Source organism: Larus michahellis, chromosome 1 (genome assembly GCF_964199755.1).
Source record: "Larus michahellis chromosome 1, bLarMic1.1, whole genome shotgun sequence".
NCBI lineage: Eukaryota > Metazoa > Chordata > Aves > Charadriiformes > Laridae > Larus > Larus michahellis.
Window position 1 is genome coordinate 207,455,913 of NC_133896.1, and position 72,089 is coordinate 207,528,001.

Consider the following 72,089-nt stretch of genomic DNA (forward strand, 5'->3'; position numbering starts at 1 on the left):
GGGTTGGTTTTGATCCATGGCCTCTGGTACTTGGATTATTTGCTTTCCCCTCTCTTAAATTCTGTGGGGAAACTTCCCCTCACTATTTAAATATTAAATCCTCACCCTACTGGAATGTCGCAGTGTACTGCGTACAGAGATGTAAGGGCTCAGTATTTTCAGTGCAAACCAATTTTGAGTTCCAGCTCAGAAGGCCTTTGTTCATCTGCTCTGAGGAGACACGCATGTCTTTTGCTGGGAATTTTACAGGTCTTTGAGCACCAAAGATCCAATAAGTACAGACACACAACAGAATCCTTTAGGCATGGGGACTGCAGCTACAGTTTCCCTCTTCTGGCAGCAGCGTCAGGACAGATGGCAACAGCAAATGTAAGACACCAGGTTTCTATAATTTTGATGTTTAAATACAGTTCATCTTAACAGGCTCCTGACTGAAGTCAGCCCCTTTGAGCCTACCAGATTATTCCTCCAAAGATGCTGCAATGCCTAGCTAGAGGAGAAAGGTAGCATTATTGCAGTCTTCAAAACATCGTTTTGAAAAAATTAATCTTTCCCTAAACCTACTTTGTAAAATTTCAGCTGCTGACTATTTGCTACGTATGCAACTCGCCTTAATCTTGGCTGATATCGCGCACTGGCAGGTAGCTCTAATCCTCTGATAAATTGTCCATTGTTATGATGGGCACGTGTTTTCCTCTTGTCTCCTTTTTACAGGCTGGTTCCCTCCTAAGCAATGACAGCACTTACAGTGTTGATGATCATGGTATGATCGTGGTATGACCATGGTATGATGATCATGGTATGATGGAGAATAACACAATTTTTAAAATACTGTTGCCAAATAATTGTTTCTTTTGGGAAGATGCATTCTATTCAGAGAAATGCCAGTGTCCCTCCGGGTGCATGATCCCATGGTTGCACCGGTACAGCACTGAGCCCACTCCTGAAATGCAGCTCTTCTAAGCTCCCATACACTTTAACAAAGACTAACAGTAACGGTGTGGGGTTCAGGCACATTTCTCGTGGAAATACAGTCGTGTTTAAGTCCCCAGACTAAGCCCACAATTCTTGCTGTATAGCTACGAACAGAAAATCAGGCATCCAATATGGAGTTAATTTTCTTTAATTTTCTTTAATTTTTCTTTCTAATTTTCTGACAGTTTCAGCCTGGGGTTCTTCACATGAAGAGCCGAGTAAGAATTGCTCTTTCAGTGCGAGTGTTGATAAACATTGCTGTGAAAATCTGGAGAACAGGAATCTCCAACCAATTGAACAAGACCTACAGGAGCAGCTGCTGGGAGAGGTACGATGTTGGGAACACAGTCAGTTTTAGAGCCATCAGATGAAGCTACTGAGTAAGGGCAACACACAGTCTGCAGTAATTTGCAATACAGCCACCAATATAAAGAGAAAAGGTGAAACTCCACGTATTATTTAGCAATAATCAAATCACTTTTAAAATATATCTTTTACGATTGTAACAGAATCTATTAGCGAATCTTAAAAAACTGGAGAAGTTAGGAAAGTAGTGTATACATAATCTAAATAATAAAATATTTGTTTTCCTTTCACTCTAATTACAGGCACAGGAAATTTACACAATCAATGCAAATGCTAAAAATGTGAAGTATTTTCATTCTTTTAATTTTACAACACAGTGCATCATAAAAAAGACTTAATTATCCTAAAAATGCTTACCAGTCAATTGACATTCATTATTTGAGCTACTGCTTTCATCTTTATTTTGTTGCTAATTTTATAATGTCAAATAGTAGATACATTATATATAAAGTACCTAAAGCTGTAGTATCCTGGAGCGGATAACGTCAGTATCACCTGTGCAGCTGCAGTCGATTGCTAACTGAGGCATTCTGGTACTGCTGTGAGGCTTTTGTAGTGTTCATCCCCAAAGGGGAGGATAGACATTGCTGAATACTCTAGAATAGAATGGAGAATAATGAGGTATACATGTACATAAACAGAAATGCCATTGTGTATAATATGACATTCCAGAAACAACATTTGAGGACATCATGTGATTTTTTTTCTGTTATATAAACAATTGTGCGCCTTCATCTGGATTTAGAGGTTGGTATCACAGGGTACAATGTCATTCCCAGAATTACTGAGTGAATATCCATCCTTCTTGAAGAAGTAAGGAAGGGGGTTAGTACAACTGCCACCTTGGACTTCTGAAGGTCAGACTTTGGCCTGATTAGGAGACGGTTGACAGAGTCCCCTGGGAGGCAGTCCTGAAGGGCAAAGGAGTCCGGGAAGGCTGGACATTCTTCAAGAAGGAAATCCTTAATGTGCATGAGGTGGCTGTCCCCACATGCCGTAAAACGAGCTGGTGGGGAAGAAGACTGGCCTGGCTAAACCGAGAGCTTTGGCTGGAACTCAGGAAGAAAAGGGAAGTTTATGACCTATGGAAGGAGGGACAGGCCACTCAGGAAGACTACAAAGATTTTGTGAGGCTATGCAGGAAGAAAATTAGAAGGGCCGAAGCACGACTACAACTTAATCTGGCTACTGCCATAAAAGACAATAAAAATGTTTCTATAAATACATTAACAACAAAAGGAGGACTTAGGAGAATCTCCATCCTTTATTGGATGTGGGGGAAAACATAGTGTCCAAGGATGAGGAAAAAGCTGAGGTACTTAATGTCTTTGCCTCAGCTTTTATTAGCAAGACGCCTTGTTCTCAGGGTACTCAGCACAGAGCTGGATGACAGGGATGGAGAGCAGAATGAAGCCCCCATAATCCAAGACGAAATGGCCAGTGAGCTGCTACACCACTTAGATGCACACAAGTCTATGGGGCCAGAAGGGTCCACCCGAGGGTACTGAGGGAGCTGATAGAAGTGCTCACCAAGCCATTTCTCATCATTTATCAGCAGTCCTGGCAAACTGGGAAGGTCCCAGCCCACTGGAAGGTAGCAAATGTGATGCTCATCCACAAGAAGGGCCACAAGGAGGATTACAGGCATGTCAGTCTGACCTCAGGTTATGGAGCAGATCATCTTGAGTACCATCACACAGCACATACAGGACAACCAGGAGATCAGGACTAGTCAGTATGGGTTTATGAAAGGCAGGTCCTGCTTGACTAACATGATCTCCTTCTGTGGCAAGGTGACCTGCTTAGTGGACAAAGGAAAGGCTGTAGATGTTGTAAACGTAGACTTTAGTAAAGCCTTCGACACTGTTTCCCACAGCATTCTCCTGGAGAAACTGGCTGCCCATGGCTTGGATGGGAGTACTCTCTGATGGGTAAAAAACTGGCTGGATGGCCAGGCCCAGAGGATGGTAGTGAATGGAGTTAAATCCAGTTGGCAGCCAGTCACAAGTGGTGTTCCCCAGGGCTCAGTATTGGGGCCAGTTCTCTTCTTTAATATTTTTATCAATGGTCTGGACGAGGGCATTGAGTGCACCCTCAGTAAGCTTGCAGACGACACCAAGTTGGGTGGGAGTGTCAACCTGCTTGACACTTGCTAGGATGGGTCTACATATGTATCTGGACAGGCTGGATCAGTGGGCCGAGGCCTACGGTATGAGGTTCAACAAGGCCAAGTGCCAGGTCCTGCACATGGGTCACAACAACCCCATGCGACGCTACAGGCTTGGGGAAGAGTGACTGGAGAGCTGCCTGGCAGAAAAGGACCTGGGAGTGTTGGTCGACAGCCGGCTGAGTACGAGCCAGCAGTGTGCCCAGGTGGCCAAGACGATCAACAGCATCCTGGCTTGTATCAGCAGTAGTGTGGTGAGCAGGACTAGGGAAGTGATTGTACCTCTGTACTCAGCATTGGTGAGGCCTCAACTCGAATACTGTGTCCAGTTTTGGGCCCCTCACTACAGGAAAGACATTGAGGCACTAGAGTGAGTTCAGAGAAAGGCAATGAAGCTGGTGAGGGGTTTGGAGAACAAGTCTTATGAGGAGCAGCTGAGGGAGCTGGGGTTGTTCAGCCTGGAGAAAAGGAGGCTGAGGGGAGACCTTCTCGCTCTCTACAACTACCTGAAAGGAGGCTGTAGCAAGGTGGGGGTTGGTCTCTTCTCCCAAGTAACAAGTGATAGGACAAGAGGAAATGGCCTCACGTTGTGCCAGGGGAGGTTTAGATTGGATATTAGGAAAAAATTCTTCATAGAAAGGGTTATCAAGCATTGGAACAGGCTGCCCAGGGAAGTGGTTGACTCACCATTCCTGGAGGTACTTAAAAGACAGGTAGATGTAGTGCTGAGGGACATGGTTTAGTGGTGGACTTGGCAGTGTTAGGTTAATGGTTGGACTTGATGATCTTAAAGGTCTCTTCCAACCAAAATGATTCTATGATTCTATGGTTCTGTGGATTCTATAGGATTCTATGGTAGGACAGGCTATGAAGAAAGTCCCAGAGAACATACAAGGTCAAAAATGCTTTAGTAAAACACAGTTAGATCCAATAAAGGTAACTATACTACACTAATTGCTGGAAAACACAAAATTTACATGCTGTTAAGCCATAAGAAATTAAATTTGTAAGATAGGAGGCAGAAGAGAGGAAGCTGAGGTTCCAAGTCGCACCCACTACTAGGATTCACTAGAAGAGAGGTAATGATGTGCTCTGTGTTCTTTCCACGGTCCCATTTTAAAACCAGGCAATCATTTTGAATTTAGGAGCCTGGATACCTTCTGGGGTTTTTCAGTCTCAAACTCAGATGGCAAAAGCCTTCTTAATAAAGAGTATTTTCTCTAACATTTTTGGTAACATTTTATCCAGTAAAGTATATGAACCATGTGAAAGTATATAAAGGATGTGAAGTACACAGGCATCTCTCTATAGTTTTTCCTCAGTACAAATATATAGTAAAGGAGGAGACTAATAATACAGAATTATAAATACTAACTCCTGCATTATAAACTGAACATTTGAAATGTAAATTTTGTACTTCAGACACTCATCTGCCTGTTCAGTTCTTTATATTCCAGCTATCACGATTATTTTGCTTCAAACTGACGAGGTCTAGAATATACGAAAAAAATACACTTATTGAAGAAAGGTAATACCTATCATCTATAGAACACAGCATATCTGCAGTCAAAGCAAGAATTCATTGAATTACCAATTATTTTATGCAGTACCATGCATCATTCCCCCTTTCATCTCTACGTTATTAAGAAATACAAATTAATTATGAGCTATATATAGTTCAAATCGACCCTGCTAAATTACTATTCCTTAAAGGTTCTTGGAACTTCCTGGACTTTGCAAGTGTCTTCAGATTCCAAAAGGAAAATGAAACCAGAGGATGAGGCAGTCTGGTAAAGCCTGTTTACAGTACTATAAAAATTCATATGTGTATTTTTTTTTAGATTTTTTTTACATTTTTTTACATACATACACATTTACAGAAATCAAAATCTGAAAATCTGTCAAGCCAGTGAATAGATTGATGTCAATATTTCCAATTATTTCTTTTTCTGTAAAATAAGCCATGAGATCAATTTGTAGGAACTAAAGCTGAACATATTTACATTAAATACTTACTAAAGGGGTGATTAGCTGCAAAACATTTGAAGCAGATGGGTTTCTGGTAATGGCTTCTTGAAGATCTAAAAATTGCATGAAAGCGTATCATAAATATTATGTAAACCAAGTACCGCAATAGAAATGTGATTCACAGTCAAATATTCAACACAAAACTTCCGGAAGATTGTGGAAATGTAGTTTAATTGCACTGTTCTTTTTTCTCCTACCAACAGCTGCTGAAGTGTATGTCATATCTGTATTTTTAAAATTTGCAGCTAGATATTATCATCTGAACAAAAAATTCAGTGTCCATAAAGAAATCTAAAGCTAGAAAAAAGAATGCCAGCTACTCAAAGCTGGCAACAAAAATTCCAGACTTTGGTTAGTGAGTGACTAACTGTTATTCATTAAAAAGACTGCTGTGAATGCACACAGTTTTAGTCGCTTAATTTGGTAACATGTGAAAACAAAGCCAAAAAAAGGGGTTCAAAAAGGTCACTGTTTAAAAAAAGCAATGTACTTACATGACATGTGAGTACTTACAACACTTTATGCACTTACTTACAGGTACCAACTTACATGTACTTACATGTCCTATAAGTCTACCTGTAAAATTCCCCAGCTTCTTGTTACCAATTTTAATCCCCAAATAATTAGGCAAGCTAATTACATTTCTAAGATACATACATATATATGTATTACAATCATTTGCAGTTTCTTCATTTGCAATCTGTTAACTCCTATGATTCTTTCATTGTTTCTGTCATATTCCTTATGTACTTTTCTGACAGTTTTCAAATTTTTCCTTTTCACGCTTTGCAAACTTCAGCTTTCTTGCTCCCAGTTCCTTTGCTGCATTTGCCTTTGCTCCTGTTTCTTTGTTATTTCTCTGTTATTTATACAGCAATTTATTTTCTATTTTCTTGTATTTCTCTTTTCATATCTACTTGCTTAACCTGAGCACATCATACTAAATCTCCTCTCTGACAAAAGACAGAATTCTTCACTTCTATTTGCCTGGAAGCAATATCCATGAGGTACATACAGTAAAATGAAATTCTGAAGCACTGTTTGATGGGAGCAGGAATTGTAAGCTACAGCTGCAGAAAGTTTCTAAGCAGTTGCAAAGGTCTTTTATTCTGCTGTTGCAGTTTACAGGAAACTGAAGCCTTTTTCCTCAAAGTCAAGCAATCCACCAGTTGATGTAGAAATGTATGGATAGTGTGCAGGAGCTTAATAAGCTCTGCTTTAGTTTGATTCCAGTCAATAGGGAGGTAAATGTGGGTAACCTGATCGTGAAATGGTGCAGTCCACAAGGAAAAGAAGTAGAATAGTAAAATAAAATCAATGGACTTCAAGAAAGCAGACTCTTATAAACTCAAATAATTGGCATGTAAAATTTTATATGAAAAAAGTCCAAGGAAAATATAAAATTCATGAGAGTCGGCAGTTCCATAAACAGCAAAAATGTCAAGCAGAATTTATTCCAATGATATGGAAAGCCAGGCAGTCCAGTGAAGAGACCACAAGGTCCCCATTGATTTCAAATACAGAATGGAGCACACAAAATGCAAAAACTATGTCAAACTAATGAGAATTTTTATGGAAGACCTGTATGATCATGTTGGTCAAAGCAAATAGTAACCATTGGATACAGTAGCAAGAGACCCCAAAAGTAAGTTTGTTCTACGAGTATGTTAGTTATAATAGGATGACGAATGAAAGTGTTGGCTAACGAATCACTGGAGAGAAAAATATATCAAGAATGAGTACAGACTTTTATCCCCACATTCTTCAATGAAATGTCAACTGCAATGCGACAGCTCATATAAAAAGCACTTCTTAAAGCAGGTAAGAAATCATCCTGGGATACAAAAAGAATAGATTAGGGAATGCTCAAGTAAGTTTGAGATTTTTAAAGTAGTTGTGCAAGTGATATTCACATAAACATTCAGATTTGGCTGCAGCAATCTCAGAACCGTATTTGTGATATGGAGAAGAAGAGGAACACCCTAAAAGACTAGAAGAAAGGAAATGAAAAGCCATTCATTATAAAGGGCTACATTTGCAAAAAAATATAGGGTGTATAATATAAAGCGTAATTACTTGCAAAAATAATTGCAAAAAAATTAAGATGGATAAACACTGGAACAGATTCCTAAGTGAGGCTGATACATCTGTATCTTTACACTTTCACTTTAAAGAACAGTTTTGACAAACATCTATTAGATACAACATCTACAGTTGGGCTGAGGCAGTTTCTGAATGCATCCTGCAGTCACATTTTGAAATTTTTTTTTGACCAAGGCAAAGTCACCATTATTTTAAATTAATTTCATTGACTCTAAGGAAGGTTTCATGATTTTGATTTCCTGTTTGCTATATTTAATAAAGAATAATAAGAATAAAATAAGAAGAAACATATTTCTACCACAGGATTCACGTTTTTAATCCAATTTAAGCCATGACAACAAATATAAAGTTACTTAATCACTTGATGTGGGATCCTATTTATTATCAAACTTACTTTGTAGCCTTTGATTGAGACGATCAAGAGACTGGAAAATCTTCTGTTCTTCTACTGAAAGTGCACTCGTGCCTAGACACGGAGCCCTGTTGAGCAGTGAGGGCTGGCTGGCTGGTTGCACATTTTCCATAGCTGCCAGGATTTCACCTTCTGAGGCTGGTGTACTTGCTAGTTTTTCTGCCATAAGAAACTGAACAGTGCTTTCTGAAACTGAAGAGATTACAGGGGTAACTTCAAATGAGAAGAGCTCACGACATTTAAATATGCTGCTTGTTTTCATTACTATAGGTCTGTGAAACCCACAAAATGCACATTAAAAGATCAACAAAGTGGCAAAGTCAAAAAGCACGACATGTTAGAAAATGCCATAATTCAGATCACTAGTGCATCTTACAATTGGCACCACAGCAAGTTCTACTGGGTTCAGAAACATATAATGATAGCAAGCAATACCTGTCCGTATCATAGTTATGTATGATACATCCAGCTATCATACAGTTAAATACAAACAGGAATGGAATGAAACTTGAGTATATGTTGTAGTGCATTTATAAAACCATCAATATCGTGACATATGATGCTATATCTTACATTTCCGTGGAAAAAAACAGGTCTAGACAACAAACTACCCTTTCTTACTTAGAATCACTGATGCCAAAACACAGAAGTGATGTTACGCAGTGGATGTATTAGGTCATGACTTTATGTATAATAAAGAATTGAAGTGAGATGTGGTACTGTACCTTCATCAGACTTATAGGTGTTATTCCTATTTTGTACTGGATCAAATGCAGATTGAACAGGACTCAGCTCGACGGTACATAATGAATTCTATCAAAAATATTGTAAGAATATTTTAAGTGTAATTTAAGGTAACTATACTACTTTCTGAACATTTTTTATTTATTATTTCATATTACTAAATGTTTTCAGGTGCAAAAATATTAGTGTATATTAATACAGTGATGTATTCTAGTTGGTTTTATTCTTTTTATTAGCAGTGACAGCAAGCTGACTAAGCACATTGATTCAAAATTGTGTGACACTGAACAAATCTTTGATATTCCTGAAACTCTTTCCATTTTGAAGAGAAATAAGCTTTTTTTTTAATAGTATTTAATATTTACCTGTGCATGATAAGCAGGCTTCCATCTTTTAGAGGCTACACTTTGTCTTCTGTGTTTATTTTCATGGTTGTTAAAAGCCTGCTTTTGTCCTGTAACAGGAACAACACCTTAAATAACAGGCATGCAAAAATAAACCAAAAATGTGTAAAAACATGATAAAGATAGTAGTAACAAATCTAACAATGGTGAGTAAACATCTCTGCCCAAATTTAGATGCTTACCTTGTATATGTTTACATCCGATCTCGCTGAATGTATTTTCTGATAGTGAAAAGATAGAAACAGGCACTTCTAAGGCATATTTAATGTCGTGTTAGCATAGGACTGTAAGATACAGATGTGGATCGTATGTGGACATTTATAAGCAGGTTAAGTGAAACCCCACTTTGAATCCCTCATAACAAAGATGGTCTGTACAATGATACAAGGTGGTCTTACAAAGTAAGAGGGAGAATGAACAGTGAACTATGACATAACAAATAGCACATAATGTACCAAAAAGTAATGTTTTGCCAAGATGCTGTGCCTTATATCTTAATGGATTCAACTTTTGTTAAGATTGCATAGCACCGTGCAGAAAATGTGTAATAGTTCACACAGTTTATTTGATTCACAGAATCCCAAAATGGTAGAGGTGGGAAAGGATGTCTCGGGATCATCCAGTCCAACACCCCTGATTGAAGCAGGGCCACCTAGATCTTGCTGCCCAGTACCATGTCCAGGTGGCTTTTGAGTATCTGTAAGGATAGAGACTCTACAAAGTCTCTGGGCAACTTATACCAGTGCTCTGTTACCCTCATGGTAAAAAAAAAGTGTTTCCTGATGCTCAGAGGGAACCTCCTGTGTTTCAGTTTGTGCTCATTGCTTCTGGTCCTTTCAGTGGGCACCACTGAAAAGAGCCTGGCTCCACCCTCTTTGCACCTTCCTTCCAGGTATTTATAGATGTTGATAATATCCGCCATGGCCTTCTCTTCTCCAGGCTGAACAATCCCAGCTCTCTCAGCCTTTCCTTCCAGGAGAGATGCTCCAGTCCCTTCATTGTCTTCGTGGCCCTTCATTGGACTCTCTCCAATCTGTCCGTGTCTCTCTTGTACTGAGGAGCTCAGAACTGAACACAGTCCTCCAGGTGTGGCCTCACAGGTGTGATTCAAATGCAAAGTCATGGTTTAAAACCTTAGTTCTACAGCTTGGGGTTTTGTAGTTAATCTCACTGATTTATACATCTGTACACTAATTTTAATGACAGTACTGCTGTATAGTATTTTCCCTCAGCTGGAGAGAGATGCAAATCAGCATTTTCGTGTGCAAGTCATGAATCCACATATCCAAGGAGATATTACATTCTCATTTGTAAACACAGTTACTTGATTTGTAAATGCAGTTACTTGATTTATACTTGGGAAGATAAATTACCTATTTATTCGCATAATAAATATTTCCATATGCAGTTAAACTACAGTTCATGATTAGACCAATAGGTATTTTAGTGATTTTAACAGAATTTTATTTCTTTATTTGTTATTACAGTGGTATTTCGATTCAATATTTCTCAGTGATTGAGACAGCCAGCATGGCTTCACCAAGGACAAGTCCTACCTGACCAACCAGTGGCCTTCTATGATGGAATGACTACCTCAGTGGACAAGGGAAGAGCTCTGGATGTCATCTATCCGGACTTCTGTAAGGCCTTTGACACGGTCCTCTACAACATCCTCTTCTCTAAGTTGGATAGCTATGGATTTGATGGGTGGACCGTTAATGGATGAGGAATTGGTTGGATGGTCACATCCAGAGGGTAGTGGTCAATGGCTCAATGTCCAGATGGAGACTGGTGACAAGTGGTGTCCCTCAGGGGTCCATATTGGGAGCAGTACTGTTCAACATCTTCGTCAATGACATAGACAGTGGGATCGAGTGCACATTCAGCAAGTTTGACGACAACATCAAGCTATCTGGAGCAGTTGACACACCTGAGGGACAGGATGCCATCCAGAGGGACCTGGACAAGATCAAGAAGGGGGTCTGTGTGAATCTTATGAGGTTCAACAAGGCCAAGTGCAGGGTCCTGCATCGTGATCAGGGCAACCCCCAGTCTCAATACAGGCTGGGGAATGAAAGTATTGAGAGTGGCCCTGCTGAGAAGGACTTGGGGGTACGGGTGGATGAGAAGCTGGACATGAGCCAGCAATCCTTGCTACATCAAAAGAAATGTGGCCAGCAGGTTGAGAGAGGTGATTCTCCCCCTCTACTCTGCTCTCATGAGAGCCCACCTGGAGTACTGCATCCAGCTCTGGAGCCCTCAGCACAGAAAAGACATGGGCCTGTTGGAGTGCGTCCAGAGGAGGGCCACAAAAATGACCAGTGGGCTGGAGCACCTCTCCTGTGAGGAAAGGTTGAGTGAGTTGGGGTTGTTCAGCCTGGAGAAGAGAAGGCTCTGAGGAGACCTTATTGCAGCCTTTCAGTACTTAAAGGGGGCTTATAAGAAAGGTGGGGACAAACTTTTAATAGGGCCTGTTGTGATAGTACAAGGGGTAACGGTTTTAAGCTAAAAGAAGGAAGATTTAGAATAGATATAAGGAAGAATTTTTTTTGCCATGAGGGTTTGCCCAGAGGGGTGGTAGATGCCCCATTCCTGGAAACATTCAAGGTGAGGTTGGATGGGGCTCTCAGCAACCTGATGTAGTTGAAGATGTCCCTGCTTATTGCAGGGGGGTTGGACTGGATGACCTTTAAAGGTCCCTCCCAACTCAAACTATTCCATGATTCTCTGATTCTATAGTTCTATAATTCTATGATTTAACAAAGCAGAATTCTTACCATTTGCAGAAAAAAAACCCAATTCATTGATCCTAGAAGCAGATTTGAAACTACTTATCTGGCTGCTGCCATCAAGAGTAACGTGGGACACCTTAGCTTTTGCCATTTTGTTATATGTGAATTACTGTAATGTGACACATGGTGCTGAATAGCACCTGAAAAGAAAAGCAAATGTGATCACTTTATATTGAACACAGGGAGAAATTTAAAAAGAAGCAAAGAAGAAATCCCTTGTTATATTAATAATCATAGAATGTTTTTCTGAAAAATATAATCCAAAGTTGCTCTATTGATATGCATCGACACTTAATTTAATTAGTTTGAAAGACATGCTAGATCTACACCAAGAGACTCCTCTGAGAAATGTAAGACAAAAATATATTAAGTGATAGTATCTTTAAGGGCATGAAATACTGAGCAGTCTGCCCTTATTTAACTATAAGCATATGAATTAATACCATTTGTCACAGGCTAAATGTTAAGAATATTTTTAAAGCATTTTACTGATTGAACGCCAAAGTACTTAAAATAATTGTAGTATTCAGCTACAGTATAATATGTGTCCCCCAGAAGATACACCACTTGAAGACTGGAAGCCCAATTAAAGGAAGATCCTCATGGACAACAATTTTATTTATTCATCTTGTTCTCACTTTTTTTTCTCTACATTTGGCCAAGCACTGCAATAGATCCCATTTTCTGCGGTGTCCTCACAGACCTCACTGAACTCTGTAATAGTGCCACAGCAGATATTTTACTCAAGAACAATGCAGTACTCAGTCTCTCATAGCAAGCACTTCAGGACAAAGACTTTGGTGATCTATGTGCATTTGCAGGCAATAGAACAAATAATAGCAAGTCATTACGAGTTATCTAAAGTATTTAAAATAAAGAAGAATTTCGAAACACTTTCAAACCTAAGCAGATATTGAGAGAGGGCCATCCCCCGCATTTTTGAAAAGAAGTTACTTGGTGCTTCCTCTAAAAGAGCTGGAGCTATGTGATACTGGGGATGTCACATTTAAAGTCGCAGTGAAGACAGTATTAGGAGCGCACACAACTTTGACCCAATAACTTTCCTGATTAATTGATCTGATGTGCAAATAAGGACATCAAGAGGCAAGTATCTCTGCTGGAGGCGAGGCATGGTAATGCAAGTCTTCAGTCATTTCCAATGTAAAATCAAACAGGTTAACTTAAGTCACACATATCTTAAGCTCATCTCTTTGACTTTGAACTGGAACGGACAAGCAGATAACATTTCTCATTTCCCACCCCTGCTTTAGGCCAAGAATATTCACCTGCCTCTGCTCTTACAAAACAGCTGTTCTGAATCACTTCATAGTTAAAACTATGTATTACTGTAGATAGATAAAACCAGAAATTTAGGGTTGTTTTTTTTTTAAAAGTCATGGGAATTACTTATTTTGGTAGAAAGTATCTTTGAGCTGCACGGCTGATCCTCCGGGTGATGCCAGTATGTGAAGTGTTTTGGATACTGCTTGTACCTGAAGCAGGGTCTACAGCTTCAGGAGCGCTGCCTCCAGCTGCAACCCTCAATAGGAAGCAAACCAGCATACAACACACAAACTACAAGCACAAGGATGCCATCAGTGCCCGAGGCACAGAATATAGCTAGGCTGCAGAGGAGAAACAAGGCAAATCAAAAAGCCTGAAACCTATTTTGAAATGTAAAAACCAGGAAATTAAAATCTATTCTCCCAAAATTTCTTATGCATCTTTCCTCTGTTTTACCAATCAGTCTCTCCATTATATTGTTCCCAACATTAGTTATTAATAACATAAAGGGTTATTCCTAAAATTTCCTAAAATTCCTTATAAATCAGACATACTTTGCAGCACAGCAAAATTTATCTGGTAGAAGCTCTTTATTTTTAACCTACATTTCAGTTTTTTGAGCATTAATTGGATTACTGAGACTAAAGCATAGTAATTTTAGGCATTTACAGTATCAGCATTTTAAAAACATGTTAGATCTACATTTCATTCACTCAGGTGGCAGTGACTGATGGACAACAAGCTATCGCTCCCAGTTACCTTGCAAACTGGCTCATATAAACTTAGTCACTTCCTCCTATACCATTATTTAGACCACCTGTCACATCTGCTCATTAGCCAGGCATATAATCTCAGGGAAAATGCTTCCTTTTCATTTAATATTGTAGAGAGCTATTAAAAATGGGGATCAATGTTTGAGAGGCCTCTGGGCAGCACTAGAATAGAAGTGACAATGACAAATGGTAAAAACTTGTTAAAACTGGCTGTATTGTGTGAATGGATGAAAGGCTGGGTGTTTTAACTGAAAACAAATTTGTGACGTAATTGAAAAAGACTTTCGTCTGAACATCCCCCCACCCCAGACCCAGAAACATGACTCTTACCAGTGGCAGGGTCTTTTGGAGCTCGGGCAATATGCGCTCCTTGCCAGGAGGTGCTTGTTTTCCCAGCTGCTGGGATATGGTGGAGAAGTAATCCATTTTCTGCGTTAGCAGGTCTTCTTTCAGTGCAGGCTACTGAATGATTTTGACAGGCGCTTGTCTGAACATTATTTACAGAACACCTACATTTTGCCCAAGGTTTGTATTTGGCCGTGCTGCAGCCAGGTGTAGGTATCCCAGTGGCCAAGTCCAAATGACAAGTAATTCTCTCACTGTTTTCTGCACCCTTTCTATTTAAAACCTGATCTGCTAAGAAAACATGCCTTTCATTTAAATCATTCTTGCGTGTAGTGGTAGCTTGAAGACTTGAGGGCTGACGCCCAGGGCTGGCTGCATTTTTGCCACTTCTGTTTCCCGGCAGAGGTGCGGATGGTGGGTGAGGTGCCACCAATTTCCCCGGAGCTTTCAGAGTATTGTTGGCTTCAGTGGCTGACTGTGGTCGGATTATAGTGCCTGTTCTCTTCTTGGGCATAAAACTTGGCTGGCCTTTTACAGATCTTGGTCTTCTAGTTATTTTTGCCTTATTTTTGAGTTGGTTAATGTCATTAATTTTAGAATTGTTACTACATACTGGGGGATTACTTTCTTCACCTTGTGATACCATCCAAGCTTTTTTAGTAGAAAAGGAACCAGTAGACATAAATATATTCAGAGGCATGCATTCTTTCTTTGATTCTTCAGTATTAACATTTGGTTTTGATATATGAGAGTTTTCCTGATGATTTTTCATGAACAAGGGGTTTGAAGGTTGAGCAACAATACTTAAATTAGTCTTAGGAGCATCATTTGTAGTTTGAACATATTGCAGCTGTGCAGAAGATATTTCACTGGTGGTTTTTTCATAGCATTTTTCATTATTTTCTATTATTATCTGGTTAATTTGATCATGCCATCTTAACTTTGTATTGTATTTTTCATTTTCTGCACTTTTCTTTTTTATTTTTGCCAGTTCTAAACTGTCTCTGATAGAAGACACAGGCCGAGTTCCAAAACTGATCCCATGGTTCATAACCACAGCTTTGAAATGGCTGGGTTCATATTTAGATTCCTTCTTTAAGATACTTGTGAATAATCTTGCTCTTTTTCTTTCAAGAATATTGTTTTTCAGGGTTTTGTGCTGTGCACGAGTGCCAGAATTTAACTCTGTGTCAGACACCAGTGACATAGTTTCTATCATATTTCCTTTCTCTTCCTCTCTGTTATTCTGTTGCTTAACATCACACAGAACTGAGGCATTTGGTATGTCCTGAAATAAAGATGATCCTGGATTAGTGTCATCAATACATTTAATATTTTCTTCTTTTGTTTCAGTCATTTTTCCGGAGGTATTTTTTAAAAACTCCGTACTGATGTTTTTGTCCTTTGGTAACGTATCAGCTGTGCTAGGAATGCCAGTGGAACATCCCTGATTAGGAAATAGGATTATAGATGTTGCAATAGGTTGACTGGAGGTTTGCACAGATATACTTCTTTTTTGTGGGGTCATTTTAAAACTCTGATCTTGCATCAGATCCTGAACTCTTTCTCCTGGAATACAGTCAGGGCTGGCCCAGACTTTGCTAGGATTGAAAACAGGATGACCACTGGGTAATGTGCTGGCCGTTCCAGAAGATGGTTTGCTGCTTTCTTCTTTTATATTTTGCAGAAAACGAAATGCATTACTTACAGAGCGTTCTTGCTTACCAGAGGCAGAGAACTCTGCAGGGCTTTTTCCAGGTCTGTGAGAAGCAGATGATTCCTCTTCTGAATTGTTTACGTGTTCAGCAGGAGTTAGAACATTATATTTAGCTAAAAGATTATGAATAGGTAAGTTGTGGTTGTTTTGCAAATCTACATTTCTCAGACAATTATTTAGATGCACATTTTTAGAAGTACTTTGAGCTGTATAAAGCAAACCATTATTCCTAGTCTGTGATTTTTCTGGATTGTACAGGGCACAGTCACACTGTGTAGTCAAAGATGATTCACTCGGTGTTGTGTAATTTCCATTTTGTTCTCCAGCCTCAAGACTGTCAAGGCTTGACAAGCTTTCTGAATCATCTGTTTTCTTGACTTCTTGATGAAAATTCTGAAATAGAGGCATAAACCCAAACTGTTACATTTATCAGAAATGTTTTTTTTGCTGATATTAATTTTTCATTAATGAGACCTTAGGCTAAAATACAATAAATATTGAGTATGGTGCTTTTACGACTTTGTTCATAGCGTCCTGAGTGTTTCCATCAAGTCAAAATTTACCTGTGTCCAATTGTAAAAGGAAGCGATATGGTCTGGACATGAAATTCAGAGGAAAGAGCTGCAACAAATTGCATCTTAAGTTTTAAATCAATTCTGCAATACCGAAAAAGGAACAAGATTTGTCTAAAAAACACCACTGTTTCCAAATTGCCCTGTGGCACAGGATGTTTTTTGTACTGTAACATGTAAGGCAGTTTACAAAATGAAAGAGAATCCATAAAAATGCAAATTTGATAGTGGATCTGCCCCAAAATGGATTTTTTTGATAATACCAGACTGAATATGTTTATTTTCATACAAAGTGCCACAAGTGATGAGGATTTAAACCTTGTCGTAGAAAACACATAAAACATCTCCCCGCTACCATAATCGCAGTGATTAACACCTCCCCCCAGTGAAACGCCCTCTTCTCATCTTTCATAAAGAAGAAAATATCATCTGATCTGTGAGGACAGATCAGGTCTAAGGGCATATGGGAGTCCCATCCACTCCCCCAACTTCTTTGTCAAACTTTAATGTAGGATGAATAAGAGCAACTGGCACCATCAGAACCACCATTGGGACAACTTTATGTATGTACTATGTAGGCATTTTTTTCACTATTACTTCTCCATCCAAACACTGAGATGCCTAACATGGTTGAAAATGCATACCTTTTTAAGTACAACATTTCAAAATACACATAAACATAATGGAAAACAAGCCCACAACCATTTTCACAATCTCATACTCTCTCTCTCTGCCGTTAAGTTCACTTCCATACAAGTGAGTAGCTAAGTGATTTTAAATGATGTGTTGGAAAAAACTGGGGTGGTGTTGGAAAAACTAAGAGAAGCTGCATCAGATATGCTATTTTATGCAATGAAGACCTTAAATCGAAAATGTTTCAAATAGCAAAATCTGTTAACCTAGGTAAGTGATTATGTAAGATATTATATATCCCCTGTAATTCTATTACAATAGAATTAACATTTTGAAAATTTACCAAAGAATGCATAAAATTAGTGAATAAGTACATATTTTTGTAGTAAACCATTTTAATATCCTAATAAAATTGTTGTACCGTGATGTTGCATAGTATATAGCTGTACAAATATTTTAAATTGCAGAATAAAAAGCTTCACGAGTCCTGAAAGACATTTTATGATTGAATTAAATCTTATCTTGCACTATATGTGTTCAGAGTTAGTGCAGTCTTCTATTATAGTTATGATCTGAGATAAGGAAACTAAATAGAAGAACAAAGAACCAAATGTAGAGAAAGATTCTTTTAAGGAACATTTTCAAATGGAAGGCATACAAACCAGTGTCTTTCTAATAGAAAAGAATAAATAACGCTTTGATAGGTATTTATTAACCTTTATGCTTGGATAAATTATATTGTTAACCTCTGCTTGAACTTCACCAAACAAGGAAAAGGCATATGCTCAGAGCTTTCTGTACCACACCAAATTTAAGAACTACCTTTGAAATTTTCAGATGGGAAAAAAAAAACAGTAAAAAGAAATTATAGGTGTCAGGCTTACTGCTTGTCTAATTTGAAACTGCACCTGTATAGCTGAACATGTGTTTCTAAAATGGCTAAGCTAAACAAAGGAAAAATTTTGTAAGGATTGATATTAAAAACCCTGTTCTGATAGCAGGTTAACTTAAACTGGTAAATCTGGAGGGTGCAAGAAAAGTTGCAACTTCCAGAAATAAGATCAAAAAAATTCTACCCAGTTGTGCTCCAGAGGTTGAAAATAGACTTGTTAAACAAAACCTCATGGGAATACAAAATCTCAGTTGAGGCAACGTCCAGAAAAAAATTAGGAACTAAGGAATAAAGAAGGATTCCTCATTTAAACACATACTCACTTTTACTTAGTTCATGCAAATTTAATTAATTTACATTTATTTTGTTGCATCATACAATTTCATCATTTCACACATTAAAGATGCTTATCATTCTCATTAAAATATTTACATATTTTATTTCACTTTCTGGCTTACTCTGTAATGAAAAAGAATGTCACCTTTTTTTTGTAAAAATGCATAGCTAGAACTGCTTCTGCACACCTCAAAAACATTCAACAATTATTCTTTTTTAGCAGTCAACAGCTACAGGGAAATAAACCTGGAAATCCCAATGATTTAATTTGATTTAATCTGTGAGAATATTATAGGATGATAAGGAAACAAAAATGTTCATAGAGTGTACTATCTTTTGATTTTCTGGATTTGCATATTGTTTCTGTTACAGAAGTACAATTTATTGTACTGCCTGTTGCCTGCATTATCTTAAGTCCTAATGCAAGAAACCTAAACCCCGCCTGTCCACATACTCAGTATTCTAGAAAGGGGAACACTTAGGAGGAGTTAAAGAGGTCACTTTTATGCCTTAAGACTTGGAACAGCTGTGTCAAGCAATTTCATTTCAGTAAAGCACTAAAACAGAAAACATGAGCCTAAGAAATCCTTCAAGAGGTCAATGAAAGAACAACATGGCAACAAGTAAAATTTTAAGAGAACTCCACAAGTGAATTTTCTGCCAAAGGACTCTGTCAGATTGGTATTACACTAAAGAGCTGCTATATGTATATTTGACATTTTCTGCAATAGAAGTGCTGACTGTTCACAATTCCAAGAGGTGAATGGGAACACTCTTCTGAAGATAAATGCTGGAAAAGCGCTACCCACTCTGAAAACCCAGGCCCCTCACCTCTCACGCTACTTGCTGGTTTTGATAATTTCGACTGGTTTATTCGCAGGAGTTCTTTATGCTTTATATGTGTGTATATATAATGTTATACTTCATGTTCATGGTGAAGTAAAAGACTCCAGTGTTCATACAGATAAAAGGCTACCTCTCAAAGCCACTGAGGAACCTAAACACTTTTACTAGTTTTGAGTTTACCAAATATGGAATGGGAAAGTCCATTAGAAAATTAATAATCCCTTTTCTACACAAATTTGGAAAACAAAACGTACATGGCATTACACAATACTGATTTCACAGAAGATTTGGGCAGACCCAAGAAAGCAAATGCCACTGAGAAAGGACTTTGGTGCTTAGGTTACACAAGAGATTCATTATAGTGTTCCAAATCCACCAAAGAAGCTATGGAGGTATAGGATGACCATAAAAAAGCTTCCTATCAACACCCCTCTCTTTCCTAGGCTAACTCCTAGGTGCCTAATTTCCCCCCTCCAGCTATGTAGGATACAGAAACTAGCTATCTATGAACCTGAGTATTCAAAAGGACCTGATTTGCCTGTTCGGAAAATCATCACAGGATGCTAGAAATACAGGTTCAAACTCCTTGGGATAAAAAGAACTCAAGTTTCCAATTTCGTAGGCACTCAGGCACTTCAGCAGGCCATACTGTACTGAAGGATTTTTACAGAAAAGTGATCTGAACACTGACTGTCAGGGTTTCAAGTTCTGACTTTCAGTTTTCTCACTGTTGCTTTCTATTAATTAATTTAGCATCTCAGTACTCAGAGTGCTGCTTCTCAGGATCCCTATTCCAGGTGCCTAACTCTCATAGACTAACCTAGTCATTCAGCTCCACAAGTGGAATTCATAATGCTAGTTTTTAAATACTATTAAAATTATGAAATGATTAAATGTTGAGTCACTGAGCACAATAATTCATTACTGCCTGGTTTTGTTTCTAACCTATTAATAAATTTATTTTGAGCAGGCATCATCTACCCTGCGAATTTAAGAGATGGGGTCATGTAAAAATAGTTCGAGACTGCATAATTGAAAACCATCATAAGGCAAATAGCGCGGAGGAAAATTGGGCATGCATATGCAATATTAATTCTAGAAGTTTTTATCTGCTTAACTAATAATCATTTTAATGTTATATATAAAATGCAATGCCACAATTTAATGAGAAAATGCATGGTTACAATCTAATTCAATGTCATTGGGTTATCCCAAAAAAGGAGAATGCAGATCAGCTAAAACTTATCCATTTTCACTTCTTTGGAATTTGCAGGTTGTGGGAGAAATGATGTTTTAAAAAATATTTTGTAGATGGAGCTATCTTTAGACAATACTTCAGAGGCAGAAATTAAAGGAAAACAATTCTCAGAGATTTTTTTCCCTTTTAAAGCAAAGAAATAATCCTCTCTCTCACTGATGGTTAAGGTCTTAATGATGAGACTCAAAACCCTGAAATTATCCTTTTCAGAAAAGCTTTCCAACAAAATCTGATTTATGGGGAAACAAGAGAAGAATAACTGATGGAGGAAAGTATTTCTTCATCTTCTAGAAAACTCAGAATCTGTCTTCCTAGTTTATTCTTTTTCACAAATACACAAATAAGGCATTAGGGTTAACAGATTTGAATGAACTGGAGCTGTAGCATCACAAAAAAAATATACGAATACTATTTGACCAGTACACACCTCCTAAAAGACCCATAATGACATAGTATAATTTTTAAAATAATCCTTAGTTCAGCTGAGAGACTATCCTTCCAGATCTCTCTGACTTGCTAAAAAATTAGTACACATTTTTGCAGTCTATAAAAAACATTACTTTTTCTTTTAGCAATGTAAATACATTGCAGAGGTGGAACAATTTTTAACATATTTCCACTCTATCTTGTGCACTGCACAGCAGCAACCAAGGCAGAAAGTGGATTTATATTAGGAAATGCTAAAGGTCAGATACAGAAATACTTTTAGAATCATAGAATATCCTGAGTTGGAAGGGACCCACAAGGACCAGGTCCAAAGCCTGACTCCACACAGGGCAGCCTAAAAGTTAAACCACATACCTAGGAGTGTTTTCTAATACTATATATTTATACCTCTCTAGAAATAAGTTTATCTAATCAAACAGTTTCGTGTAATTGCCAACATTCACTGCATGCTTCATTAATATAATCACTTATCTTGAAAAAAATATTTAGCGACTGTCACATGTTACCTGTTTCACAAATTCCATTCTTTCATTCAAGACATACATTCCTCTTAAGAAACGTACAGATATGATTTATAAGCATACCTACAAGATTTCAGCATCTGCCTTCCCCTAAACAGCCTACTGAATTTAAAGGCTGATATTTATTATTTTTTCTTGCCACTATTTGAAAAAGCATAATTCTTTTAAGTTGTTTGTCACAAGATCTTTCAGTCTCCTGGGTCCCAGTTATTCTCTGCTTATTCCTGTCCTCTGAACTCTGGGTGTTTGATTTAATGCTTTATTTCCCAGTATCAGGCATAAACTTTACAACAAAGCTCAACCTACTAAGTACCACAGAAGTGCTGCTGTGGGTTGATGATAATTAATATTAAAAAAAATATTGAAAGAATTGATTAGGTTTCTGTGTACCCAGGCCACCATGAGCCTACTGGGACAGAAGCAGAATACTGGAAGAAAAAAAGTAGCTAAATTCTGTGTTTCTTTCCACTTCTCAAAAGGTTTCCCTCTTTTTTTAAAAAAAAAAAAAAAGCAAAACACAGCTCTGCTCTTCAGTGGGGTAGAATTAATCTGGACAGTGACAGTTTAATCTTGATAAGAAACCAATAGATTTCCTAACATCCCCTTGAGACATTATTATATACTATCTCTCACAATACCAAGTTATCATAATATAATATAGCATCCTGGCAGACCAGTATGCACAAACTACTTTTGTACCTTCCGCTCCCCTCCTTCAAGCAAACACTTTATTATTACCATAACTGCAGTAAACTAAAGATCAGATATGGCTATTTTTTTTTCTGTTCTTCTCCTTTAGCTACATTTATGAACATTTTACTCTGTTGCAGTAAAACAAATCACTTCAAAAATAGCTATGAAGTGTGGTAGAAATAGTTTAGTGCATAATTATATATAAATATTTCATAGATACATACATATATATGGATATACGTATATGAATGTAAAACCAAAACCGAAGTCATGCTAATATGTATAGCAATTCTTATGAAAAAGTACATGCTGGTAAAGGAGGAGCAGGTATATATTAGATGACAGTTCTCAATTTCCCTGTTTCTGTGCTTTGTGAGCTATGCTGTATGTATAACAATCCTAACTTATCCACAAGTAAAGGCTTATTCATGTATTAATCTACCTGTGAAACAAACTCTTTTGTACTGGAAATGGTGTTTCAGCTCCAATCCTACGTTATCACCTGTTCAAGCAGGGCTTTGAGTTGAGGCAAGACACTCTTCAAATGACTGAACATCCAGATTGCCAGATATGAAGATTGTAACGTCATTTTATATAGCACAGGCTTGGGATAAACCGCTTTTTTACATAAAAAACACCCACAACGTACTCTTGAGGAATACACAATCAAATCAAGTTTGAGTATTTGGGCAAAATAATTTAGTCTGGAGATCCATTTCAATTTGCGTTTATAGCAAATGTGGATTTTGGATTAGTGAAATAACATGGAAGACAGTAGTATGTTGCAATATTGATTAAAAGCCAATAACCCCTCTGATTTTGCCAAAAGGAAAATAAGTAGGGAAATCACTTCAGTTTGTCACATAATTTAAGCGATTGTCGTGGTTTGGGCTGGGCTAGCTATTACACAGTGATCAACATAAAATATGTTAACATTCATAGTTACAAGTAAAAAATGGCCAGTGTTTCTAGATTTAAGGTGACCATAGAAACCTCTTTCAAGTCTTTGAATAGTCTCTTCAAAATCAAGTGTGACTTCAGTACCAATGCCATTTTCCCCTAACCCTCTCCTTGAGAGTCTGTTTTCCCACTAACTAGCCCTGAGCATTCTACAAGTTCTTGACACTGGGGAGAGAGTCTGTACACAAGGCACTCCTTTTTTCCATGCTGGTCTTGTCCATGCCTCTGAAGAGCCAGACTGATACAATACACCTTGCAGAAGGAACCTCTGTTTAACTCATTCCAGACATACTACAAATGCACTTGAAAATGAATTCAGTTTTTCCATCGGTTACCTGAAACATCTCCATTTCATAGACACAGTCCAACCTCAACAGCACAGTGACACAAACAGCTAACAGTCATACAGGTCAACTCAATCGTGCAAGTAAGACGATGACCATACCTACGTGTTTGCAGCATCTGCTGCTCTCATTCAGTGGAACATCACTTCGAAAATATTCTTCATTATTTCTCAGAGACTTATTTAATTCTATATGTAACATACATAAACACACAGTATAATAGGATACAAAATTTTGTTATATTAGAGATAATACAAGAATAACCCTCTGACCTCATGGTTTGGGTTGCAGTTTCTGAGAAATTATACCTGTGTTCCAGTCCCTGTTTCAATAAATATCGAAGCATTTTATGCCAAGGGGAACAGTATCCATAGAAAGGCTGATAGTGAGTACTTCAATGGCTGCACAATATGCTTGGGAAAAAAAGGAGTGTCAAGGTAAAATTCCTGCTTCAACTCAATCAGAAAGGGATTTAAAATTTGTATTTCACAGATGCCACTTGAATAACCTAATTATGGTCATATAAAGGAGGGAAGAGGAAAATACAGTCTCCGTGTTGTAATCTATACCTATTTTGTCTGCGAATTAGCTCTTACTTCCAAGTATTTTGTTTAAAAAGTGAAATAATAGAAGCAAAATGTTATGTCAATCAAACAGTTTAATTCAAGCATAATGTATTTTTTGGGAAGAGCATTAAAATATTGTACTGATTTATTTTGTGTGGCCACCAAATTAAAGAGGTGATGAAAAGAAAAAGACAAAAGATAGCTGAATAATACTATTCCCTGTCACAGTAGAGCCATTTTAATGGAAATTTTCTAAATTATTCCATTCAAGGCAGATGACAGAAATGGAAAATTTCAACATAAACGGTTAACATTTGGAAAAATGATAAGCGCTTTACAGTAATGTCTTTTGGTGAAAAAGCTGCATGCAGCTTTAACTAAAGACCGTGCTACCAGCTCCACCTTAAAGGTTTTATTTATGTCTGCAACAAAACCAGGAAAGGACTATGTAACAAAACCTTTGATTGCGAATGAAATTAACAGTACTAATTTCTTCAAAACTGAACATACTGATGGACGTGTACCAAATAATAATTTGATGTACTGGCTCAGACATAACTGTTGCACAAAATAAAGTCTACTGCTCTCAATATTTTAAGCAAAATAATTCTGAAGAATGGCAGAAGGGTCACTAAAAGCCTTGGCTAACTGATGAAACTATACAAATTTTCAGGGATGGAAAACAGGGAACGCACCAAATCTACCGGTAAGGGTCTACATAGAACTTTATCGCCCTGTAGGAAAGAAAAGAATTTTAGGAATCTTTATAATCCTGCTGGGCCTGTAAAAACAGAAACAAAGAGAGGTCAAAGGATCTCAATGGATGGTTAGACTGCAAAGCATGTGCACAGTGAAATACTTTAACATTAGTTTCAGAAAGGCAAGTACTGTTGAAATGATTTTGGACAACAGACAGTAACAAGGCTACTGAAGCCTATTCATGTCAGTAAGAGTACTATAAATAATTACAATTCATAAATTTTATTAGCGAGAGTATTATAAATACTATTTTACATCACAGGAAGTCACAATGCACATGCACAGCAGCGCAATCCGAGTATTAAACTTCCAAAACTCAGGCCTTAGAACAATGACAATAACTTTTTTGACTGCTTTTCTAATCAGAGTCCAAAGCATGCAATTTCATGAAAGAAAGTCCAAATGTTTGAAGTATAAATATTTACAATTTGAAACTGTTTATCAGAGGGAAGAAGCTGAGCAACCCCTAGTGGTAGCAGAAAAATGCATTCTGGAAAAAAAAGCAAATTTTTTACAGGACCAGAGCATTTTCAAAAATACAATAATTTCTAAACACAAATGCCTGTATTATATGCAGTGTCCAAAGCTGGTGATAACGTTTAGAAAAAACTATAAGTAAAAAATCATGCATGACTCATGGCAGTTTCCCCCTAGAATTCAATTAGAATATAATAATTGTGTTTGATAAAATACACAATATAGTTGTCTTGCAATATATTAAAAATAATCTTTTAATATATTTTTTTCCCAAAGAGATTGCATTTTTTTTCCCCTAATTCTATTAAGTCCTAATGCAGCTACTGCCAAATTAAACATCATCATTTAGGGAGGAATTTGCAAACACTATACCAATGAAATGCCCAATGTGGTATTAAAAAAAAAAAAAAAGCTTAGACCTCTTTGGATTTTGTTTGAAAGTGGTTATCTAGAATTCAGTTTTATCAGCTCTCTTCTATAAATTGCCATTTGCTCTTCCTTCTTTTTGTGCTTGGAAATAAGAATGAACACTATTCAACAACCTTGCCAGTACAAACTACTTTCTGTCTCCTCAACCTTTTTGAAATTTACTCCAGTTGACTGAGATTTTCTGTGTTAGCCATCAGCTGCTCAAGATTCTTATGAATACCCATCAGAACAAAGTAGGTACAAAGACAGAGATGAATGTGGCTGAAAACACCAATATCAAAGAACTTGAAATATATCTGAACTGTATACGGTCTTTCAAAAGTTACCCATACACATGTATTAAAAAGAAAAGCCCTTGCTCTGTTGCCACCAATGATCCCATGCCTCTAGCCATCACCAATATAAAGGCACGGTGCTTCATAGGGTTAAGGTCATTTCAGATACCACGAGTCCAGATACCAGTCGATAATATTACAGAAATAAAAGAATAAATCCAAAATTATGTCCTCCTTTTTTCAAAAAAATCTAATATTGAAGACAATACTTCCAAAATCAAAGACAAGACTGACAGACCTAAAATCACACTTAAAAGTGCAGTTGTAAGAAATCACGTTTGAGCTCAGTTCTTCTTGATTTTCACTGTGTTTCTAAGATGACTTTTGAAACTCATTTTGGGTCCAAAAATTAGTTTAGGCAGAAAGTTAATGGGCAAAAGTTAATGGGCTTGTTACTGGAACATCTGCATCTATTCCAAAGATGACAAAAAAGGATCTCAAGAGACTTGAAGTCAATCCCTAAGAAATCACCACACATTGGAAAAAAACCCAAGAAACAAAAAAAACCCCAGCATTTGACCTACCATAATTATACTGCTATAGCATTTTGTGCTGAGCTGCAGCAACAGGCAAAGCAGAAACTTAAGTGCAAATTGCAAGCCACCAATTTAATTTTGGAGCTAGCACAAGACTCCTCTGATAGACTAATGGCTATCTACTTCAGACCCAAAGTCTGACATACAAATCCTACATTCACAGAAAGAAAGATAACACGACAGATATCTTTGAAAAATTTGTGAAAATATTCTTGCAAACATTTTTGAAGACCTCTGATTTCTTACCGAAAAATATGTATAATTTTACTATAAATAATCTATTGGTAAGGCATAGTACACTGTGCCTTCAGGTGTTGTCCGCTTGGTAGAGTGCTTAACAGACTTTTCATTTTTATCACATTCAACAAAATTTCCATCACATTTAAGAAGCATCATGTAATGAATCACATGGAAATATCATACCTCCAAGTTGCTGAGATGCTGTTTTTCAAGGAGTTGTTGCATTTCTTTCAGATTTTTCTGGAAGAGAGGTTGGTTACTATCCATGTTTGTTCTACTGCTCTCTTGTATTGTTTTATCCCAGTCAAGCATTGCTGAAATCTGCTTCTGATGGAAAGAACCGTTTCTAGATGCTGATGAGGATGAAGAGTCATCTGTGGTTCTTGATGCAAGCAAATAACTTATTACTTTGGTTTATTTCTATGCGTCACCTGTACACTTTTAAATATGTTCCTTTCCAAAAGTATACATCATCAATAAATGCCTGGAAAGTGAAAGACAGCTACACTATATGGAACTACAGGTGGTGCTGTTAGTACTATCTGAAACTGTGCAACACTTTCCATCTTAAACCTTCTCTTCTGTTATTTATAAATAGTCAGACTTTTCTGATTGGGTTGTTGGGTGACTGCCTCAGGCTGAATTAATCTGGAAAATGTCAGCCAACAGTTTGGTCATTTGCAAAAATGGAACACGGAACGAAACACAAGTAAAATGGCCTTTGTTTTTCCATAAGATTGGCTTATACTAGAGGACAACTATATATTGATGCTGTCAAATATATTCCCTTACTTCAAATAGCAAGTACAGCCCAACTGTACTGATGACGTGCAATGTCACTTATGTGGTACATTAAAGAATTTGTATTTGCTTCCTGAAAAAAAATATCTTTGGAGCAGCTAGTGTAGCTGGCTACTGTGGTCAGGGTGAGTCCAAATCAAGATAGAGGAAACCACAGGTTTCTACAGGCATTAGCAAGGACCATGTCTGGCTGACACGCAGGAATCAAAGAAGCCAAGAAGCATGTGAAGCCAAATGACAAGGAAAATATGCAAACAGAGACTAAGAAGGCAAGGAGTATGTAACAAGATCTGTTCAAGAATAAAAAGCAGATAGAACTGGAACAAGGCAGGGTAAGATCGCTAAGAATAGGAACCAAGCTTTGGAAAACAAGAAGGAAGAACTAGGTAGATATCAAGGATGACAAAACCAAGAAACTTTAACCAACAAGAAAAGTAGGCTTTTAAAAAAAGCAAAAATAACCCACACACCAAAACCCACCAGCTCATAGGTAGATCAAGCTCCTTAGCCTTCTGGAAGTATAACTGTTACCAGGTTGCCAACTGTGCTTGACTGCCTAGGTGGAACAATTTAGCAAAGGACATTGATCCTGTTTTTTGGCTCCAATGTGGTTCAAGGACCCTAAATGCCCTTAGTCTGGCATATCCAAAATGGCACTTACAGAACCATGCTTTGAGTTCTCACATCTGTTCAGCAGAGCCATAACCCTTACAACTAGTTAGAAAGTCATGCTTATGTCTCACCGTTTTAGGATCAAGTATTTGTTATACTCCACAATGATTACAAATGGTGGTAGAAGGATAATAGAACTTGGAAACAGATTATCAGTATAAAATTTCAGTGAAGTTATTTGTAAAATGGGTACACCTTTAGCAAAAAGGGGAGATCCAACTTTTATTTCACCAGATTGATCATGTCCAATATTTGAAATGGTACTTTGACTCAGCAAGCATTGGATTTTGAGTAACAAACCAAACATTATTGTTCTTTCAATATGCAGATGCTTTCCAACATTCTCAGGATTCATTTCTCTTACATAGTTCCTTAGCAGCATCAACATGATACTTTAAATATTGCTCAACTGGGCAAAGGTGTTTAGCTAAATTTGTTGCAAAAGTGAACTTTTGACTCTGTATGCAATTAAATATGAAAATCATACTTCCATATATTTCCCTCTTTTTTTTTTTTTTATTGGAGTCTGTCCTGACAAGATGATCCACCACCCACATTTTACCCATCCTCGGTTTCAGTGAAGGTGATGGTGAAGGTGATGGTTCCTTTCATATAGGGGTAATATGCAATGTAGGAACTTATAAGAAGATGTGACTATTTCATGCCACACAAAGCTATCTTCGTTAACAGCTGGCATCCCTATTAAGCAAATTTGAACAGTGCAGTCACACAATACGTACACAGAGCTCATCCTCCTCTACTGTCTATCCAGCAGAGATGCATTATTAGGAAACATGTATTTTTCCTAGCTGGAGATGGCTACCATATGTCTAATATATGTACAGAAACTCAATAACCCCTTTCCTTCATTTCTCTCTATTTCTTCTGCTTAAGTTTCCACAGTTCCTTCTTCCGAGCCTTCATCTGTTTCATCCTCTTTCTATATCTAAAATTATACTCCCTGTTAAAATCAATCCCTTCTCTTTTTAGTACATATGTGTCAAATTAGACAAATGAGACCTTTTCTGTATTTATTATAACACAATTTTAGGACAATGGAAAATGTAAACTTTCATCCCATCAAGATTATTGGGGTTTTTTCAGGAGATTTTATACAATACTCCAAAACGTCTGGCGTAATTGCACTGACCTAAGCAGAGACATATATTTCGCAGAGTCTAAAAAGGAATTTATTATTTCTGATGAGATGGCTGATATCAAAAAGGGAGAACAACTTCCCCTATTTTCCTATTTATTTATAGAACTCAGAAAACTTCATTCTGTATTCTTTTGAATGGGTGATATCCTCCCTTTCCAGAAACTTTCTGTACCTATCCACTTTTAAAGACTTTATTACTGTGGACAAGACTGATATATACCTGCCCCACAAAAAATCTGATTGTTGTTTTTTTTTTTTTTGGGGGGGGGGTGGGTGGGCGGAAATTTCTTGCTATCTCTTTGGTTGTTTAGAACATTTATATTCATAAAAGTTTCTACACTTCAGTTTTTTTCAGAAAAAAATTTTGATTTGTCATAATTAAGTTTCAAGCCCAAGACTGAACCTAATCAAATACAACTGTTTTTAAACACAAACAGGGAAACCTATCTTCTACAAAGAGCAGCACACCATTTATACACCTAATGTGCACACATCCCAATCCCTGTCAGCTAATGAGTTGACCAAAATCTTTGCTTCAGCATTTAATAACTAAACCTTACTAGAAGCTGAGTAGCTCAACTGCAAGCACATAATACAATCTCTCTCTCATTAGGTGTTCCAGGGTTTTTTGCCTTTCTCCAAGAGGAGGTAATACATCTCCATTGCTTAATTTAATTTTTTACAACTTTTTAAACATAGACATTAGGAATTCTAGAACCTTATATAATCCACCTATATCCAGCTGGGTCTGCAGCCATATTTATCTTGGATACTTAATACAATATTCATTTCTTCCTTTAAAAGGGGACCGTCAATGAATTCTATACATTGTATTTCTGATGGAGGGTGAATTCTAAAGATGTACAAGATTTTTGGTTAAAGTGTTTTTAGAAGTGTAAGAAGAGATAGAAATACAGAAAGGGATCTACTACCTCATCTGAGTTAGTTATTGGCTGTCCCAATAGTTTTGGGACAGATAGAGTCCCAAAAAATAGAGTTTTGAAGAACTTTCAGCTTTGCAAACCTTCTCAAAATGCTTTTCTGTATCAAAGCTTACTTTGCTGTACTGATTTGCCCTCTAAGAGAATTTTGGAACCAAGTCTGAAAACACAAAAATGCCATTTTTATGACCCACACAATCTACGGTTCCCAGACCAAAACTAACAGGAACAACCCTGCACTAACATCTTCTGCATCAGACCAGAAGAATCTATGCTGCATAGCATGCGCTAACTTTCAATCTCAGTCCTTAGTAAGGGATTGTGTGAGATGTAGATAAAAACACGTAGAGTATTTTCTGTCACAAGGAAGGGAGACAAATTGTTAGCATTAGAATAAGCAAAGCTTTATTTCATATTAATTTGTATACCTAGCCCCTATACACAAGCCTGTACTGCCATAACTTAATTATTTTCCTTTATTTCCCTTATTACTATACCCCCAATATTCTCTACACCCTCCTTCACCCAGCCCCTATGGCTCCTACCCAGGCCTCCTAGTTACCAGCTGGGGAAGAGGCAGCACATTCTGTCGCAGGTTCCAAGGTATTTGTGTGCTGTCTTATCTGTACTAACTGGCTTGTGACCTGCCAATAGGTCAATGTGGACTCCACTTTTAAGCCTTTTTCATGCTGGGGTCACCTGTTTGAATAACTTCTTCCTTGCTCAGTTGCCAATTTCAAACTTATAGAAATATAATTATCTTTGCAATTCTTAGCTCTCTCTCAAATTTGGTTACTAGGGGAACACAAACTGTAAAAGAATATGAACATATACATTTAATTTCCTTAGGAAATCAGGTTATAAAAATGAAAATCAGGAAAAGAACACTCTATCATTATTACAGGACAGTGAATTTTTAAAATTACACAAATATAATATGGAGTGACAGCAATGTTATACTGTAAGAAATAAAGGAACTGGTAAGTGGTTTGAAGGTGTCTGAGAGAAAGCTGTGAGCCCTTGAGGCAGAAGAATCAGTTTGAAGAAAGTTGAAAAATAAAGAAACAAATGATAAAGGCAGTGTGAAGAGGCACTGAGCTGCCGTCCTTAATCAAGCCTATGAGTGAAATGAGACAAACAATCAGGAACCCTGAGACAGGGTTCAGAAACATCTACATTTTTTTTGCCATAATTTCAACTTATATTTAGCAGGTAGTTTGTTTGCTTGTTTTCATGGCTGCAATCCTCCTTTATTACGTCAAGCCAGTGTGGTAGCTGCAGAACTATATGAAAGTTGACTAGCAGATAGCATGAATATTTAGCTCAGAGAGGTACAAAATATTTTCTCAATTGCCCAGTTTATCGGCTGCAAACATGCTTTAACCAGCAGTGGAAATGTAATCAAACTGAATATTAACATCACAAGATGAACACGCTGAATCTCAAAAGTAGGGAGACCCCTTTTAGATAGAATTTATCTCTACTCTGAACATCTGCACAATTTACAGCATGCAGAAAATAATAATAGTAATAAAAGCAGCAACAACAAAAATAAAACCCTGAACTGAAATGTTAAAGAAATGAGAGATTAGGAAGGGGATAATCAGGAAGGAGTATCAAATACAGCAGACAAATTATGCATGAAGAAACACTCTGTGGTAAGTCAAGGTATCTTAGAAAAAGTGCTTGGGTACAGTGAAAAATGTGCAATTCAAATTGTATGTGATATAGAATGAAATTGCAGGCAAAATTGTTATCAGGATGCTCAAGATACATGTAGAGGATGAGAAATTTAAAGGAATGACAGCTGGAAAGAAGATAAGATCATGGGATGAATAAACAAACTAAACTGTCCTGGTCTTGATGAGAATAAGAAATCACCTAGACATAATACTTTATTCTTGATACAACAGCAGATGTTTTGATAACCATGGCAGTCTGAGTCAGGCTGTAACTGCGTGCGGACTGGGTTAGCCCCGAGTATTCCCAGAATTCTGCTGAAGGGAAAAGGCTTGTGTCATCTCCTCTGGTGTTTTACCAAATGGACACAAACAACTCAAAAGTTATTTCATAATGTTTCATTGGAACAGTTCACAGAAACGCTTTCCTTGCCACTAGAGAAATGGCCTATAACTTCTTAAAGAGTAATTGTCTGCTGTTTATTGAATACACTTAGCAATGTACTTCCTTTGACCATCAGAGTAAACACACATGCTTACCTGAAGTTGGTTTTGTTTCTGCTGGGCAAGCACAGTCCTGATGTTATAACTGATCCTTTAATTCGTTCAAGAGCTTCTTCTAACTGAAAATCTGCTTTTGTCTGAACTAGAGGGATCAGAGTAAAAAACACAATGGAAAAAATATTTTTAAAATTGAATGTTTTACCATAAATGGTTTGGTTAAGTTTTTTAAGTTGGGAAGCCTAAATCCAGACTGTTACAATAAACTGAGTGGTTTAGCACCATTAGGCATGCTGGAGCATCTCTAGTTCCTCTGAAACAAAACCCCAGCCTATTTAAGTGTTTACAGTAACACACGTATTCAACAGTTTTGCTATTTGTTTCTAGACTGCACTGTTGAAAAAGTAGGCAGTTAAAAAATCCAGCACTAACTTTATTTGTACATCATGATTATTCTGCTTATGCACTAAGCCCAAGTTATGGCTTGCAGATACTTTATAGAGGCCAAATTGAGAATTACTAATCCAACCAGTGGAGAAAGAGAGAGTCCAGACAGGCACAAGGTGTTGCCTTTTTCACATACGCAACAGTAGGGTAGAAAGTGGCAGGGGCAGAATTGCCATAAAGACAAAGCAAGAAAAAAAATTGTGATTCACCATATTGCTACACAGTCTGGGTTGTGAGTAGAACTATGAAGAAGCCCTAAACCAGTGCTGTTCTATTTTGTTATTTTAATCTGACATTTGATCCTGAAGTCAGAGACATTACCTCACAGTTGGCGCAACTGCAGTTGGGAGAGTAAATCTGTTAAAGAATACCTAAGTAATATACCATATCTTAAGAGTTTCAACACTGGAAAGTTGACTGGAAATCAGACTTGGCTGATGCTGTTAAAAACTCCTGCCAATCTGCACTGATTCCAAGAAAGCAGGAACTCAGTTGAAGTGATTGTTACTTCCCAGCAGCGAAAGAGCTTAAATAGCTGACTAATTCAGCAGAAGTTATGTAATACATTAACATATGCTAGGATTGCTTTTACTCAATGATAAACAAATGCACGTTCTTGACTATTTCATATTCAAGGGTTCAAATAGGGGATCATTATACTATCCTAGTAACTTCCAGTGGCCTTGTAACACCTTGCACCCAGCTGTGAAAGCACAGTATTGTAAGCAATAAACACATTGGAGTGAAAAAACGTGGAGAAACCCCGGGAAGCCACAAGATCCCAAGGAGGTGCTGTACTTACTGTGAATGGAATATAATGAAATATCTCACAATACCGTTTTTCAGAAAAAAAAGGTTTTTTTTAATTCCCTCTACCCACTTTTTTCCTGTGTACCAGATCTGAGCTTCTTGTCGGTTATGTTTTGCTTATACTAATGAATTAAATTAATCTGAGTGAAGTTAATTGTTCTATTTGCCTCAATTATATTCTATTAATAGAAAAACACTTGCATTGTGAATAATGGTTGAATTTTAATTTACAAACCTATTTGCTTGTGCTGAGAAAAAGGCAGATGAGCACGCTGGAACTTATCAGTTGCTTCCTGAAGTTTAATTTTCCTCTGCTGTAGAACTTGTTCTCTAAATCTTTGTTCTTTTTCTTCTTCTTGCTTCCGTCTTTCTTCAAAGGCTCTGTATTTAAGAAGCAAGAGTAGATGACCCCTATGTTTTCTAATTATATTTACTGAAATATTAGTAACTTACTTGCTTATCAATTTGCAATTTTAGTACAAAAGCTTTCTTGTCCACAAATTAAATACTATAAACTTCATCACAGCTGGATTTTTATGGTTTGTTTGAACGTGAAGGGGACAGCAGGTGATGAAGAAAAGACATCTTAAAAATAATCTTTTTTTTTAGCCTCAACCAGAAATGTGATTCTTTCTTACACAAATTAACATGCAGACTCAACCAGTTCTTGTCACCAATGTGACTTTCGCCACAGTCTTTACATTACCACATAAATGTATCACAGTGGGCAGATCAATAGGAATGTGAACTGCAAATGCTGTGTGTGTGCGCATTTCACAAGCTGTTAGGGAAATAGTAACAGTTTAAAAGTTGTTATTCAGAAATAACACAAAGGAACTACAGCTTTTACCTATAAATAGATAAGAGTTAGTACCAACTTCCAGTTGTTGAGAAGCTTCCTGAAAGACAACCACGTTAGTAGCACAAAATGAGATAAAATAGTAACATGAAACTGATTGACAGAATCAATTGTTAATATCAAATATGTTAAACGTGTCCTTCTACCGGCTGGAAAGCAAATTGGACTTTAATCAAAACCAACCATCATCACAAAACTTTCCTTTGGTAGGCACAAGCTTGATGAAGTTATGTGGAATTTTTATTCCTGCTGACAAAATCACCAACTTTTGCTGACAAACTTAAATTAGCTCCTTGAGTGAAATATATCCTCTACCCATAAAGTTATTGGCACAGTGCCTATGTAGGCAAAATAATACTTAAATATATCACTATTCAACTAAAACTTCTAAAGCCTGCCATGCAAGGTTCACTACAACTGGAAGATTCCTGTTTTTAATGACAGGTCACTAGTACCCTAGGTAGGGTCCCACTTCTAGCCAGCACTAGCGGAATGAAAGGTATAATGTTTAGCCAGATGTTCTTTGTTTCTCTCATCACAATAAGATACCTTCCCTTAACTTTAATCACTTACAGTTGCTTCATAGACCTTCTTGCTTAATGGAGTGAAGCTGCTACTTAACAGAGCTACTCCTTAACTCAAGCTATTTTATTTATTCTTCCCTTTTCTTCTCAGGGAAAAAGTTCAAACTAAACTATTCAACTTGACCCACCCTAATGTCCCTTCAAAGTGCTGATCGATCACCTGTGAAAACAAACAGAAAAATAATTTGAAAGAAGTACTTTTTAGTTTAGAAAGTCTAAAGGCTGTAATTGCACAACAGCAAAAAATAGGAAAACAGACAACTAATCCCAAGTCCACACTTCTACAGGAATATCCACTTTAATCCACTTGGAAGCCAAAGCGTAACAGACAGAGACGTAAAGAACCTTTGCTATTTTGAAAATTCATATATGCATGGTTGTCAAACTGAACTAATGACTGAGATTTCCCAATTTTATGGACAAATTATTGCATTTCATTAATAAAAAGTGAAGACAATAGATATATAGATATTTAAAGTGGAAATGCACTGTACACAGATACCATGCAGCTATTCAAACCTTAAAGCACAAAGACTACATACTTGCATTCCTGCCATCATTATGAGCGCACCTTAAAACTCCTCCCCTTATCATAAGGGGAAACAGGAAGCTGTTTTTCTGCAGTAATATTAAATATTAACATTACTAAAATTAATATTAAGTAAATAAACCTTCAATATTGCTAATATGAACCTCAAGAGAGACAGTGGTGGAGCATATGAAAAGAGACAAAATGTGCAAAAGGATCCACTACTTTTGCTAATGGATATAGCAGTCTGGATTAATGTTCTCCAAGGTCAGAAATCAAAATGCCAGTGAACAGCATAAGCAATTACCACTTCTGCTTTGGAAGTACATTCCCCTCAGAAAGCTCCAAACCTCCCAGCAGCAGTATTCCTGACAATTGTCTTGGATCCTAAGAACTGCTGAGACTACATCCTCCAGTGTATACAGACGGTAGCTTACACGCTATTTTAACAACTTATTTATTGCAAATGACACTTAATCGTTACACTCTCAAAAATTCAGGTGAATTTCTACAATTTGAGGTAATGCTTCTTCTAGAGACTCTACAGAAACTCTAGAGAAACTCTACAGCTTCAAATGAAGGATAAGACAGAAGATTGACTTACGCAAAGAAAAACAAACTAAAATACGGTCTCAAGTCTCATTTGCAAATTTCAGTTTCTCAGCAAGCAGGAATGGCTTCACTTGAGGCATGAGGTGAAGCCAGACGAGCAGCTGTCCAAAACCAGAAAAAATCTGCAGAGAACTCTATTCACATAAAATGTCTTATTGCAATTTGGTTAAAATTTCACAGGAACTTTAATTGTTCATACCATCCAGAAGTTAGAAATAAAAAAAATAGAACTAGAGTTCATGGTCAACTTTCAGTATTCCTGTATTTCACTCATGTTAAAATCTGATAGAGAAATCCGCAATATTTTACATCTTTATCCTGACTAAAGAAATAGGAAAATCACAACAGAGGAAACAGACTTACTTATCCTAGCAAGTACTTCAAACGCATTCTTCTTGATACCCTTAATACCTCTTGAAGCTGCTCAAGAAGGCCTTTAGTTGAACTGTAGTTGTTAAATTCAGACATGTGGGAAATTCTACAACTTTGCGCCTGGAGTAATTCCAGAGTATAACTCCAAAAAGGAAAGAGTAAATTCTGACAGAGCCTTTATTTATTTATTTTTTAAACGATTCTGGAGTATGACTTAGCTGTGCTCTTCCACATTCTTAATATCTGGCATTAAAAAAAGACTCTTGTTCCATGTTCCATATAGCTGGAAATAGGCAAGTCCTAATGCTGATGCAAGAGGTCTTTTTCACCACAGCTCATCACGATCACTGTTTGGTTTGGATTAAGACATGAGGGAGAAAAAGGATCTTATTTTAAATGTAAGGAAATGCATTGAAGATATGCAGTGAAGCCTGCATCATTAACTTCTTGACCTCGCAGAATGTAAATTGTGACACCCAGGTGTATGATGTAAAATAAATAATTTTACAAATGCACATTGACATCCTACAGAAAAACAGTTAAAGCAAATGTTTGTTCATCCACTATCCTTAAGCCACCAGCTTAGGTTCATATCACAGATGTAACATTGGCAAAAGAGTAAGGCTTGAAGATGGAGAGTTAGCACAAGAATTTCCTGACCGGTGTTTTTTTAACCCAGTTTTTCTGTCTACTATAAACAACCCAGCGGTGCAGCAATTTTTGAAATGGCTGCCAAAATGTTTATAGTGAATTTGGAATATGAAACTTAAAATATTTAGCAGTTTCACATATACAGACATTATGTGGAAAGCATTTTTATGTTAAAAACAGTATGACCAGATGGTGGAACTATTTCCTGGTTAATTTTATTAAATTATCTTCACGGTGAAGTGATGGATGCTACATTCCCAGGTGGACTAAATACTTACTACTACTTTGGATGAAAATAAAAAAAGGAATATATACAGTGCATATGGAATGCTATGGAATGAACCTTTTGATAATGAGTTGATATTATTCATCCATTGCCATATCATGTTTGCAAACCAGTGCACAATAATTTTAAAATTGAGGTAGGAGGGTGCTTAATGACTACAGCAAGATCAAGAAAAGGCTAGAATGGGGCGTCACGCTCAAAATCCCCTTCAGGGCAAACAGGAAACACACCTTATATCCTTAAGTATCTGCAGAGGTTGCCCATAAATCTATTTTTTTGTTTAACTGAGATACTTAGGGACCATAGGGATGCATATTAACTTTATTCCCTTATGTTCTCCAATTATCATATGATGAAGACAAAAGGACAGCCCCAAATTGCTGTAAGGGCTTCAGAAGGACTGACCCTTACAATGCCATAAGGGCTGACAGAGGGCTGTACTACAAAATGCCTCACAGGTTCACAGGAGGGCTGCCCGCACCATCCACCAGTTGTTACACTCCAAATGTTATTTATGGGCAAAAAGTAAGCACACCTTATATAAAGCCAAGAATTTTTTTTTGTTAGCATAATTAAAATCTTAAAAGTTTAATCCCTATTAATCCAGATATAATTGTTAACAAAAATTAATAGTCATAGAAGCATAGAATGGTTTAGGCTGGAAGGGACCTTAAAGATCACCCAGTTCCAACCCCCCTGCCATGATCAGGGACATCTTCCACTAGACCAGGTTGCGCAAAGCCCTATCCAACCTGGCGTTGAAGGTTGGATGGCGCTTCAAGGGATGGGGCCTCCACAACTTCCCTGGGCAACCTCTTCCAATGTCTCACCACTCTCACAGTGAAAAACTTCTTCCTGATAACTAATCTGTATCTACCCTTTTCTAGTTTGAAGCCATTATGCCTCATCCTATCACTACATGCCCTTGTAAATAGTCCCTCTCCAGCTTTCTTGTCGGCCCCCTTTAAGTACTGGAAGGCCATTATAAGGTCTCCCCGGAGCCTTCTCTTCTCCAGGCTGAACAACCCCAACTCTCTCAGATTGTTCTCGTACTTGAGGTGCTCCACCCCTCTGATCATCTTTGTGGTCCTCCTCTGCACCCACTCCATGTCCTTCTCGCGCTGAGGACACCAAAGCTGGACACAGTACTCCACGTGGGGTCTCACCAAAGTGGAGTAGAGGGATAGAATCACCTCCTTTGACCTGCTGGCCACACTTCTTTTGATGCAGCCCAGGGTACGGTTGGCCTTTTGGGCTGCAAGTGCACATTGCTGGGTCATGTTGAGCTTCTCATCCACGAACACCCCTAAGTCCTTCTCCTCAGGGCTGTTCTCAATCCATTCTCCACCCAGTCTTTATTTGTGCTTGGGATTGCCACAACCCAGGTGCAGGACCTTGCACTTGGCCTGGCTGAACTTCATGAGGTTGACATGGGCCCACCTCTCGAGTCTGTCCAGGTCCCTCTGGATGGCATCCCTTCCCTCCAGCATGTCAACCACGCCACACAGCTTCTTGTCATTAGCAAACATGCTGAGGGTGCACTCAATCCCACTATAATACACTTGGAATACTTCTATACAGAGAAAACCTAAATAATAGTGATAATACAGTTTGAATTGTTATTCAAACACAGAGTTTATACCCCTTTTCCTGCCACTCATGCTTTCATTGCTCTTCTGTGTCCTAAGGCTGGTTTTTGCATTCTGGTGGTGCTGAGGTGTTATGGTGAGTTGTTAGCATCTGGAGTCCCTTCGCCAGGAGCAATATGATGTTCATGTTAATGCTTTCTTGTTCCTCACCTCAAGATCCACGTGGAGTTATTTTTATATTTGCCAACAGGCTTTTGCATCTTTGCTCCCTCTTCATCAATCTGCGGCTCCACAGTACCTCCAAATATTCCATACAATGTTGCCTTTTGCATGTATTACATACTATTCCTCTGTTCTCTTTGTTACCCCTAAAGCCAGTTTTGTCAGACCCAGGCCTACATTTCTTTGACTGACTATCGGTGAGTTGTTTATGGCTGTGGGGTCTCCAGTGCCAAGCCTTTGTGCCATCTCTTATCAGCCCCTGCCTATACTCCTCTACGTCGCGTCCTGCACCTCCAGTTCTCAAGGCCTCTGCAATCGTACCAGGCCTGTATTTCCTACACTACATCATTATATAGAGTCATAGAATAACTGCTTGTTACTGCTATCTATATAAAACTACGGTCATACCATAAGAAGATAAACAAAGGCAAAACAAATTAGCCACAGACACCTGGTCAATTAGAGAAATTGCTGTTACAGCTAAACCAAGCAAAACAAACCTGTGGGCAGGTCAAGAAAAGTTCAGAGAGCACAAGTTTGGCAAGCATCCGCCCTGAGACCTCGCAAATTCAGCACGATCCTGTGGCCCGTTACCAGAAATGGTGATACTGGACTACAGGCCTACATGGTTACAGGGACCACCACTTTGCACAGTTTCATTCTGATGTAGAAAGCAATACTAAATTCTTAACACTTTGCCCTCTCTGTTTACCAAGTTCTAATATTTTTCTCCCATTTCTGATACGAGACTGCTTTTTGGTCTGCATCAACAACACTGATGAGTAATTTAAAGAGCTTTTATTAAATAATCAATGATAATCAGCCAGTAGGTGGAGCACAATACTTGTGCATATGTTGAAAAAAAAATATTTTGGAAAAAAACAACAGTAATAGGAATAGATTGGAAACTGATATAAACTGGGAAAGCGTTTCCTTCCCCAATTATAACAGATGGATCAGCTATTTAGATTTCAAGGCAATTCAAAACGCTGAACCAAGATAGCAGACTGTAAGGTTTATTTAAAAATGCATATAGACAATTGCATTTCCAGAATGAACCAACTACCTGCAGCCAGTAACATCACAGTAAAAGGGAATACACATTTTGCCTCCAGCAATAACAGCGGGATGGCTGCGGTTCCCAGCAAATCGGCAGCTGGTATTTAAAAAGGACTGCAGTATATAAACACAGAATATAATATCCTATTCATTTACTTAAAGTGGCTCTTATTTCTGGAATACTGTTACTTAAACAAAATATCTGTCATCTACTGCCCCAGAGCATATTTAATTCTTAAACTGATCCTGAAATTGCAACTTTGCATATTACTGAGACAATAAAGGGATTACTTCCTTGATATTAGGGCAACTTGTGTAAAAACAATCGGTAGGCTGATTGTTCACTATGTTGAAGCACTGCTGCTAACACAAAACTAAGGAGCCTGGCCAGTATAAGAGATGCAAAGAAACGGATGGCATCAGATACGACTACGGGTTTCTCTACATATTCACTTTGAGAAAGATGTGTGACTTAAGTTACTGCGACTACTTTGCTTTCCAAAGCTCTACTTGCACTTTTCTATGCAAGTAATGTTTTTGGTCTTTTACCAATCAACCAATTAACTGAGCACAACTTGTCAGAAGTTGCGTATTCCTAATGCTGAAGCCATTGATACTGTCTCCCATAAGATCCTTTTGATGTATGGGCTGGATGAGCAGACAGGGAGGTGGATTGAAAATTGGCTGAATGGCTGGGCCCAGAGGTTGGTGATTAGTTTAATGAAGTCTGGTTGGAAGCCAATAACTAGCGGTGTACCCCAGGGGTCAATATTGGGCCCAGTCCTATTTAACATCTTCACTAATGATCATGGATAATGGGTCAGAGTGCACCCTCAGTAAGTTTGCAGATGACACGAAACCAGGAGTGGCTGATACATCAGAGGGTCCTGCTGCCATCCAGAGGGACCTCAAAAGGCTGGAGAAATGAGCTGGCAGGAACCCCATGAAGTTCAACAAGGAGAAGTGCAAAGTCCTGCATGGGGGGGAATGAACAACCCTATGCACCAATACGCCAGGGACCACTCCTCTGGAAATCAGCCTTGCAGAAAAGGACCTAGGGGTCCTGGTGGACACCAAGCGGAACATAAGCCAGCAGTGGGCCCTTGCAGCAAAAAAGCAAATGGGCTGCATGAGGCAAAGCGCTGCCAGCAGGTGGAGGGAGGTGATCCCTTGTGCAGCAGGACAGCTATGATGTAGTTGCCATCACGGAAATGTGGTGGGATGACTGTCACGACTGGAATGCTGCGATGAAAGGCTATCAGCTCTTCAGAAGGGACAGGCAAGGGAGGAGAGGCGAGGGTGTGGCTCTGTACATTAGGGAATGTTTTGATTGTATAGAGCTAGATTCCAGTGATGATAAAGTTGAGTATTTATGGGTAAGGTTGAAGGGGAAGGCAAATAAGGGAGATGTTGTGCTGGGGGTATGCTATAGACCACCCAGCCAGGATGAGGAGACAGATGAAGTATTCTATAAGCAACTGGCTGAAGTCTCGCAATTGCCAGCCCTTGTTCTGGTTGGGGACTTCAACCTGTTGGGTATCTGCTGGAAATACAACACATCAGAGAGCAGGCAGGCTAGGAGGTTCCTCGAGTGCATGGAAGATAACTTCCTGACACAACTGATAGGGGAGCCTACCAGGGGAAGTGCCTTGCTAGATCTACTGCTCACAAACAGAGAAGGACTAGTGGGAGATGTGGTGGTCGGAGGTCGTCTTGGGTTTAGTGATCATGAAATGGTCAAGTTTTCAATTTGTAGTGATGTAGGGAGGGGGGTTAGCAAAACCTCCACCTTGGACTTCTGGAGGGCGGACTTTGGCCTGTTCAGAACACTGGTTGAGAGAGTCTCTTGGGAGACAGTCCTGAAGGGCAAAGGGGTCCAGGAAGGCTGGACGCTCTTCAAGAAGGAAATCTTAAAGGCCCGGGAGCAGGCTGTCCCCAAGTGTCGCAAGTCTAAAGGGCAGGGAAAATGGCCAGTCTGGATGAATAAGGAACTTCTGATGGGACTTAGGAATAAAAGGAGGGTTTACCACCTTTGGACGAAGGGACAGGCCACTCAGGAGGAGTACAGAGATCTCGTTAGGTTATACAGAGAGAAAATTAGGGAGGCAAAAGCCCAGCTGGAGCTCAACTTGGCCACTAACATTAAGGACAACAAAAAAAGCTTTTATAAATACAGCACCAAAAAGAGAGCCAGGGAGAATCTCCATCCCTTACTGGATGTGGGGGGGGAAGTTGCAACCAATGCCAAGGAGAAGGCTGAGATACTGAATGCCTTCTTTGCCTCCGTCTTCAATAGTCAGACCAGCTGTCCCCAGGGTGCTCAGCCTCCTGAGCTGGAAGACAAGGATGGAGAGCAGAACGACCCACCCATAATCCAGGAGGAAGTAGTCAATGATCTGCTTCTGCACCTAGACGCACATAAGTCTATGGGGCCAGATGGGATCCACCCAAGAGTACTCAGGGAGCTGGCAGGAGAGCTCACCAAGCCTCTGTCCATCATTTATGAACAATCCTGGTCAACAGGGCAGGTGCCAGGTGACTGGAGGGTGGCTAATGTGACGCCCATCTACAAGAAGGGTCGGAAGGAGGATCCGGGGAACTACAGGCCTGTCAGCCTGAACTTGGTACCAGGAAAGATCGTGGAGAGGATCATCTTGAGTGAGCTCTCATGGCAAGTGCAGGGCAGCCAAGGCATCAGCCAGCATGGGTTTAAGAAAGGGAGGTCCTGCTTAACCAACCTGATCTCTTTCTATGACCATGTGACCCACCTTCTGGACACGGGGAAGGCTGTGGACATTGTCTATCTGGACCTTGGTAAGGCCTTTGACACCGTCCCCCACAGCATTCTCCTGGAGAAGCTGGCGAATCATGGCATAGACAAGCGTACTCTTCGCTGGGTTAAAAACTGGCTGGATGGCCGTGCCCAGAGAGTTGTGATTAATGGGGTGAAATCCTCTTGGCGGCCGGTCACCAGTGGTGTCCCTCAGGGCTCAGTTTTGGGGCCAATTTTGTTTAATATCTTTATCAATGATCTGGATGAGGGGATTGAGTGCACCCTCAGTAAGTTTGCAGATGACACCGAACTAGGTGGGAGTGTTGATCTGCTTGAGGGTAGGAAGGGTCTACAGAGGGACCTGGACAGGCTGGATCGATGGGCCAAGGCCAACTGTATGAGGTTTACGAAGGCCAAGTGCTGGGTCCTGCATTTTGGTCACAACAACCCCAAGCAACGCTACAGGCTTGGGGCTGAGTGGCTGGAAAGCTGCCCAGCAGAAAAGGACCTGGGGGTGCTGGTGGACAGCCAGCTTAACATGAGCCAGCAGTGTGCCCAGGTGGCCAAGAAGGCCAACAGCATTCTGGCTTGTATCAGGAATAGCGTGGCCAGCAGGAGCAGGGAAGCGATCGTGCCTCTGTACTCGGCACTGGTGAGGCCTCACCTCGAGTACTGTGTTCAGTTCTGGGCCCCTCTGGACACGAGGGACATTGAAGTGCTGGAGCGTGTCCAGAGGAGAGCTACCAGGCTGGTGAGGGGTCTGGAGACCAGGGCATATGAGGAGAGGCTGAGGGAGCTGGGCATGTTTAGCTTGGAGAAGAGGAGGCTGAGGGGAGACCTCATTGCCCTCTACAACTACCTGAAAGGAGGTTGGGGAGAGGTGGGTGTTGGCCTCTTCTCCCAAGTGAATAATGAGAGAACCAGAGGAAATGGTCTGAAGTTGTGGCAGGGGAGGTTTAGATTAGATATTAGGAATAATTACTTTACTGAAAGAGTGGTCAGGCACTGGAACAGCCTGCCCAGGGGGGTGGTTGAGTCACCATCCCTAGAGGTATTTAAGAAACGTCTGGATGTGGTGCTTCAGAGCATGCTCTAGTGGCAGAGATTGTAGGTTGTATGGTTGGACTCGATGATCTCAAAGGTCCTTTCCAACCATGAAGATTCTATGATTCTATGATCCTTCCCCTCTGCTCAGCACTGGTGATGCCACACCTGGAGTTCTATGTCCAGTGCTGGGCTCCTCAGTACAAGAGAGACACAGATAGATTGGAGAGAGTCCAGGACCACAAAGATGATGAAGGGACTGAAGCATCTCTCCTGTGAGGAAAATCTGGGAGAGCTGCGACTGTTCAGCCTGGAGAAGACTCATGAGGGATCTTATTAATGTATATAAATACTTGAAGGGAAGGTGAAAAGAAGACGGAGCCAGGCTCTTTTCAGTGGTGCCCAGTGACAGGACCAGAGGCAATGGGCACAAACTGAAATACGGGATGTTCCTTCTGAACATCAGGAAACACTTTTTTTTTTTTACTGTGAGAGTGACCAAGCACTGGCACAGATTACCCAGAGAGGTTGTGGAGTCTCCATCCTTGGAGATACTCACAAGCTGTCTGGACATCATCCTGGGCAACGAACTCTAGATGGCCCTTCTGTAGCGGGGGAGTTGGACCAGAGGTCCCTTCCAACCTCAACCATTCTGTGTGAAGGTTAGAAGTAGAAAACAAACTGTCATACTTCACTCATGTTTACTCTCCATATGTTGAAATAAAAAAATATGAAAGAAACAATTTCAGTTTTGAAATTATAAAACAGCAGTGCAAAGAACAACTTCTAATACATGCCTATAAGCCCTGTCAGGGAGAACTTAGGGTGCTGCCAGATGAGAACGTGAAGCTTAAGGAAGTCATGCTACCCTTGCGAAACCATCATCATAGCTAACACGTTTACATGTTACAAAGCTAATGGATCTTGTCTCATACACAGATTTGACACACGACCCAATGGTTGATCCATTACAAGATAAATCGCTTCCTACCTGCATAACTGTCAGGAAAAAATATTAAATTTCAAGGAACTTTTTATTTCCAATTACTTTTCTCCATATTTGCAATGACACTTAATTTTGAATTATATTTCACAGCTTATTAACACTGTATGCTCTTACTACCTTTCTAACAACAGACAACTAACTCCTTTTCAGTTATTAGGGGAAGACTTGTCACCACAGACTTATATTTGAGCTGCTTATTATGCTTATAGTTATGGCATTCTCAATTATCACAAATGGAAACAATTTCATTTTATGAATACCATACCTAAATTCTTAACTGGCTCACCTAGGTAACTCAGATTGATACTGTGTTTCTTAAGGCTGCAATGAAATTCATATGAAAATGTATTTATGTATCAACCACTAATAGTTTAACTATACCAGTCTATCAAAAATACACAGGCTGTCTGGTATTTGCTGTTACATTGGAGTATAATATTTCAAGATCAGTAATACAATAAACAGTGTTCATCTGAGAGCTGTAGTGTTACAGCGGTACTGTTCCAGAAAACTAAATAAGGTATTTAACCTTTCAGCCCAGACTTGGTTTATTATTTGCAAAGGTTGTGGGTTGCACACTGTCTCTAATCACTCCCAGGTGATTACACTTCTTCTCCCATTTTTGTTTGTATTTCAAAACATATGCTGACAGCACATACTGTCAAGCTAAAATGGCAGTATAAACAGTATCTATTGCTTCTCTTATGAGTTATCGACATACTTCAGTAAGTAAACAAGTACCATAGAAGCTGGTCTGAGGTTGGGGGCTTGCTCTGAATTGTCTCAGGGAGGAACCCACCTGCCTCTACAGTATATGCAGTCTAGTCTCCCGTATGTGTGAATACGACCTCAAGGATAGAGGAAAAACCCTCTGCCCATTAAACTACTTACAGCACTTCACTGAAACATCTCAATGTATTTACTTAATCCATTTGTCACAGAATATTTCATGACTTTGCGTTTTCATGTATGCAGAAAGGCTGAAGATCCAAACCTCTGTTTAAAATGTCAGTGTCGAATAACTTTACTAGAAATGTAATCCTGTACTAGAAAGACTTTGTGTTGTTTTTATTGGGAAGTGGGAGCACAAAGCCCCACCACGTTGGGGAGGCCGTGCAGCTGATATGCCATGCAGCTGGTTAAGCATACACTTCAGAAGGCAAGGACAACTGCTTGCCTGCGGAGCTGTACTGTGCATCTGAATGCATTTTTCACACATCCATTAAAGCTAATAAAAACCAGAATAATACTAGAAATGCAGATCCATGAAATGAAAGCGCTACTCTACTTTATAAGAAGTGACTACAGTGAGTTTCCAAAAAGTAGCAAGTAACTCAGAATATTGTTCTTTTTATATTTTATTTGCCCTATAGCAAGAAACTGGATTGGTGAAGATTTTCAGCCTAGATTCCTCTAGAACAAAGCAGTAAGGCTATTGAACAATGTGAATGTGCAAATAGTAGAAATAGTAGCTGTTTCAAGGTTTTGACTTGCCTTTTTTTTTTTTTTTTTACCATCTCCCACTAAAGGAACCCTAGTTACTTACCTTCTTCTTCTGTTTGTCTCTATAAAATATTTCTGTGCCCTACTCCGACATATTTTTTGATCTTCTTTCAATGCCTGACGTTCTTCTTCTAAATCCCATTCAAAATGAAATGTTAAAGCTCTGTCCCTAGCATTGTGTTAAGGACAATGGACACTGTATGAAACAGCTCATTAAAAGATTAAAAGCCTGTGTGACTGCCTTTACAGACCTTTTTAGGAAAGGGCAAACTTCATCCATGAGACACAAAATGCTGATACATCTTTTGACTAAGTACACAACAGTTGGTCCCACAAATGTCTATTACGGTCATATCTAACTTTATGTTTGTCCAGAAAAAAATGTAATTGCATTTTACTGTTTACATTGGCTTTGATAGAAGTTTTGCACTCATCTTTCATGGTATCAGCAAATGAAAACACGGACCTTTATGATGTCTATTTGAATCTTTCTATTATTATCTAAGTCTGTAACACATGGAAACATTTATCACAGGGAAAATAGTAAAACAGTAAAAGGATTAGTTGTTTACACTGAAATTTGCTAATATTGCCAGATAAAAACTCTCCACAGAGCAAGATAAAAGCTCTCCACAGTTCAAGATCGGTCCTGCCTCACTTCAGTCATGAACCGTACAGGTGCAGCTTTGAACTTGTGTCAGTATTTATTATTACTTAAATTAAAAAAGTAAGGACCCCCGAGTTAGGACGGAAAACACTATGTCTTTCTAAGAGGAAAAACAAAGAAGATGACTCCAAAGCTGCCCGAGAAGCCAACTTTTCTCCATCAGTTTAAAAAACCCAACGTACCAGTTTTACTCCACGCCCCCGCTGAGGCGATCCCTGGCGGCGGGGCAGGGCGGGGGCGGCACCACCCCCGCCACTGTCTCTCCTCCGCCCCACACGGGCCCCGCTCCGCCCCACACACCCGCCCGGCAGGACGGCCCTCACCGCCCCGCCGCCCCCGCCTCTCCACGGGGAGGCCATTCCTCCGTCAGGCCGCCTCAGACCCCCCTCACCGACCGCCCGGCCCCTCGCCCCCGGCGGACGGATACGCGGAAGGATACACGGCGGGGGGCCGTCTCCGAGCCGCGCAGACCTGGGGGCGGCCGAGGAGGTTTGCCCCTCGCGCCGGGCCGCCGCCCTTCCCGCTGGGCTCCATTCAGCACCCCGGGCCCGCCGCCCCCGTAACGGAGCTCGCCGTGGTCCGTGCCGGCGGCCGGCCCGCTACTCGGCGTGACGCGGAAGCGGCGCCGCCATCGTAGCAACGGGAGACGCCGCTTCCTTCGCAACGGGGCGGGGCCGCGACTGAGGAGAGGGCGGGGAGCTGCCGAGGGGAGGGAGGTCCACGGCTGAGGGGCCGGTGGGCCACGGCTGAGGGGAGGGCGGTGGCCGTTTGGCCGTCGCCTCCTTTCCTCGCCTTCAAATCAGGCGCGAGGAACAGGATGGGGGGGGCTTGGGGGGAGCGCTCCCTCCAGGGTCCCCGGAGGTCCCCAGCGGTCCCCAGCTGAGGGTGGAAGCCGGGGCCTGGGCACCTCGCTCTGCCGCCGGGTACCCTCCGTGGTCGCCTGCCTCTTCAGGGACAGCGCTGCTGGACTCCCAGCCAGGGCACAGCGCTTGGCCCTCACCGGGCCTTCAGTGACTTTTATAAATAACAGGATGCTTTTTTTTGTTGTTTTTTTTTTTTTTATTCAAAAACCTGGTATCTGAACAGACACGTTTCTCATTAGTTTTGCAGGGCAAACAAAAAACCTCCCTGAGCCTGTTTGTGGGTTTGCAGAGCTCTCTCCAAGACGTCAGTTAAGTCTGTTGAAGGTAAAGACTTGGAGCTAACAGGATAAACTCTTTTTTTTTTTTGACCAATGCAAAAAAATCTCAATGCAAAAAAATAGATACATAAAATATGTAAAATTCTATATGATTTTACACAAAAATGTATATAAAAAGTAAATAAGTTACACAAAGTAAAAAAAAAAAAATGAATTTGTTAGACTGAAAAACTTTTTTCAGGCAAAGCAGGGTGTGTTGTCTTGGGATATTGCCATGCCTCTGATGAGTTGTCAGCAGAAGGCTAAATGCCTTGGTGATTTCCTGGCGAGACGTTTCTTGGCTGTTGTATTTGAGCTTAAACCAATTCTTCTCTTTTTCAGTGCGCAGCTGTTCTATGTCTTTGACTAGAAGGGTAAAAATAGTACTTGGCATTTGTAAAATACTTTTCTCTGCAGAACCCCCTACATATTTGCAGCGCAGCTTGTGAAGTAGGTGTTACTATTACCATTTTACAGTCAAGACCACTGATGCGCAGGTTGCCAACCGTGCTTAATATTTATAATATCCCAGTTACCACAGCTGAGAAGATGACCCCAAAATGGGAGTCTTTCACCTCTAGTTCAGAATAGCAGCCCCAAAGTCACCACCACTGTCTTGCAGGTTGAAGACGGGTTGTTGCTTTACTACCATGCACTTTTCAACCCACGTACACTTTTAAAATCCCAGTTTGCCTGTTAAAATGTAGTGTTTAGTTTAGGATGCAGTATAAGTATGGAGAACTGAGTCACCCAAACAGGACTGAAGCAGAGCTGGGAAACAACTGCAGAATTTGAGCCATGTCACACCTAGGAAGATTCAAGATCACGGTCAACTCACACTGTCAGAATTTGAGCTTTTTTAGACTTACTGCAAATTTTGATCTTATCCAGTGCAACTCGCAGCTTCACCTTAGATACCTTCTGAAGTTTAGAATTAAGGATACTCTTTATAAGTTTTCCTGTCTTTCCATTTTTTATTTTTGTCCACTTCTTCATGGCCTTCCTTTAGGGTTATTAGATAATTCCTGGTGGTGAGTAACCTCACGTCTTCCAGACTGGGATGAGAAGGTGACTAGTTGAGGACCATGTATTTCAGAACCATATGATTACTCGGACAGCAAGCAGCCTGATCTCAAGTGGTTACAAAATGGAAAGTCACACTCTGGCAGCTGGTTTGAAAGAAGTTTCATAAATTTTACTGTGGGCTAGCGACTGATATTCCAGTGAAGGGTAAAGATCACCTCTTAAATCTTTGTGAGACAGATTCTGAATTCATTACAAATCTTATTTAAAGGCTGGAGCATAGCTATGCTGCTGCAGAAACGCCTGTTTCTTTCCTTCTTGTTCTAGGGGGGATTAATCCGCTAATGCCCTTTAACTTTCTTCCAAGCTTCAGTTTAACTGTGTAGGCAACTGCATGGGAGGAGTTCAGCCAAGGTTCTGACCATTTTAACCTTGAAATTTGTCTCCTCTTCCTATTTCTGTGGATAGGAAGAGAAATAAAAACTGTTCATTCCCCCTTAATGTCATACATGGATAGCTACAAAAATCTTTTCAACTCTCTTACCTCCCTGAGACTGCACTGTGGATCACAACAGGCATTTTTTTTAAGACAGCATTAACTGATGCACTAGTTAAATTCTAGTAACTCTTATCTTGGAAAACTATAATGTGCCGTGCAGTACTTTAGAACAAATTAAAAATTTTATTTTGAGAGATATTGAAGAACCAAAGTTGTTAAAAATTTCATAGGCAGTTGAATGTGCTCCTCTCAGGAAGAGGCCAGGTACAGGTTCTTCGTGCCCTTTAGCTACTAATTTTGAAGAAAAACACTTGATATAAAAACGTTTAAAAAAAAATTAAAATCTGGATATAAAGCTGTATTAACCACCTTCTCCCAACTGCTTTCAAATCTCCTTGTAGCAAAAGCTATTTCCAGTGTATTCCAACTTCAGAGAGGGATGGAGATGAACACCGTATCAAGACCAATTTGGAACATTGTCTGGCTGTACCAGTGTGAGGGGATGTTGAACAGTGTATTCTGATGATTCTCTAGACAGTCTGTCTCCCAGCGGTAGACTAGAAGCTGAGGTTTCATTCATTTAGCCAGATCACAAACTAAATTCTCTAATATGCATGAGGAGCTGAAAATCTTTGGACTTTTATGAACTTTCCAAATAAACTTTCCAAATATTTTGCTTTTTGGTTAAAATCTTAGATCCAGTTTTTAAAATACAAAAATAGTGGATTTGAGTATGTGGAAACTGTAAGTTTAAATAGCTTTATTTAAGTTTCTGTGGACTACATTTAATCTTTTTCAGGATATTCTCTTGTATTTTGACATTTTTCAGGTGTAAAATCATTGTATTTGAATGATTGTCCCACTCTGAATACTTTTGTTCCTAAGGATGGGCAACCAGTGAGACCAAGAGACTGCTAGACTGCTATTGTCCTCCTGGTAAACAATTTTCAATGTAACCCAAAGTATTATTTTAAAGTAATGTTTTTCAGTTTTCTATACAGAATTTGCTTTTAGGACATATTCTAAAATCGCCTCCACAGCCAGTTCTAGTGCACTACCGTGACACCAATGTAAATGCCTTAATTTTAGTGACAAAAACCTTTGTAAAAAGATAAAAACATTTCAAGTAGCTCAGACTACTCAATACCATATTTATACCAATACTCAAAAATAGTGCATAAGAAAAACAGTTTTATTACAATGATGTGTCACGTAAAGGTGATAATCAGTAATTGCTCTCAGGATACAAGCAGTAGCACATAAAATCTACCGTGCAATTGAAATGTGGTTTATTAAATCCAGGCATTAAAGGAGGGATGTGTTGGCTGCTCTTCATGCTGTAGACATTCCCAAATAGTTACTCAGGGCTTCATAACGTACAAGCCTTTCCACAGAAATTTGAAACCCGTCAAAACGTTTGCATTTCTTCAAGTAAAAGATGAACTGCTTTAGGGTAACTTCACTGATTTGTCTTGATGTTTTTTTGTTCAGTTTAGGAGAGAGTGTCATAAGTAATGTCAAGCCTTGTTCATCTACGGTAAGATTTTCAATTACTTTGCTTAGATAAGATAATGAATGTAACTGAATGTTTTTTCAGAAAAGTGACAGATGTTTTTAAAATGCAGATTGCTTTACTCAGATATGAAAATTCAGAAGAATCAGGTATTTTCAGATAGAGAAAAGAAACTACATTGATATTGTAGGAATTCAGTATATTAGAACATTTTTGTCTTAATGTCCTTCATCACAGCTCAGTTGTTAGGCCGTATTTTTAATCTCATCTGCATGACTGTAAATGCAGAATAACCATTGTTTTTGGCAGAGTCACAGTTTTTGCTTGAATTGCTGAGGTCAGATTTAATCGCCTGTTTCATGTTGGCTTTTCTTAAAAATAAATATTGATTAAAAATATTTGCTTGACAGTATTTAATTGAACATATGGTGAGTGGCTGTGATAAAGCCCTGGAACAAACCGTAGTTTCAAGTGATCTATTTATAAGTTTCAAATAATCTATTTATAACTTACAGACTTTTTCTTCCTTTATTTTGTGCTTATTTCAAAATTAAAGAAACATATTCTTTTAGTTCTCTAGCATTTGTCTCCAGACACAAAATGCAATTACATTAATAACTCATAAACCTTTTTTTTTGGTAAAATCTCCTTGTTAACAGTTTTATGCAATTTTTACTTTCACTTTTTAAAAGCAAAAATTAGGAAAAAACCTGTTCAGTGCTTTGCCAATGTAGTGCCAATACCAGAAAGAGAAACCTGAAGCAGGAAAAGAAAACAATTATATTGAAGATATATTCAAGTCTAAATAAGTTTTCTTTTTCATTAAAATCTTTAAGTTTCTAGGGGTCCGATTTACATTTGAAAATACAGTATATGAACATACTACAATGCTTTGCTGAGATTATGGAATTAAAAAACGATTCAAATGCAAATATGTTTCTTTGTCTTTTTAAAATAACACATATTTCAGGAATGACTTTTAGCATTTCTTTAAGTGATGAGTCAGAGGCATTCCCTTATTTTATGTCAAATGGCACCACGGAAGAAAAAATATTAAATATGAAAATGCTATTTTAAGAGAACATTAATAGGTGTAACTACTTTTACCAATGCTTTTTTTGTTACTATTTCAGATAATTGTGTGCCTATGAATTGTATCCCTTTATTCTTTCCTCTATAAGAGCATTTAAAGTATTTTTTTCATATTGGGTTTGTCTGCAAATCTGCTTGGGACTGCTTGTGTGCATAGATTAGTAACTTGTGTAAGTATTTCTATGATCAGAGTCTAAGCAATTAATTTAGGGACTTGCAAGAGTGAAAGTGTTTTGTTAATATGTGGTAAATCCAGAAGCCTGCTCCTTTCTAGGGAAAATAACTTTGTTAGGATTTGAGATGTCTTGTTGGGTGTGGCGATTGCTAAAATGTGAGCTTCTTAAATGCAAGATTTGCAAGTTCTTGCCTCCAGTTCGCAGTGCTCACAGGTAGAATACCAGAAATGTTGGTGGTATTTTTTAAATTTATAGAGATTATTCTTCTGACATTTTTTCTCTTGTGAGGTATGGCTAAGCAGAAGACACCTAACAAGTCTTGGTCTCAGCTCTGTCAATTATCACTTGATAAAGCTTTAAAAAAACAGGTTTTGAAGAAAGACCCATGGGGTAATCTGCTTCATTTCGGCAGAATGAGCTATTTTATATCTGTTTTATGATAAATTTATTTCCCCCTCCATTGTTTGGTACAACAGGGCACAAGGAATGTTGGAGCTGTGGAGGAACCACTCAAGGCAGAAGAGAAAAATAAATCTGCAGATATTTCAAAACAAAAAGAACAATGCCTTGTACCATGTGATGTTCAAGCTAAAATTTTACGAGGGGAAAAACATTACATGTGCAGTATGTATTCATAAAGAATACTCTCAGCGACAAGCTATGCAATGCCACGCTCTGCAATCCTCTGCTATGCTACGCTATGCTGTGCTAATTTATTTTTTAATCTTCTTGAGCACCTGTGACAGCCTTTGACCCTGCTGCCCAGGCTGAGTACTGCTCAGAAAACTTGTGGTGCCGTGGTTTTGGGGTGCAGCTGGTGTGACAAAGTTAAAGTATAGTCATGCTAATCTCTCTTTATACTCACTGGTGAAGACAAGCAAATCCAGGCAGCAGCTTAACCCACCTACATCTTCGTTACCCTCTGAATGTTGGTAGCTCTCTCCATTGGACAGGAAGAGTAGGGTGTCTGCCCATCATTTAAACATTATAGTTAGGTGTGGGGGAGTTGAGTGGGAGTTAGTTAGTTAGTTAAAGTGGGAGGAAATCTATACTTTAGCTTGCCTTTTATAGATACTTATGCAGGACATTCTCTATTCACTGCCTTGACGAACTACACAGCCTCAGAAAAAAATGGTCAAAATTCTTGTCTTTCCCATATGATTTTTTAATATGTATTATTAATTACCTGACAGGTTTACTTTTTTTTTTTAGCATCAGGGCAAAAACCAGGACTAGCAGAATGAATGAGTAAATGTAGGATGACAGGAAACTTTAAATATCTGTCTTTTATCATTTGCATTTTTATTTTTGTGAAATCCATTAACTGGTCATCCAAGTTGCCCAAGGACAAGATGAAATTATTCTTCAAATCTTAAGAAGAGCCATCACTTCTTAAGACATCTTCAGTGCAACCAGCAAGGCTGAAGTTTTTAGCATCTTTGGCTTTAATCTGTGGTCTCTGTACTACACTTTTAGGTACCCTAAGGCTAAACGCCTTCAATATTCACTTAGATATCATAAATAAGTGTGGTGTTATTAAGTCAAGAATATTTCTAGATTTATGATAACAAAATGGATGAACATATTTCTTTTAAAGGAAATTTGCAGAACTCTCTTGTTGAATATGCAAGAAGTACAAAAAAGCTAGTAAGAAACATGATGGATGATCAACAGTCTTCTTTGGATTACCTTTCTAATCAGGTACTTCTTTCTTTATCGTAAAGATTTTTGTTTAATATTTATCACTACAGGTACTGTCTAATTGCGGAAAAATAAGCATTTATATTGTAATTGAAACAGTAGAATTACAGTTTCTATCACCATTCCATGTACCTCGGTTAGGTGTGTGAGTTCCATTTCTATGGGGAGCGATAAGCATCCCCTGGTCCACAACTTAGTGGCATACATGGCAACAGGGTAAGTGGAGGACTGCTCGTCCACATTAGTTGCTATCTCCAGTCCTGTCGTATTTGTTCAGATGGCGTATTATATTATCGTTAACTCTGATAGTAGTTTACAAACACTGTGCATCACTCAGTACAGATAAAAAGCCTTAATCAAGCTGAAGGACTTTTTTTGAATTAACCGGAATTGTGCCTAAAAATGATTTTGGATGAAAAAAGTAAAAAATCAGACCAATTCAACTAATGAAGGTACGAATCACTAACATATCACAAAAATGAACTTCAGATTATACTTACTAGAAGTAAAAAGAACATCTTTAGAAATGTAAAATTCCTCGTTGCAATGTAATTAAAGATCTTTTATTTGAATTTGCAGGTAAATGAACTCATGAACAGACTTCTTCTTTTGAACGCAGAAGTTTTGAGAAAGCATTTGGATACTCTTCCTTACAAAGCAGTTCAATCTCATGGTAAGTATTTTTTGCATTTAGCCTCGACCTCTTCCCTTTTTGTCTTTGTATCTTGACAAAGAACTAATTAAAGCAAAGGTAAGCAATTATAACATTTACAGTACTTATTCTGTGTTAGTAACATATAAACTCTGGAAAATTTGTGAACTGTTTTAAGAATATCATCATAGAGACTACTTTAAATCATTTGCAACTGATAATTCTGGGCATCCTGTTTAGCATCTTGTTGATTTTTATGCAAAATGCCAAGTCTGATCATCGGTTCGTAAGTGATCTGATGTTGCTAAATGGCACTTTATTTTGCAGTGAAATAAAGTGTGCTCTGCATTTGCAATATGCTTCTTCAAAAGTCACTTGTACACTGGACAGTTAATCTTTTTTTGTAGCATTCATCCCAGCTAAAGGAAACTACCTCTAAGCAGAACTCCTGGTCGTAGAAACTGCTTGTTGGAGTATGTTCAACACAGACCTGGGTTAACACTTAGAAGCAAAGGGTTTTTTAAGTATACATTATGATGTAAAGGCTTTTACAAGTATAAATACAAATATCTGCAGGAAAAAGACATCCCTCCCCAGACAATATGTCTTTTTCTCAGTACAAGTGTTACCCAAATAAAATCTGTAAAATGACACAGATACATAATTTTTAATTTCTGTATCATATCTGTTAAGATTAGAAAGAACTCTCTCTATACAAAATAATATATACTTCTTTCTCAGCTTAATGGAGTTCAGAGAATTTTCATTTATAATGTAAATTCTTGACAAAACATTATTTTAATGTTTGCATGACAGGAAAATGCTATTTGAAATCATTCCTACATTACCAAGAGAAGTAATATTTCTGTGCTTAAGCTGTATGTGTTTAAACATATTTTGCTAATGAAATTCCTCAAATACATTGTTCTCCAGGGTTGGATTGCACTGATATTAAAGATACCGTTGGTTCCGTTTCAAAAACTCCAACTGGTCTGTACATTATCCATCCAGAAGGATCAAATTATCCTTTTGAGGTAATAATTTTTTCTCTCAGGATAGTCACAATTTGCTTGTGAATATGCACTTAGAATATATTTAATAGATTTAAAGTGTTTTCCTTGACAATTACTCAACAGATGAGTAAGAAATGTATTAAATCATGCAAATGTGTCTGCCATTACTATAATTTTGATTAATTTCTCATTTTCTACAAAGAAATGTCATCTCTGTCGTAAGATCCTATCATCAGTTTTCATATACAGTAAAAAATGTACCAAAAAGGAAAACCCAAGGTATTTTCCAGCACCTCTTTTGGACATTGAGAAGTGCTGTTCTTTTCTGTTTTAGAGATGGAGAACTGAGGAGCCAAGTGACTGATCCATTTGGCTCCTAAAATGTGACCTTTGGCTTTTTAAGTTATCCTGCTGGATAACTGTATAGCGTTGTCCTCTCTTGAGAGGTTACTCCACTGATGCCTATAGCTTGGACCATATTGTATAGGCATTTAAATATAGGTGCAGATGTGCAGAGGAGTAGGTGCTTAGCTCTTGCTGAGCATCATTATAACTGAGTCTTGAGTTATACGGAGAGTTATACAGAGGCATCTAAACTTTTAGTTTTTGTATCCAGTTTGCAGGATATACATTATTAAGACAAAGGAAAAAGGATGAAATTCAGCACGAACCGCAGCTGTCATGCTTCCTATCACCACCTGCATTTTCCGTAATTGCTCAGAGTTATGCTGCTCATCTAGGAGAAGAGAGTTTTGGGTTAATCTCCTCAGGCTCAGGACATTCAGATCCATACAACCACAAGGAATACTTTGTTTTGTCTGTTTATTTCCATTTCAGGCTGTTCTACTTAAGGAAGTCCTTATGCATAGTGGAAAGACAGATATGGCACTTTCAAACCTTTAATTTTGCAGTACGTGCTGGGGTCATTAGTTTTTGGAGGAAAAAATGTGGAGTTTAAGCCAGCTAATAAATAGCAAAATTTAATATCTAACTTTATAGTCTTCCTTTATATATACAAAGGAAGGATGAATCCCTTTATCTCTAGCCAATTGGAACCCTACAAAATGCTACAAAAAAAGAGCTCAAACTGGTTATGAAAAGGCTTCAGAAGTATGCTGGCAATTGAAAAGAAAAAATGAACTTGGTTCTGCAGACCGCTAGTAGAAAAATCAGTCATTCTCTCTATACAATGCCGTGAGCTGAGGGAAAAGATCTGTAACTCATTCACAAGTTCTTCCAGGTAAAAGAAAGGCAAAGACAGGTAGAAGTGTTCAAAGAACAACCGTATTTATAGTATGAAGAAAATGCTGTGTGCCTCACCCCAGGATGAACCGTAGCACAAAATGCATCTGTTTCAGAATTTCTTCTGGATTGTGGGGGATTCATACCTCACCCAAATTACTTTTCCTGAGAGATGGTATGACTAATCTATGAGAGAAAAGTGATTTCTCAGTTCACTTACAGTTTTTGGCAAATACATCTGAAATGATAAAGTTCCTTTCACTTCAAAAGTATTTTTTTGACACTTTTCCACATTGGAAGTTACTGCCAGAATCTGAGAATCAGTTATATGAGTGGAAAGGTTCCTTAAGGAGAACAAGAAACAAAAGGAAAAATCCTAATAATTTGATTAAAAGCACAAGGTAACAATAAATAATGAGAAGAAATGTCTGCACTTATGAAATGAGTGTCTCATTTCTTGTCTGGTAGATGTTACACAGAACTGAAAAGATAGTGCCAAAAAGTTCTCAGAGAAAAATATCTAAAATATGTCTGTTCCATAAAGAATGTTGTTTTAAGGAAAACTGTTTAATGCAAATTCTTCCATGTGTTGAAGCATAAAAAGGGTACAAGAGAAATGATAGATGAACAAAAATATCAGGACATTAAAACATAAACAAGAAACTGTAATGCATTTTAAGGGGCTAATAGCCAAGAGTTCTGGAAGTTCTGCAGACTAGCAAAATAAGAAAAATGCAAAGAGGCAGAAAACCATAGTACGAAACTAAAAAAGAGAAAACAAAGCCAGCATGAAACAATTTATTTCAATGAGGACCTTTTCAGCAATAAGCTGCCCTTTAAACGTAACTGAAACTAACCCAAAATGTCTTTAGAATCATTTGCATAAAGATGCCAGATAAATTAAGAAAACTACTTTGACAACTTGATCCTGTTCTCGTGTTTTCATGTTTGAATCCTCATGTTTTCAAAAGTGAGTATGTATTTTGATGCTTAAATCAGGCTAATTGAAACCTGAATTCCAGGAGCTCTAAGAATATGCAGGTTTAGTGGCTGTGGCAGGCTCTTGTCATCTCAGAAAATTGGTCCCAAATGGGCTTTCATCTGAGCATTCAAACATGAGGCAATTAAAACCAATTTTGTTTCTGGAAAATTGAATCATGATCACTTTCTGAGACATTTTTCAATGAGTAAATTTAGATCAATGATATTTCTAAGGTGGGCCAGACAAACTAAGGTGTTTGGAATATACCTCTTATACACACTAAAGATGGAAAGGGAAGAAATATTCAATAAAAGCATCCTCCTGCTCATTTAATTTAAATTGTACCTGTAACAGTCATGCCCCTCATACCTTCCACAATGTGTGACATAGAACAAGCTGTAAAGTGAATTAGCTGTTATAAGGCTTTAAGAAAGAAAATTGCATCATTTCCAGCATATAAGGGATCAAGAAACTATGGAGCGGTGACTGGTTTTTGTGTATCTCATATTTTTACTTAGCTGGTGTATGTTTTGGTGCCACATCTAACTGGCTGATGACCTTTCATGTAGAACCAAATCTCTTCCTTCTGAGAATTATCAACACTGCCAGTGATTTATACTGGACTGAAGATTGATATTGTGACCATGTGGTCTCCTCTTTGTATTTCTGACTTATAGAGAGAGGAGCAGCCAAGCATGCAGTCATCTTCTCAAGACAGCAGATGAGGCAGTGGGATTATTTTTAATGAGTTTTAGGTATTTGCATCTAAATATTCATTTTGGAATCATCGGTATGTCTCTTTATTTCAGTTCCACCCTCCTTGGGTGACTGAAATAAGCATGTGATTCTCCAAGGAATAAAGCCCATAATTTTCTTCCGTGCACATGACCCTTACTATGATTAATTCGTTATTTGTGTTGCAAGGATTGCTCAGAGCATCCAATGGCATTGATTTACCTGAAGATCCAAGATTCCCAGGTTGTATTAGATCACATTGCAGCTCTGTCCTGTTGCTTTCTTGTTGTTCATAGAGAAGCTGTTGTTAAGTCACAGAGGTTCTGAATATGATGTTGGTGTGTTCCTGCCAAGGAACAAGTCTTTGGATTCAGGAAAAATTTCTGGCTGGTACAGGCAATAGGGGTGCAACATATAAAGCTCAGACTGCCACAGTTTTTGTGAGGGTTAAACTGACTTCCACCTAGACTCTACTTCTAGCAACTGCCTAAGATTGCAAATCTCTCTCTTTTCTGAAACATGTTCCATTGTGCACATTTCCTGTAACATGAACAAAAAATTCATATTTTACTCCATCACTTGTGCATCCGCCTACTGTTATGGTTTACTGATGGCCAACAGTATATTCTGAACTTTTGTTATCACAAGTAGCTTAATGGCTCCATAGCTGTAATGATTTTCCAGGTTAATTCTTCGGATATTTGTCACATCGGGAGATACCTACAAACAAGCCTTTGTTTTTAAAAACTGATTAAGCATGGTCTCCCCTAGAACTACTTTGAACAGCTTAAGTGGTGCAGTGCCTAAATGTGCAATATGCACTTTTCTACATTAGGATGCCCAGACTTTCTAATCCCTGTTAGAACTGGTCAAGATCTGGCACTGGGGACGTACTTGAAAAATACCCCGAGTGACCTGGATACATTCCACTCAGCTGAAATCCCTGGAGAGCAGCCAAGGGTCTTGGGGCCCTTTCTGTAGACAGTGGAGGTGACTGACATCTGCAGAGGGTGATTTTGATCTTGGTTTCCCAGAGCCACGCTATGAATGCACATTTCTCTGTATGAGGGGGATTACAGGGCAGACAAGGTCAATAAGATGCCTAATTTAGGGAACTCAATTACGTGTCTAACGTTAAATGGGCTGAAGAGAAAATGTGCCACATAATGTGATATTCCATAGCAGAGCAGAGGGCTGCTGGACCACTGCCATTTGACATGTTGTTGGGCACAAATTTTAGCGAAGACTCATAAAGACTCATAAATCTGAGTTGATCTTATGTATTCAGTGGGACTGCTCGGTTGCAGGCTGTTAAATGTTCACATTGGGACCTCCCTGGATTGGGGCCCCTTCTTATACAGAGTTTTTTTTCTGCTCCAACATAAATTATTATATACTGGGTTATTGCTATCACTTTTTCCATTTCCTCAACTTTATTAAGGGCTCTACATTTCCCAGGTGTCACAAACACAGTATTTCTGGGGAATAAGGTATGATAGTGAGGGAGAACACATAAAAAGTTGTGTCTGTTTTGCTTTGCTGAAACAAAGGTATATGCAGTGTTAGTGCCTATATCTGTAATATTTTACATGATTAATACATGACATTGCATGTTGCTTCCACTTCATGCTATTATTAATACACAGTAATATTTATCAAAGCTTATTTATTATATCTGATATGAGCAGACATTTGCACACAACAGTTTCTACTGGTTGAGGAAATATCCAAACCAAGCAGTACAGCAAGAACATCCAAGAAAATACTTCAGCTTCGTTATTTTATTTTCTTTGAGCTTTTTCTTAAGATATTTGAAAGGTATGTTACTTAGCAAAACCCTTGATAGTCCACCTTTATTTAATTAAAATGTTTTCTTCCTAAGAGCTGCTTCAAGAATGCTTAATCATAACTATGTCTATTTTAGGTTTTGTGTGACATGGATTTTCAAGGAGGTGGATGGACTGTGGTTCAGAAAAGGACTGATGGAATCATTCCATTTCAGAGAACATGGTCTGAATATCTGGATGGATTTGGTGACCTTTCTGGTATTAATTTTAAATACTCTAAAGTGCTTTGGACCCAACGTTTCTGCTGTCTTTATGTGAGCTACATTCCACTAAATTGTGTGAGATTTTTAATAGTAGAGAGAGTAGAGCTCTTGTTTCTAAAAAGTCTTATTTATACTTAAGTGGTTTTTTTCATCAAATCTATTGTGTGATCTTCTCAATAATGTCTATCGCCCTCCTAGAGTCTTCAGCCATTGCCTGTCCTCAGTCTCACAAGAGGTGTTTAAAATGTTGTGAAATTTTCTTCCTGAAATAATGTACAAATTTTATTTCCTCTTTTTGTCAGATTTTTAAAAAAAAGCTTCAGTTGGTTTTAATCACATTTGGGAAATATTTCCTTAAAGCAGAGAAAAATCAGTAATATTTCACCATAGGGCATGCGCAGTTACAAACAGAATGGAAATAATTCAGTAGCTAATACCAACACAACTGTGATATTACTTCTTTACTGCCACCTAAAACCAGTTGTTTTTTCAGCAGTTTAACTGGGATTGCAATGGAAGCACACAACTTCTCCACTGTAGAAAAAAGCGCAGCTCATATGGGGCAACCTTTCATGGAAAAAAGTGTGATTTACAGAGGCAGCAAATCTCAAGGAATAGGTTTGAGTTTTGTTGCATTTCCTCGAATGCTAACATTTATCATTTCTCAGTATTGCCCTTAGGAATGCTACTGAATTCTGTTTAATCAAGTGGATCTTTAGCACATCCAGTTTTTGTGGTCTTCTAAAGGCATATTGAAGATGAACACTTGGAAGTTATCACGTGGACAATTTTCTAAAAATGTGACAGAGAAAAAAGATGATGCTCACATATTTCCCAATGAAGTAGGAAGATCACTCTGCACCTTCATTAGTTTTTCAAAGACATCAGACAACTTTTATTACACTTGGTTCAGGAAGGAAAGTACAAAAATTAGAGGAATCAATTTTTTTCTTTTACACTTTCTGTTTCTAGAAGTTTATTGACTATATATTTCTGTTTTAGGGGAATTTTGGCTTGGACTGAGGAAGATTTTTCACATAGTAAATCAAAAAGCCACTAGTTTCAGTCTTTATGTGGATTTGGAATCAGAAAATGACGAGCATGCCTATGCATCGTATGATGGATTTTGGATAGAGGATGAAACATGTTCTTTTAAGATCCATTTGGGGCGTTATTCAGGAAATGCTGGTAAGAATCTCACCCTTGAGAGTATTTAAAGATAGCTGCTCCCTTTCTTAATTTGAAAAAAATGCATTCAAAACAGCAATACTTAATTAAGATAACATTAAAAATGTTTATTTCTAATCTGTTTTTCTCTATTTGGTGCATAATGAACACAGATAAATGGTTAATGATGTAGTGATTGGTTATGCCAAAATCCATCTTTACATAAGAAATAATTTTATTCTATTGCTTCAAGGTATTCAATGGGATAATAATTGAACAAATACTCCTTTAATAGAGGGTAAATTAATAAAGAAAAGAAAGGAACTTTAATGGATTCAAATCCACAGAATATATATGTAATATGCATGGGATTTTGTGTGTGTTTGTGTGTATCTATCTAATGGTCCAATTCTTTAGATGTTCGTTATCTCATCCCAAATTTGCTGATGTTAATGGAAGTCTTCCTGATGTTGTTGCTTTGGTTAGTTCAGAAGTGCCCAGACAGTGGTGTACAAAGGATAGAGAAAGAAACTGACTGGAACAAATCGGGCCTACAGTGTACAACAGTTACTGGCTGATATATAGAGGCAGATGAATTTACAATTCCAGACCTCCCTTAATATCATAACTATACCAAATGTGTAAAGATTTGTGTTGTTACACCATGTCTTACTGCTATTTCAAATTTTTTTTTTTGCATCATATTTATTAATATGCAAGAATGTTCCTTATTACCAATGTAATAGTTATTCTCTAAATGTGCTGATGCTTTACTCTACCTGTATTTGTAAGAAACATTATTTCTCTAGTAAGACAACAGAACCAGTATCACTGACCTCTGTGTTTTTATAATTCAGTTTTATCTCATGACTCTGGAGCTTTGGGCGCATCATTGGAAAATCTGAAGTTAGCAACTCTTTTCTTTTATCTTTTCTTCCACTGTCTTTGAGGACAGAAGCCTTTACCTTCATAGCTGGTGTGCATCACTAAAAGCAACAATATAAAGATATTCCATCAAATTTCAACTTCTTCCATATTACTCAGTATTTTATACTTTTTCTTTCCTATGCATTTAACACATTGACAGCTCATTATTTGATGCTCATGAACCACTTCTGAAGAAATCTATTTTTCTAATAAATTCAAAAGAAAAGTTTGCGAGGTATGCAACAAGTAAGAAACGTTATGTTTCTCCATAAATAACTTATCCTTCTGTTTGTACTTAGGTGATGCATTTAGAGGATATAGAAAAGAAGATAACCAGAATTCAATGCCTTTCAGCACATTTGATGTTGATAATGATGGATGCAGGCCAATGTGCACTATTAAAGAACAGTCTGTAAAGAGCTGCAGTAACTTCAGTGATAGCACTGGATGGTGGTTCAACCAGTGTGGCCTGGCAAATCTTAATGGTGTTCATCGCTACACAGGTAGATTTCTTGCAACTGGGATTCACTGGGATACATGGACAATGAACAATAAACCAGTCAAAATTAAATCAGTTTCAATGAAAATTCGGAGAACCTATAATCCATATTTCCATTAACCTATGAAAATAGAAATATGTCTCTTCTTGCAATTATGTGGGATAATAACTGCATCATAAACACCTTTCATTTTCACTTGAACAGTTCAATCTTAACACTTTGTTAGATATTTCCGTAATACAGTTACTCATTTTTATTATGAAATGTCAGCATTTGTAGTGTTCCCACTTGAGTTAGAAGGTCCTAAGAAGAACAGGGTTTTCAGAAAATGGAAGAAGCTTAGTGTTTGTCAGCTTTTATTCAACTGCCTCTTATGCAATCTCAGAGACAGCAGAAAAATTACAAAAAGGAGTGAAATGCTGACTTTTGAATGTGTTATTCTGCGCTCTCTGCATATCTCAATTGCCAAGAAATTTTAGCAAATTTTCTTTTAAAAAAACATACACCTGCCATTTGCATCATTATATTTAGGAAAAATAACCTAGGTTAATTTTCCAGAACCAGCTCTTCTTTCTGTATTCCTTATCAGGCAAAATAATGCTGACTTATTTCAACATACATGTAAGGTTCTGTATACTCTCAGGGCCTGATTTTTATATAAGTAAGGTAGATACTGACATGCAAGAACTATGGTCTGTTTTATATTTAATTTTCACAGTCAATGTGTTTCATAATCAGATTTTTACTCTACCATTGTCTATTTCACGATTCACTACAAATAAACACTTTTTCAAAGAAAACGTATAACATTTCATATAACCTTTGAGTTTTAATTTTTGGATACATGGGCCTGATCTTATGTTTTTCATTCTTATTGGCATTCACTTTGTGAACGATCATGTGGTAATGAACAAAACCAGCTTGAGTTGTGTAAGTACATTTTAAATTCAATAGTGTGAGTTGTTTGAATTTCTATCAGTAAAAATAGAATGATATCAATAAAAATGTGAATGTTGTCAGCACAGCAGTGTTTCTGGAACCTGCCATCTATTCTATAGCAAATAGGCACGCTATTTCTCATCTTTGCTTCAGTTTCAGGAGATCAGCTCTGTGGTAACATGTGGAATGAAATCAGTTAAAAACTCTACGGATTTCCTCTTTGCTGTCTTGCACTTTGACCAAAGATTAATACAGTGAGCAGAAACCGTCGTTAGTTCAGAACCACCACGGTTTAGAACTTCTGTCCAAAGTTACATGCAGTTATAGGAGGACATTAAGCTTCTGATAGGGTGCATATACTGTTACAATGTTAAGGGAGAGAAAAATTCCCTCTTTTTTTTCTATGCTTGACTAGTACTTTTACAATTGGAGTAAGAAGTTGCTAAAAGCAGAGGGTTTCTCTCTGCTAGAGAGAGAAGTGTGGGCCTATGGTAGAAGCACGGTAGCTTGAGGAAAAATGTCACTGGGATTGTAAGAGAGGGGGTAGCTCACACTCCCTGGGAGTTCTCTGAGTGTGTGGGGATTTTGTTGTCAGACCCTGTAGTTATTGGAATTAGAGGTCGAGAGATAAGTATATACACCCTCTTTAGCCCTGTCTCTCACTTTAGGCTTATTAGGAATGCAATCCCTTCCAACAGCAACATGGACCCAGCAGACCTATAAAGGTAGATACTAAGATGAAAAAGCTTCTGCACTAAGATTAACAAAAATTAGAGCAGTATGTGGTGGTTTAAAGAGTATTAATTCTGGCTGCAAGCCCCCATGTTGCACTGTATTAGGGCTACTATGTCGGAAAGAGTCCCCAGGCTGCAGTACAACAATCCTACTGGAGAATACTGGAAATTTAATGGCTTTGATGAAAGCCTCAAACTTTGATGGTGGGACCTCTGCTCTGACAACCAGGTCCAAGCCTGTGAGCAGAGAGGAGTCTAAGTAGGGAATCAGGATGCTGAGTGTAGAGCTAGAGTCTACGGACACCCTGAGGCTCCTTTTGGCTTTATTAGAATCACTGCTTAAAAATTAAGGTGGCGAATGAAGATTGTAGATCTGTGTTGGCAGATATTACCACATTTAATGACTAGGTTTAATTTCTCCTTTGTCAGCATTGGTTAGATTAGCTGGCAGTAACAAATCACAGAGGAAATGGGCCTGAAAAGATAAGTAAAGCTTGAAGGATCATTCTTGCAAACAGACATTGGATCTTAAAGTCAAGTCAAATTGTAAACCTGTACAAAAAATGATTTGAATTCTCAATATCAGTACTGGGGAGGCATGGGAATGTTTACTGTTCCTTGGAAGATAAAGACGTTTCCAAGACTATTTGCAGAGAGTTCTTTGAACTCAGCACATATGCTTTAATACCATTAAGTACTGCTCTACTAGCAAGGTCACAGGTAGAAACTGTGTTCTTTGTGGCTTAGAGTTCTTTCCTTTCATAGATACAATTAATTCAATTTGCCCCAGGCTCAACTTGAGTCTTTATTGGGCTGTGAGAGCTGGATCTGCAACGTAAACTGCAAACAGGATGAAGTCCAAATTGCACATACTAGTCATATTCTAACTCTTTTAAATAATTCAGGTATGAATTTTCAATATAGTGTTCTTAAGCAAGAGATGGACAATGCTTTATTCCTTTTTCAGATTAGAAATCATATATGACCATAGAGATTGTTATGAATTTCTGTTTTATTTGCCATATTATCTACTAGTCATGATCACTCTTAGTGCTTCTGTGGCATGAAAACAAGTAATTAGATAATAATTCATATCATTTGAATATTTTATTTCCTTTCATGGAGTCTATCAGCTGGTAGGATCTGAATAGGGTTTCTATGAAAACCTTTTGAGCATAAGAATCTCATAGTTTATCATCATTTGAGTGTGCTGAAATGTGAGTATTAGTATAGACTGGTTTTGTTTCAAAATTTAGCATATGCTTAGAAAAACAGCGTCCTAGAGATTAGTTGGCAGCTTGCCTGGTGCAAATCTGAAACGCAGCAAAGACAATAGAACATTTTCCATGTGACAGATAGCTACTGTCTTAAAAGGTTCATTCCATTTCCTCTCTAAGAATAAAACAACTCTGGAAACAAGTAATTTTTTAGTTAAACATGGAGAATTTACAAGGATATTAAACTGATTCCAGGGGCCCGTGTTCCATATTTACAGCTGATGGTTCCCAACCACCATACGTAAGATTTTTGTGGACATATATTTGGGACTGGTAATCAGCTGGTTATTGCCCAAACAGTCTTATTTCAACTAAATAAAAAGGAGCACATAGGGTGTAGCATACTAAGAGAAACTGATTGAGTGTTCCAAAAAGTAGCTTGGTTAAACTACACTTACTATCTATTCCAGGAATGATACTCTAGACTATGAGAAGTTGTCTTTAAAGGACATATAATCTCTGATGTCAGGAAACTGCATTTCTTTCTTTTGTTTTCTTTTTCCAAGAGTATGTCTTCAATTTGTAAATCTCAGTTTAGTGAACTCAAATTTTATTTGACCCAGTTTATGATGCTACAGTAATATAAATAAATGACAACACGGTTTCCACAGCCTGAGTACTACTGACGTGGCAGTGCAGGGTTCAGTGTATTAGACATCTGGAAATAACAAAACAGTACAACCAAAGGCATTTTACTTTCCACTTGGAAAATCCTTAATGGGACAGTAAAAGATCCTCTAAACTACTTAGATTACGTCTTTTTTTTTTTTACTGTAAATTCTGGCATGTATTTAAAACTTTATAATCAGTCATGTTTCATTAACATGGAAAAACATTTTAGCTTATTACCAGTTTCTGTTAGGGAACATATTTATGAAAAAATACTCTAACACTACATTGTATTGATGCTTCACTACAAAATACATAGCATATTTATGTGCATCGCACAGTACTCCAAGTTGCAAGTAGGAAACTTTGATGCATAGTTTGACTCTAAATTTTAGTTGATTGCATGCAACAGTTTCCGTAAGTCTTTCCAATTATTTAAGGATCACTAACGTAATGCACAATTAACATGCAATTGTTTAAACTACCGTCTCAAGAACTCTTGCTTGAAATCTACTTTGTTGGATGTTCTGCAAACGGTGGCAGCATGACATGAAGATGCTGCAACCTGAAACGCACAATACCAAAGAATTCTGATGCATGCCTCTGGTGGGTTAAAGCAGAGTGCACTGCTCCACCGCCGGCACACAATGTGGTCTGAAGTACAAAGATGTATGAAGAAGTTTCTGAGACTGAAGGAATATCTGCTTTTCCCTCCTCCCCATCTGATACATAAAAATAAAATACTAAAACACTAAATGCAGTAACACGGTAAAGTTACCTTTAGCTGCACCCTAATCTCTGTAGATTCCCTTGAACAGAATCTGAAGTGGTTTTAATGGAAATATTAGCTTGTCGGGATGCAGAACTCAACAAATCTGAAGTGGTTTTAATGGAAATATTAGCTTGTTGGGATGCAGAACTCAACATGAACTCAACGTTGTAGTGAGCAAGGAAGGAAGAATGAAAGGTGAAGTGAGACTGGGCCTATAGTTTAACTTATACATGACCATTTTGAAGACAAGAAAAAAGAAGTAATGGCAGATGATTAAAATTCAAGATCTCCCCATGGCTGCTTGTTTTGAATGTCCAAGCCCACAATTATTTTCATGAAGGTTCTAAGTATCAATTACATGTAGTTCGTCATGTAAATTCCCACAGCTTCATCTGAAAACTCTGTTCAGTGAGTGATCTGTGTAGAGCCGGTTAGTTTTCCTGCTTATTTAAACTGTATTACCTAAGCCCATAGGTAGTCTAATTAGCATGGGCTCTCATTCTTCCTGACCAAGGTTACTGGATGATCCAATAAAATAGAGGCAGTCCTGACCTGTCCTGATCTTCAGAGAAAATTATGATCCTGTTTTGTACAAGTCATCCAGAAATATCAGTCCCAACAGGTACTGTCTTTTATCAGCCTTTACCTTTAAGAGAAACCTAAATAGGTACTAGTAGCTCCTTGTGACTCCTGTGGTCAGACAGCTCTGCTGGGTCTGCTTAAGGGACCAGACTCCATTCAGGCTTACATAAAGCTGGGAGAAAAAATTTACGTCCTTTAGAAGATTTGTGTGTGTGTACATATGGCATTGCATATATTTTGATCCTTTAACACATATTTTCTGGAAACCTTCACTATAGCCCTTATTATCTCTTTTCTAGCTGTTCTAGTTACAGTTTGTCATGGTGCCTGTAAAAAATGTAGAGACCGAGGTATTCATTATATGGGGTTATAAACCAAGGTAAAGTTCATAGAATCATAGATGCCTTGCAGAGCTCATCTAGAGCTCCCTGCTAACAGCACATCTAACTAGATCAGGTTGCTCAGAGACTCTTCAATTCGAGTTTTGAACAACTCCAAATATCCAAATCTCACCATCTCTCTGGGCTACACATTCCAGTATTTGGCCACCCTCATGGTGACTTTTTTTTTTCCTAATATCTGATTGGGATTTCCCATGTTCCATCTTGTGTCTGCTAGCTACAGACTCTGATTTCTTGTGTATGTCTGAACTGGGTTAAGTGATCCCTAACTCTCTCTTCTTCCACTATGGGTCCTGCTTCACGCGCACGGACTCTACTGCTAGGCTTGGGGGACTAGGGAAGCCTAAAGACAAGTCTTGCCAGTGAAAACTGAGGCAAAATAGGCACTGAGTACCTCTTCCTTTCTCATCTCCCTAGTCACAAGGTCCCCTGCCCCCTTGAGCAATGGGCCCACATTCTCCATACCTTTGCTTTAGCTGCCAATGTCATTATAAAACCCTTTCTTGTTGCCCTTCACCTCCCTTGCTGGTTTCACCTCTGGCTGAGCTTTGGCTTTGCAAACTACACAGACATGCACAGACAACATCTTTGTGTTCCTCTCAAATAGCCTGTTGCAGCTTCCACCTCCTGGGTTCCCTGTGTTTGAGCTCATTCAGGAGCTCCATGTTCCTCCATGCTGGCCTGCCTTCTGCCGTGCTTGCCTCGCTTCCTGTGCTTTGGAATGGATAAGCACATGTATGCATTTTGGGGTGTTTGTCTAGATTCTAAAACTCTCCGATGATTATCTGTCTTATTGTATGCTTTTAATAGCAGGGCCTGAGGGCATTACTACATTTCATCTTCAAGAACTCTACTTTTCTAAGAACTGATTACTGCCCTTTCAGGAGAAAAGTCTGTCTCTGGATAGTATATATTAAGTCTTTAATTAAAAAAAAACCCTCCAAGTTCATTGCAGTACAATATTTGTTGCAAAAGTAGTGACACCATCTGGGTTACAAAACTACAGAACAACAGCAAACAATAACTTCATTTTTCTTTGTAAAGTCAAGTTTCTGCAACAAGTCTCTAATGCATAGGGAAATACATGTGAGTCTTCCTGTCATAATAGTAAATTGAATGACTTTTCCGGGAATGAAACAGGAGGATAAGATTGTTCCCTTAGACCAAAAAATCCTTACTTCTTCAGTAAGAACTTCAGAAGAACTTCTTCATATAATTTTATTTTTCCCTACTTCCAAAGTTGAAAGTTGACTGAAGAGTAGTGTGACAATGGCAAAAAATAAGCCCATGGCATACAAAATATCTACCCTGTACAAGTTAGATTCTTCAAATAAGTACTAAAACTGCAGTGTGGTGATTTTTTTTTCTGAATATCTGCCTAAAGTAGGAATTTAAGGTAGGATCAATTCTCCACCCAGCCTGTATTTGTGCTTGGGATTGCCCTGACCTGAGGAAATATTTTTCATATATGTGATTAAACTGTAAGACTCACTGCTGTCATGTATTGTGAAGGCCAAAATTAAAAGTATGTTCAAGAAGGGACAAGACATAATCATGATTCTTTAGGCACGCGATACAAACTCCAAATGTAAGATCCACTTCAGGAAGTTCCTAAATGTCAAACTCCTGTAAGGTGGGAAGGTATGAGGGGGAAGTCACTCTTCAACTGCTCTCATCTCACACTGATTCCTGCAGCTTCTGAAACACCCACTGCAGGCCCAGTCGAACATGTGGTATCAGGCTGGGTATGTCTCTGAGATGTGCACAGGGTTTGGTGCTCAGTGCATAATAGAGATAGATTTTCTTTCTTGAAGCAGTGGAAAGAACTCTTTTTAACAAAGATGAATTAAATTTCAAAAGAAGTAGGTAGCAATGCTCCCAAGCACTTCTTTGGAATAAGTAAAATTCCTGACCTGAATGTATCAAGAATAAGTGAGATACTGTGGACATAAGAAGAATGCATACTGTGAGGGAGAAGACAGAGGAAGAGAAAAACAATGACTTTTTTTGCTCTGAAACCAATGAAGGTAGAGAGGGTGGCAAGGGTAAGTGTGCACTAAGCAATTTATTATCAAATGCGAAGGGAAGAGACCAAAGCAGCCAAATCACCGCATTCTGTGGCTTGACTGAAAGAGACCTGTGAAGGCTGTGGTGGAAAGTTCTTGTCTGATCAAAATAAAAATAAAACCACTGTGTAAAGCTGGCATTCAGCACCAAGAGGAGACTGCAGTGGGTAAGGAAGTTTTGATGTGTGGGCCCTTCTCCTTGTGCGCAAAAAGAATGAATTTACTAAGAAGAACCGAGATAATATAAGGAAACATTCATTACATCTGGACACCGTGTAATTAGAATTTTTCCATCATTAAAACAGAGAACAAAATCATTACTTTTTTTTATCAAAACAGTGATCTGACCAGGTTAGGCCTATCGCTTAGTTTTTTATTGCAGAAAATCTGCAAAGTACTCACTTCGAGTCCTGTGTTCAGTTCTGGGCCCCTCTGTACAAGAGGGACATAGAAGTGCTGGAGCGTGTCCAGAGGAGAGCTACCAGGCTGGTGAGGGGTCTGGAGACCAGGTCATCTGAGGAGAGGCTGAGGGAGCTG

The 72,089-nt window shown here is 38.4% G+C and overlaps 2 protein-coding genes across 3 annotated transcripts; one reads left to right on the plus strand and one right to left on the minus strand.

The window, feature by feature from the left end:
- Window positions 1-1,566: 1,566 nt before the first annotated feature.
- Window positions 1,567-48,398, minus strand: CEP126 (centrosomal protein 126). Of its 2 annotated transcripts, none has more exons than XM_074572975.1 (11): window positions 48,148-48,398; window positions 47,097-47,222; window positions 34,200-34,345; window positions 32,747-32,852; window positions 27,138-27,336; window positions 14,379-16,503; window positions 9,161-9,249; window positions 8,777-8,864; window positions 8,034-8,243; window positions 5,525-5,589; window positions 1,567-1,937 (listed from the first exon to the last, which is right to left on the minus strand). In XM_074572975.1, the coding sequence occupies exons 1-11, from the start codon at window positions 48,252-48,254 to the stop codon at window positions 1,833-1,835; spliced, it is 3,366 nt and encodes a 1,121-aa protein (XP_074429076.1). In that variant the 5' UTR covers window positions 48,255-48,398; the 3' UTR covers window positions 1,567-1,832. The 2 variants fall into 2 exon arrangements, with proteins under 2 accessions (XP_074429076.1, XP_074429075.1); XM_074572974.1 differs by having other exon boundaries at window positions 9,161-9,267.
- A 3,424-nt stretch (window positions 48,399-51,822) lies between these two features.
- Window positions 51,823-65,195, plus strand: ANGPTL5 (angiopoietin like 5). The gene is made up of 8 exons (XM_074572977.1): window positions 51,823-51,959; window positions 53,680-53,827; window positions 54,801-54,904; window positions 55,484-55,577; window positions 56,490-56,590; window positions 61,453-61,573; window positions 62,581-62,766; window positions 63,972-65,195. The coding sequence occupies exons 1-8, from the start codon at window positions 51,861-51,863 to the stop codon at window positions 64,289-64,291; spliced, it is 1,173 nt and encodes a 390-aa protein (XP_074429078.1). The 5' UTR covers window positions 51,823-51,860; the 3' UTR covers window positions 64,292-65,195.
- Window positions 65,196-72,089: the final 6,894 nt, after the last annotated feature.

Excerpts from the sequence above, each read along its gene's own strand:
- ANGPTL5 (XM_074572977.1), top strand. The coding sequence starts at position 51,861 with ATGAACTGCTTTAGGGTAACTTCACTGATTTGTCTTGATGTTTTTTTG. Across the intron at positions 61,574-62,580 it reads TGGATTTGGTGACCTTTCTG|GGGAATTTTGGCTTGGACTG; the intron begins GTATTAATTTTA and ends TTTCTGTTTTAG. Across the intron at positions 62,767-63,971 it reads GCGTTATTCAGGAAATGCTG|GTGATGCATTTAGAGGATAT; the intron begins GTAAGAATCTCA and ends GTTTGTACTTAG.
- CEP126 (XM_074572974.1), bottom strand. The coding sequence starts at position 48,254 with ATGGAGCCCAGCGGGAAGGGCGGCGGCCCGGCGCGAGGGGCAAACCTC. Across the intron at positions 47,223-48,147 it reads CCCGCCGTGTATCCTTCCGC|GGACAGAGCTTTAACATTTC; the intron begins GTATCCGTCCGC and ends ACACAATGCTAG. Across the intron at positions 32,853-34,199 it reads TTCTCAGCACAAGCAAATAG|TTCAGACAAAAGCAGATTTT; the intron begins GTTTGTAAATTA and ends TGATCCCTCTAG.